The sequence below is a fragment of the Schistocerca piceifrons genome, chromosome 5, assembly GCF_021461385.2.
Source record: "Schistocerca piceifrons isolate TAMUIC-IGC-003096 chromosome 5, iqSchPice1.1, whole genome shotgun sequence".
In the NCBI taxonomy this organism is placed as follows: Eukaryota; Metazoa; Arthropoda; class Insecta; order Orthoptera; family Acrididae; genus Schistocerca; species Schistocerca piceifrons.
This window is the reverse complement of record NC_060142.1, coordinates 294,847,960-294,920,048: the sequence shown is the minus strand read 5'-3', so window position 1 is coordinate 294,920,048 and position 72,089 is coordinate 294,847,960.

Sequence of the window (72,089 nt, the reverse complement as noted above, 5' to 3'; positions counted from 1 at the left end):
TACACACTACTTAGCCTAAATCATCCTAAGGACAAACACACACACACACTCATGCCCGAGGGAGGACTCGAACCTCCGCCGGGACCAGCCGCAGAGTCCAGGACTGCAGCGCCGTAGACTGCTCGGCTAACCCAGCGCGGCGCGAGATCATGACTAAAATATGAATGTTAATCTGACTGAAATTGTTGTTAAAGTGAGACAGTGGTCTGCCATCTCTCAATACCAGAAAGCTTAGTAGAAACAGGCTGCTGCTTCTTGGTGTAACATTTGCCATTTACGTCAATGTGTGTGTGTGTGTGTGTGTGTGTGTGTGTGTGTGTGTGTGTGTGTGTGTGTGTGCGTGCGTGTGTGTGTGTGCGTGCGTGTGTGTGTTGGTGCTTGGGTGGGTGGCTGGGAGGGTGGGAGATTGACTGGGTGGATGGCTGGCCGTAAGACGAATTTGTGGAGTCTTATTGAAGTCTTACAGCATGACATTGTAGAATAAACCATGATATGAGAATATATGCAGATGAGCCGAAACATTATAACCGCTGCCTACTGCGAGACTGTATGTGCCCTGTTGTCATTGCCAGACACATGACGCGGAAAAGGACCTACATAGAGCTCTATGTTCCTCTAACAAGTTTCTAGAGGTTATAGAGGGGAATTAGTCCATAATGATTCATCCGAGTATCCATGCCTGGAACTGTATCCTTTGAGTGTAAAGTAAGTACATATATCTGCTCACTTTCAAATCTCTTGCTACGCAGTACGCACACAGTGGAGACAATTGTGTCTGACCTGTATGCTACGGGGGCTGCTCCGTGTGGCGTTCCTGCTGTTCCATGCACAAGGTGTATCTGCGATGCATACTGTCGTACACATGATCCACAATCCCTGGTACGCGTCCATGGTGCATCGCAGTCATCCCTCCTAGTTGGGAACGTACGTTCCTCGCACCCATTGCTGCAGTCGGACGTAAACTGTATGTTATGGACTGAGGCGATCCGGAAGACATTCTCTTCCACTATGTACCACACCGTGAAGTGAGAGATCTGCAAGGGATTATCTCTTCAGACATTTTATATCCAAATGGTACGAATGTTGGTTCCTTATCAAAACTTTATTTACTAAGTCCCCTCTAATCCCATAGAAATCTGGAATAGCACTTATGAAAAACCCTGTGTGGATCAGAGACGATCACGTAATCAATCCAGACATGATACACTCCATAAATGGGCAAATACACTGACGTAAGTGACTCTGACAAAGGGAAGATTGTTAAGGCCCGAAGCATGGGAACTTGCATACCGGAAACGGCGATTCTGCTCGACTGCTCGAGTCCTACTGTCATTAGCATCATCAGTTACGATTGCATCGGGCACAGGAAAACCGAGATTTGTTTGTGGATCAACGGAAACGTGCTTCCTGATTGGATGAACCACGTTTCTTGTTATACCAGATCGATTGTCCGGTCCGATTACGCCATCATTAGTGCAAAAGGGTGCTCTAATCATCAGGGTGAACGACGGTAACATCACGTCTACACTTCATCGCGGAACGTGGAGGTCAGAGACTTTCTTTTTCTAAGTCGGACGGGACGTGCGGCCTCTGTGACAGTCCTGACGGCAGAGTACGATGCTGGTGCAGGTACAAGTGTTTCGGGAAACACCATACAGTGCACTTTGTTGAATAAGGGCTCCGCAGTAAGCGACCTCCAGACGTTCCTGTGCTCCCTCTTTCCCATCTCGACGCAACGCCTTCGGCAACTGCGATTGCAATCGATAGGAGAACATTGAGATTGGGGGATGGATCAATGATCATGTCTGGGCAGATGAACCGCGTTTCTTGTTACACCAGCCTACTCAGGCGAATGTGTGCTCGAAATATGCCATGCGCCTCCGATGCAGGCTGGTGTGGGCAGTATTATATTACTAGGGACGTACGCCTGGTTTTCCATAGGACTTTCGGTAGTAACTGAAGGCATCACGTGAACGTAATTGCTGACTACCTTGATCCCTGTCCATACTGATGTCTTCCACGATGATGAAGATGGCATCATTCAAGAGGTTAACTGTCCGTGTTGAGGCCCAGAACTGTGCTACAGTGTTTGTGGAACATGATAGCGAACTCACGTTTTTATCTTGGTCAACAAACCAATCTAATCAGATCCAGATGGAAAACATCTGGGACGCTATCGAGCAAGAGCTCCGTGCCCAAATTACAGCGCAATTTACGGTAGCTGAGACACATGTGTGCCGGCCGGTGTGGCCGTGCGGTTCTAGGCGCTTCAGTCTGGAACCGCGTGACCGCTACGGTCGCAGGTTCTAATCCTGCCTCGGGCATGGATGTGTGTGATGTCCTTAGGTTAGTTAGGTTTAAGTAGTTCTAAGTTCTAGGGGACTGATGACCACAGATGTTAAGTCCCATAGTGCTCAGAGCCATTTGAAAGAGACATGTGGGTAAACATCCGGTGGAACATACGTGTGGAAAACTACCAAGGACTTGCCGAACCTATGTCACGCGGAATCACTGCTATATTGCGTTTTAAACGTGCACCACCACGCTTTTAAGCAGGTGGTCATAGGGGTTTGGTTCATCAGTGCACATACCATAAGACATTAACAGGTGGAAATAGATAAAATACGTAAAGATCTTCAATTTTTAGACTAACAGTGGGATGTGGATCTCAAGGACACACTGAAATCACAGGAGTAATCCGTTGTGCTTGTCACGTATTTATTACAATCATAAAGCTTTTATGAAATCCCAATCATAACAATAATACGAAGGCGATTGCCTTACAAAGCCACATAACCTTAACAAGTGACATAAACAAATTTCTTTAATTAGAACAATGCCCATAAAAAATGAAAAATTTAACGTGACTACGAAAAATAACTCACATAAATTTCATTACTTAGATGAAACTAATGTCCACACGATTTCTATCAGAACTCTAATTACTTCCAACCGCAAAGAAAATATATTAAGTCCGAAACAGAGATATTGCAACGTTTGGCTAGCCAACATCCCCTAAGTAAAACAGTATTCATAAAAGCGTTATTAGTAAAAACAAGAACCACTTCCACGACTAAGGAGGTGCATTAATTAGACCAAACAATTTTTTTTAAAGTTTGGTTAACCAAGTTGGTTAATGAAAAATATTCATAAAACCATGGCTACTAGAACATAATATGACAAATAGCCCCTAAAATGAGGCCGCTTCAATTCTGCATATGAATCAGATAGCCGCGAGCACACCAAAGGGTTTTAACCAATACAAGAGATCCACGGGACAGAAAATTAAATAAAAATGTACTCAACTTTGCACTGCAATTTAAACTTCAGACATCATAACCCTTCACCGGAAGGATGGACTCACAAAACAGTCACAACATAACCAGATATGCAAGGGTGGGGTGGGGGGGGGGGGGTTCAGGGCCTTAACTATCACTCTGCCACCGTGGTACTCGGCTCCCGGTTTCCTCGCGTCGACCACTGCCAATGATCTGCAACATAAACCACATCAGCGGCAGACAATGTTCTGAGGCATGAGATACACAATCTTATCTAGAGAACAGGTGTTATCAATAACTTTCAATTACATACGTCACAGCTAAACCCAAGCACAATTTACCTCCGTGAGTTTCTTGGCCAGTCACGGCACTTAAAATTTAATGAACCAATTGCTTAAAACCACCAATAAAATAATGGCCTAGAAGTTAAAAAGACACACAATTATCTCGGCGCACATTTAAACGCCAGACTATAATAATGAACGACAAGGCAGAATGGGAGAAATATCCCGGCGTGGCTTGGAATGCCAGACACCGACTTACGCACTACTTGTTGCACTTCTAGCTACGTGTTTAGCCATACTTCGTGCTTGTTTGTTGGGCGTAGCTACATTTACTTAATTGCCCTTTAGGTATCAAGTCACGACACCGAATGAGTGACAAACAACTAGAACAGTCGCAAATGGCTTTAGAACACTGGAATATTCAGTTAAGATGTACACAACCCACCGAAGCATCTCGACGACTCCAATTTATTCGGCCTGTGTAGCTTGCAACAGACTCGCAGGAACTTGTCCTTCCAATCTCTAGAAAAACCCCACCACCATGGGCCATGGATCTGCCTTGCACGATTAAACACGTCGTAGCGGCTGGCCACGCTCCTTCGTGATGCCTACTCGGCCTCTCGGAGTGCAACACACATGCACAATCTGACGTCACACCACCTCACACCGCGGATACCCGCACCCGCCTCTGGCGGAGCGCACGCGCTGCCGTTAAATCCCGCCGCCAAAGATGTGAAGAAGACAAATAAGCATCGAAGTCGACTCAAAGATCAAAATGACAATCGATGGAAACTGGCGCCAGAAACGCACCAACTCGAGCAATTATGCGACGCGCATCAGATGATAAGCCTAGATTTCTGACACTACTAGCTTATATTGGCATCATTATCCATGCAGAACAGATTGCGACTTCCTGTCTTATCCCCGAACACCTGTTGTTGTGTTGCATTGTGTTATTACATTTTCTTGCTTAGGGCTGCGTCCGCTGTGCTTTTATCGAAACAACCACAGACTGGAGCTGCTGCCTTGTGTGCGTTAGAAATTTAAAGAAAAAGTCTGTAAGCAGGCTCCTGTTTGGTCTGTAAATTTAACGTAATATTTTTCGCTGTCTTACATTGAAGACACAGAATATGCAACTGTGTACGAGAGTCCAACACGCACTGTTAGCCGACTGTAGTTTTTTCTGCAGCTACAGGGCTTCCACGAAAAGAAAAGCAAACTTTTCTGGAAATATATTTCAACTCCGGTTAAATACACATTTGTAACTCAGACTGAACGTTATGAGTTACCTCACTTCCCTCAAACTCTTCATGTCCAAATAAAACATGTTTAGTGAATCCGCAATGAGTACGGAATTCTGAATGCTTTAACATAAAATATGACGTACACTCTGATACTTAAAAATACAAATTGCGCGTTTCGTGTAAACATTGACGTCAAGTTCAAATATTTTCAGGTCTCACTCTCCTTGGAGACAACATATTTCTTGCCTGTTTGCTGTGCATCACAAGAGGTTAGCCAAAGATACATTGTGGTATTTGTCGTTCCCCAAATAAAACATTTTGCTGTGTCTGTTCCTGTAAATTTTTAGTGGAATCAATCATGATCCAGTTTTTAAGAACAAATGCGGATCTACATGTTCGTGTACCTGTCCCCTTCTTCGCTAACGAGGAACGTAGCAATTATAGGTTGAAAACGTAGACTCACTTTTTGTAAAGACGCGTATTACTTTCGAAATAATGAACTACGGAATTAAAAAACTAATTAAATATTTGTTGTATCTGCTATATCAACTGCAACGATACCCAAAACTACACTTCTTTCAGTGTTAGCACAAAATGAGCAACAAATCAGAAACCTTGTGCTTGCTTGGGAGTAGTGTTATATTAATGCTTTATTATTAAAAAAATAAACAAATGTTGTGGTCTTATTGGGAACTGTAATAGGAGCTTTTTTGTATAATACTATTGCACCAATAACAGACCTAAAATATAGATTTTACAGCATCTGAAAGTAATAAACTTAGACATTTGCTGCAGTATCAAGTGTAAAAATTAGATGCATGAATTAATTCATCTTTATGTTGGTATTTTAAATTTCTTGAAGCATAAACAAGGTATTTATTTCCTGTTCACTCCAGAAATCCGTAAGAGTAAATGATGAACAAAGGAAATGCAGAAATCCTATTTTTTCTTTTGTGTACATGGAGGAATATTTCGTGACTATCTTTCCTGTTTTCAGAGAAATTTGTTCATGGTAAAATAACTCTCGTTATTCCTTTTCTCTTCTATACATAGGGTATCAGGAACACCCCTGCAGAAGGTCTATATAGAAATAACTTACGTCGATTGTGTTGCTGAAAACTGTAGAGCCTCACTCATTTATGTATTTATTTAGTGACAGACAGTATACATAAACACTTTAACTCTGATAGAGGTAAAAATTAATTCTCCGCTAGATAGTAATAAACTATCTTCACAAACTAAACCATATTTCCATCATTTTAAGCCTTAACTCATGAGGTCACAATTCTGCATTCTTCATACTACAATGTATCCGGGATCTCTATGCTTAAACCGACATTCAAAGGTGCAAATCATCTGAAATTTTTAATTTAAGTTGCATAACATTTGTTTTTGTGGTTATTTAAGTGTTGTTCAGAACCTCCGTGTTGATTTTACTGCGCAAATAAAGACTGAAATATTTTGGTTTTCATTACATAAAATCATATGTTTTTGGGTCCTTTTTTTTAAACAGTACACATAAACAAACAGAGAACTGAATTTTAGGTTCTGAGACGTTATAGTATCTCTTTAGCAAGTAAATTTTCACATAAAAGTTAATTCGAGTATTTAAACTTGCGACACAAAAGTAGCCCTCGATAGGTACAAAGAGAAATTCTTTTTAAGTTGACATTCACTGAAGGGATATGCAGTTTTGTTTAACACCACTCAGAAAACATTTGATTTTAACTAACATTTCAAATATTTCGTTGGAGAAACAGGTTGGTCCTGAAGTTTTTCCTCTGCGTCATCCTCCATTAAAAGAACTATGATCACTGGCTATTGTAAATTCGTCATCTTTTTCGTCTGTTTCTCGATCTGTGTCACCGTCACGTAACTCCATCCACTGACTAACAATTTACTGAAACTTAGGGTCGTTAAAAGGGAGCGGTTCCTGCAAATACATTTTGTTCTATGTTAAAGAAAACAGATACGTAGTTTAAGAGGCGTAGTATAGGAAACCACAACACGTGTCAACAGCAAAAAAAGAAGGCGATAATGCAGCCGACAGCAAAATATTTTAGGGTTGGGATTTATGGAGGTTAGAGGAAGGGAGGGGGAGAAAAGAATTCCGCCAGAATTGACTTCAGAGAGTGAGTTCGAAAAGTGTCTTTGACATTCTGCCAGTAATTACGAGTGTGTGTGTTCGGTGATGCATCTCACTAGACTTATTTGGCCCAGTAGAAGACTTGCTGCTGTCGGTAACTGCCTTTGGCTAGGTACCCCACTCCAAAAGCCCACATCATGCAGTTTCTTTGGCAGTGTTCACTCGGAAACCGACTGACAGGGACCTGCAATTAATGTCGGGTCTGAAACCGATTGACTTTGATAAGGCTCAATTCCAAGTCTATTGGAATCTATTTACGATCATTATACTAAGCCACGTTATATGGCTGCGAATGGAATACATGAATTCTTGCAGAGGCTTTGAAACGTGCATGGAAACGCCTAAGAAACCAGACAACTTCAATCACAGTGTATTCGCGAGTATTCCCAAACACGATAGCACTTTTCTGCCACCTTAAAACATCGGCACATCTTACTTAAATGAGTCCGTGCAACCGAATGGCACATACCACTTCACAAGAACGAGTCACATCAGCAGTGGAGGGTGATATGAAACATGGTAGAAGTTCTTCATTATCTACAGCGTTTGGAAGAGGCCAGTGTGAAGGGGAATGACAGATATAATCTTCGGTGAAATTATTTACTGGTATTTAATACTCTTGTACTATAAAGAAGGCAACGCAAAGATCAGCCCCTTATTGTAACAACTCAGCACTGGGGAAACAGACATAACGTACCTATGTAACTCATTATTGTAAAATACTTCAAAAAAGATTAAAAATAGTCTTGACCGCAATAAAATATTTATTTACAATGGTTAACGGTTTCGGTCAGAATGTGATCATCTTCAGACCATTTATACCACGATGGTAGGCGGTGGTGGTGGTGAGCGGAGCATGTGTGGTGACTCCACGAACGTCAACTGCTCACTGTTTGAGCTGCTGACGTTTACCACCACCAACTACCATCGTGGTGTAAACGGTCTGAAGATGGTCACATACTCATCGAAACCAGTAACCACTGTAAATAAATATTTTATTGTGGTCAAGACCGTTTTAATCCTTTTTTAAATTACATTATTCTGACCGCGGTTTTTCCCCACGAGAAATGCTCTCAGAAATTACTGTTACGGTAAAACGCGACATAAGAAAGCAAAAGCCAGCTTCATCGAACTGAATTTATTTAGGAATGGCAGCGAATCTCTGGTATTAAATTGCTCTAAATTATGAAAGTGAATTTGATTTCACTTCTGAGTTAACTGCGAAAAAAGTTTTTGACTAAGTCCTTTTTTTAAATCATTAAAATGTTTTGGTTTTTGTTTTTCCTGGCGTGGTATACCACATATAGCGTGCCCTTTCGTTACAAACTGTATTTCTGTGTTAAAATCATGACATGTGAAACCAAAGGTAATGTGACATTTTATTTAACTGTTTATGAACTATCAAATATTAATTTTTAAATGTTTCAATGGATTTTATGTCTTTTCTTCATGTGGTGTAACCTGATCGCTACACAAACTTTCAACTGTGAACAGGGAATTTTTCGAACCTGTCTTGGAAAAATTATTCTGTAAACATGAGTATGCCAACGGCCTTGCCGCAGTGGTAACACCGGCTCCTGTCAGATCATCGAAGTTAAGCGCTGTCTGGCTGGACTAGCACTTGGATGGGTGACCGTCCGGTCTGCCGAGCGCTGTTGGCAAGCGAGGTGCACTCAGTCCTTGTGAGGCAAACAGAGGAGCTACTTGATTGAAAAGTAATGGCTCCGGTCTCGGAAGAGCGGTGTGCTGACCACATGCCCCTCCAAATTCGTATACAGTGACGCCTGTGGGCTGAGGACGACACGGCGGCCGGTCGGTACCGTTGGTCCTTCCACGACCTTTTCGGACAGAGTTAGTTAAACATGAGTATAGTCTGCCAGCGTTACCTTTAAGACTATGGTGAGTTCTCCTAGAGTGCGTCGACCGATTCCTGAAGTTGATTCGTTGGTAAGAAGTCAAACGAAATAATACTCCGCCCGAAGAGTCCTCGGAATGCCCAATAGTTCCGACCAGTCACCGTGTCATTCTTAGCCGACAGGGGTCACTGAATGCGGCTATTGAGGGACATGTGGTCAGTACACCGCTTTCCTGTCCTTTGTCAGCTTTCGTGACCAAAGCCGCTACCACTCAGTCAAGTAGCTCCTCTATTGGCCTCACAAGAGCTGAGTGTACCCCAGTTGCCAATAGCACTCCACAGACCCGGATAGTCATCCAAGTCCTAACCAAGACCGACAGTGCTTAACTTCCGTCATCTGACGGGGATCTAAGTTATTGCTTCGACAATGTTGTTGGCAAACGTAATAATAGCGCTGTAATTATTCTTTTTGAGTTATCATATATTTTCTTTTTTTTTTTTCGTTATTCCTGCAGCACTCCCCTATCATCTACCATCGCCACTCTCACGTCCAACACTCTAGCCCCTTTATGGCGTTCTGGCGCAACTGACGGTGCTCTGGCGTCCCCTTTCCAGCGCTTTAGCGACCGCGACTCGCACGCTATGCTTTTCATCAACATGCACCCCACGGTTTCATATCATTTGCCGATGACTGCAAAATTCTTCCTGACAGCTTGTCTCGCAGCTGATTCCCTTAGCAAACTTATATATAAAACTGGTGTCGAGTTCAGCGTAGAGCATTACATGCTGCATAAAGTACCCCATGATTGATAATATCATTTATTTTTATCAGTTTGCTCGTCTTCTGGTATGACATCAGAATAAAGAGCACTTAACAGTTATAATTACAGAAATAAGTTACTTTGCTCTCCACGCCCTTCTACAATAGTACCGGAGTCTGATAATTTGACTTCAGATGGTGACGGTGAACTATGGTGGTATCGTAATTCGTGAGTTCCACCACACAACTCGCTCACACACAATCCTAGTGGCCGCAATATTTCTCGTGGAAGAATAATACACCCTTTCTCCCTATAACCAAGCTATGAATCACAACTTACCTAGTACATATACGTGAGATATCCTCCCACATCAATGCGTGGCTGTGGTTCATCGAACGATTTTCATACTATTTCTCTACCATTCTACTCTCGAACAGCGCTCATGGATGCCAACGCTTAAATCTGTCCATGCGAGCTCTGATTTCCGTTATTTCATTACGATGGTCGTCTCTCTCTATGCGTCAGCGGAAGATTTTCGCATTCGGAGGAGAAAGTTGGAGATTGAAATTTCGTGAAAAAATTTCACGGAATCGAAAAATTCCTTCGTTTTAATGACGACTACTCTAACTCGCTAATCAGTGACATCCTCTCCACTAAGGAACCAAAGGCACACAGTAATCAGACGCAACCCATTAATACTCTTACGTAACTAGTAATACTCTTGCGTAACTAGTGTTCGGCTGTAAACAGCCGCCTTGAATGCATTTGAGTTACAATCCTACAAACTCGCTGCAGTACATGTCACCATACGATCTTACTGGTTTATAGGCAGTAAGATGGTGTGGTAACATGTACTACTGCGGTTTTGTTGGATTGTAACTAAAATGCACAGAGGTTGACTTTATACCCGAAATCTAGAGGTGCAAGAGCAATATAAACTAATGAGATTGCGTCTGATTGCTGTGTGCCTCTCATTTCTTATAATCTGCGCCGGCCGCTGTGACCGAGCGGTTCTAGGAGCTTCAGTCCGGAAACGCACTACTGCTACGGTTACAGGTTCGAATGCTGCCTCGGGCATGGATGTGTGTGATGTCCTTAGGTTAGTCAGGTTTCAGTAGTTCTAAGTCTTGGGGACTGATGATGTTAAGTCCCATAGTGCTTAGAGCCATCTGAACCATTATATATAATCTGCGGTCGCTGTGCGCAATGGTTCCTTATGGAATCAGAGTTGGTCGACGGTCTCCCCTATCTCACAAGAGCACAAAACTAACTGCCCTTCTTTGAACGTTTTCGATATCGCCCGTCAACCCTGTCCGGTAAGGACACCATGCATCACAGCAATATTCTGGCAGGAGAAGGACAGGCGTAGCGTAGCCACTCTCCAAAGGATTTGTTGCATCTTCTAAGTGTTCTGCTAATACAACTCAGTATTTGGTTCGCCTTCTCCACATCATCATCTATGTGGTCGTTCCACTTTAAGTTGTTTGTGGTCGTTGTGCTTAGGTATTTATTCGAATGGGCATCCTTTAGATTTGCATTATTCACCATTTCTTTTTAGTTTTTAGTGCTCATATGGAGGACCTCACAATTTTTTTTTTATTGTTCAAGGTCAATTGCCACTTCTCGGACCATAGAGGTATCTTATCTAAATCATTTTTAAATTGGTTGTATGTGCTGACGATTTGCTGGATGTTGAATGACAGAATCATTTGCAAACAATCTAAGAGGGCTGCTAAGATTGTCTGCTAAATCAATTATATGGATTAGGAACAGCAGAAGGCCTTAATACTTCTTTGAGAAACGCCGGATATCACTTCTTTTTTAGGCGATAACATTATGTCAACTAATACAAATTGCGACTCTCCTGACAGGAAGACTGAATACAATCGCAAGATTGAGACGATACTCATAGGCGAGCAATCTGAATGGAAACCACTTAGAACGGAACCAAATGCTTTTTGGAGACAAAGAAATATAGAACTAATGTGAGATCTCCTGTTGGTAGCACTCATTACTTCAGATGCTAGCTCTTCCTTAACACATGCGTATTCTGTGAAGCAAATGCACCAAAACCTCGTTTGACTGATTTGTACGTTCACTCGTTCCAGACTGTTAATTGGTTCGCGCACTGTGTGCACTTGACATTGCCTGCTGACTTCAGCTAACTTTTCTTTCTCTAATCCCAGATTGTGACTCACCGATGCATTGCATACCTGTCGATTTCTAGCCCACCAATTATGACGCTTTATAGACACAATTCAATTAGGAAAGAGCAAACTTTCAATGATTTCTCTACCATAAGCCCAAGCAAAATTATCCACAGTTTCAACGGCAATACAGAATAATTCCGTATAAAAATAAATATAAAACTGAGAAATAATAACTTCTTTAAGTGTTCCTGCCACTGCTTGGATTTCATTAATAATCAGCATTGGCGCCGAAGACTTCCGACATAAGAAGTCACCCTCATTCTGCCAACGGCCTTGTCAAAGAGGGCTGAGGAGCAGACAGAGGTTGGGGACACTTGTCCTTGGGGTGGGAAACTGCCACTGAAAATGGAAAAATCAACAGCCTGAGGATGTAGAAGGCAATGAAAACCACTTCGTTAAAGACACGTAACGTGTATCCACAGGACATTGGACCTGTAACTGCAAAAGTGTCATAATGATCTCCCCATTGGCAAAAGATTCCGGAATAGTCCTCCATTGAGATCTCCGGGAGAGAACTCTCAAGGAGGAGGTGACCATGAGAAAACGATTGAATAACCAACGAAACGATAACGTTCTACTGGTCACGAAGTGGAATGTCAGAAGTTTGAAAGGGTTAGGGAAGCTAGGAAATTTGTAAAGGAAAATGCAAAGGGTGAATCTAGATGTAGTAGGGGTCAGTGAAGTGAAACGGAAAGAAGACAAGGATTTCTGGGCAGATGAGTATACGGTAATAACAACAGCAGCAGAAAATGGTATAACGCGAGTAGGATGCGTTATGAATAGGAAGGTAGGTCAGAGAGCATGTTACTGTGAACAGTTCAGTGACAGGGTTGTTCTTATCAGAATCGACGGCAAACCAACAACGACAACGGTATTTCAGGGATACACGTGGACGTCGCAAGATAAAGATGAAGAGACAGAGAAAGTGTATGAGGATATTGAAAGGGTGATACAGTACGTAAAGGAAGATGAAAATCGAATAGTCATGGGGGACTGAAATGCAGTCGTAGGAGAAGGAGCAGAAGAAATGGGTACGAGAGAATATGCGCTTGAGACAATGAATGAGACAGGAGAAAGATTGATTGAGTTCTGTTATAAATTTCAGCTAGTAATAGCGAATATTCTGTTAAAACAACACAGCAGCAGGAGATATGCTTCGAAAGGGCCGGGTGATACGAGAATATTTCAGTTAGATTACATCATGGTGAAACAGAGATACTGGAATCAGATATTGGATTGTAAGGCATAGCTAGGAGCAGATACAGACTCTGATCACAATTTGGTATTGATGAAGAGTAGACTCTGATCACAATTTGGTATTGATGAAGAGTAGGCTGAAGTTTAAGAGATAAGTTAGGAAGAATCAATATGCAAAGAAATGGGATACGGAAGTACTAACGAAAGACGAGATACGCTTGAAGTTCTCTAAGGATATATATTAGCAGTAAGGAATAGTTCAATAGGCAATACAGCTAAAGAGGAATGGACATCTCTAAAAAGGGCACTCACAGAAGTTGAAACGGAAAACATAGGTACAAAGCAGGTAACTGCGAAGAAACCATGGGTAACAGAAGAAATTCTTCATTTTATCGATGAAAGAAGGACGCACAAAAATGTTCAGGGAAGTTCAGGAATACAGAAATACAAGCCACTGAGGAATGAAATAAATAGTACGTGCAGGTGACCTAAGGGGAAATGGATGAATGAAAAATGTGAGAAATCGAAAAGAAATGATTATCGGAAGGACTGACTCAGAAAGTCAAAACAACCTTCCGCGAAATTAAACGCAAGGGTGGTAATATTAAGATTGCCTTGGGAGTTCCACTTTTAAATGCAAAGGAAAGAGCGGATATGTGGAAAGAGTACATTGAAGGCCGCTATAAAGGGGAAGATCTGCCTGATGTGATAGAAGAAGAAACAGGAGACTATTTAGAAGAGAAGATGGATCCAGGATTAAAATCAGAATTTAAGAGAGCTTTGGAGGACTTCAATAAATCAGAATGCATAGATAATTTTCTATCAGCATTTCTAAAACCATTGAGGGAAGTGGAAACGAAACGACCACGTTGGCGTGTAGAACATGTGAGTCTGGCGACATACCATCTGACTGTCGGAAAAATATAATCCACACAATTCCGAAAACTGCAAGTGCTGACAAGTGCTAGAATTATCGCACAGTCAGCTTGACAGCTCATCCATCCAAGTTGCTGACAGGAATAATATACAGAATTTGGCTTTAGCAAAGTTAAAGGCACCAGAGAGGCAATTCTGACGTTGCGGTTGATAATCAAATCAACACAAAGAAAAATCAAGCCACGTTCATAGGAATTGTCGACCTGGAAAAAGCAACTATCAATGTAAATTGGTGCAAGATGTACGAAAAACTGAGAAAAATAGGGAAAAGCTGAAACTTCCTAGCAGATTAAAACTGTGTGCCGGACCGAGACTGGAACTCGGGACCTTTGCCTTTCGCGGGCAAGTGCTCTGCCAACTGAGCTACCCAAGCATGACTCACGTCCCGTCCCTACAGCTTTACTTCTGCCAGTACCTCATCTCCTACCTTCCAAACTTTACAGAAGCGCCTGCGAACCTTGCAGAACTAGCACTCCTGAAAGAAATGATATTGCGGAGACTTGGCTTAGTTTCTGTAAAGTTTGGAAGGTAGGAGACGAGGGTTGGTTGTTTGAGGTTTAAGGGACCAAACAGCAAGGTCATCAGTCCCTTGTTTCAGTTATGCTCCATTCCGCTAATGGGACATCTCAGTAAAGTCAGAACAATAAAACGGAAAAAGGGAAAAACGTAAAAGGGCAATCACGTTGTCATTGGTAAAAAAAAACAAAATGAGGGGAGTCGGCAAGAGAATGAACCCAACACTATGCTGAAGCAGCATAGGCAAGACCACCTGTGACTTAAAACGTACAACTGCTATAATGTAGAAAGTACATATGGGAATAGAAAGACTAACCAAGCCTTAAAAAAAAAGGGTAAAAACAGAGTAAAAGGGGAAGAAAAGAGGATTCCGGTCAGGGAGGTGAATCGGGAATCTCCGAACACTGCTACAGTGGGAGACACCCAAACACTCACAGCCCTGCCCCAACACCAGAGAGATTAAAAACCTTAAAACTGAGAATAAAAACCACTCTCCCAGATGAAACTGAGAACCAGAGAGACCATCCGGGAATCGTCAGCCAACATCAAAGGTAAAGTGTGGGGGAGTCTGTACTTAGCACGCAGAGCCAAAAGAAGGGGGCATTCAACCAAAATGTGGGCTACTGACTGGAAGGCTCCACAACCACATAGTGGGGGTGGCTCATCACGCAAAAGAAAACCATGGGTCAGCCTGGTATGGCCAATGCGGAGACGACACAGTGTGGTCGAGTCCCTTCAGGAGAGGCGAAAGGAAGAACGCCACGGGCCTGGTGTCACCTTAATTGCACGAAGTTTATTAGACAGGGGAGTAGCCTCCCAAGAATTGGCCCATGACTGTGCGAAGTGGGATTTGATGTGAAGCCGTAAATCCGCTGCAGGGGGTTACAGAAAACGGGGGGTAAGTAACTGCTCCCCCAGCCAAACGATCAGCGAGCTCATTACCCGGGATACCCACATGGCTAGGGACCCAAAGGAAGCCAATGGAACAAGCAGCACGGTGAATATCAGCGAGATGGTCATGGATGGCAGAGACCAAGGGATGGCGCGAAAAACACCAGTCAATAGCAAGAAGGCCACTCATCGAGTCCATACATAACAAAACGCGGTTGTGTTGGGATTGTTTAATAAAGGTAAGGGCCTGGGAAATTGCCATCAATTCCGCAGTAAACACCCCACATGTAGGTGGCAGCAGATGACTTTCCGTTCCAACAGAGGACGTGAAGGCATACCCAACATGATCAGCAGATTTAGAGCCATCAGTGTAAAAAACAACAGCATCCCGGAACTCCCATAAAATTTGGCGGAAAAAAGAACGGAACACCACCGGGGGGATGGAATCTTTCGGACCTCGGCGGAGATCCATCCGAATTCGAGGCCGAGGAACTAACCAAGGAGGTGTGGAGGGGAGGGAGCGAGGAAGACAGGACAAAGAAGGAAGCTGAAAATCACGGCAAAGAGACGCAAGGCGCAGCCCAACCGGTAAACCCGCCCGAGGGCGGGAGTCGGGTGGGCGACGTCCATGGTCTGGGAACAGGATAGAATAGGAAGGATGAGTGGGAGAGGAACGGATAGTGAGGGCATAAGACACCAGAAGCTGGGACCGCCGAACAGAAAGGGGGGGGGGGGATCCAAGCTTCAACCAGGAGACTATCAACAGGGTTAGTAGGGAAGGCACCGGTGGCCAAACGGATACCACGATGGTGGACTGGATCCAGCACGTGCAGTGTGGAAGGAGCAGCTGAACCATAACTTGACAACCATAGTCCAAGCGAGACAGAACTAGAGCACGATAAAGACGGAGGAGGAGGGAACGGTCCGCACCCCAAGAGGAGTAGGCAGGGAAGCGAAGGACATTGAGTTTACGGAAACATCCTACCTTCAGGAGTCTGATATGGGGCAGCCAAATGAGCTTGTTGTCGAAAAGAAGACCCAGGAAACGAAACTGTGGGACCACAGGCAATCGTTGTGCAGCGAGATAGAGCTCTGGATCAGGGTGGATCGTAGTACGGCGACAGAAGTGGACCACTCGCGATTTTAAAAGAGAGAATTGAAACCCGTGTGAGAGGGTCCATGCAGAGGCACGCCGTATAGCCACCTGGAGCTGCCGTTCTGCAGATGCCATCGAGGAGGAACTAACCCAAATGCAGAAATCATCCACATACAGGGCAGGGGCGACCAAGGGACCGACAGAAGCCACAAGTCCATCGATAGCAATGAGGAAAAGAAGGACACTCAAGACAGAACCCTGTGGGATGCCCGTCTCCTGGGTCTGTGGAGAACTAAAAGCAGTACCAACTCGAAGTCTGAATGACCGATGGATCAGGAACCGGCGGATAAAAATCGTGAGTGGGCCCCGAAGACCCCACTGATGAAGGGTAAGTAAGATGTGATGGCGCCAGGCCGTGTCATAGGCCTTGCGAAGGTCAAAAAACACTGCAACCAAATGGCGGCGCTGGGAAAAAGCCTGCCGAACTGCAGATTCCAAGCAAAGTAAATGATCGATTGGAGATCGTCCCTCTCGAAAGCCACACTGGTAAGGGGACAATAGATCCAGAGATTCGAGGACCCAATTGAGCCGACGGGCTACCATCCATTCAAGTAACTTACAAACAACATTGGTCAAACTAATTGGCCGATAGCTGTCAACAGATAGGGGGTTCTTACCAGGCTTAAGGACAGGAATCACAATGCTATCCCTCCACTGAGAAGGGAAGTCACCCTGGAGCCAGATACAGTTAAACACCCGAAGAAGATGTTGCCGTTGTGGAGCACTGAGATGTTGAAGCAGTTGGTTATGAACGGAATCTGGGCCAGGGGCCATATCATCAGAAGAAGATAGAGCAGAAAGAAATTCCCATTCAGTAAAAGGTTCGTTGTAAGATTCTGACTCACAAGTGGTGAAACATAAGGTGGGACCTTCAGCCCACTGTTTTTGATGAAGGAAAGCAGCTGGATAGGAGGCTGACACTGATGCCACTGCAAAATGGGTCGCAAGATGTTCTGCAAGAACTGGTGGGTCCATACAAATGCCATCTGGGAGGTGAAGGCCTGGGAGGGTGGACTGCCGATGGCAACCTTGGAGAGAGCGAAGTGAGCACATACCCATGACAGAGGGACAGTAGAACCAAGGGAAGAAACTAATCGTTCCCAACATCTCCGCTTGCTCTGTTTGATTAAATAACGGGCTTTAGCGCGAAGGCGTTTAAAGGTAGTAAGGCTGGTTACAGATGGGTGCCTCTTAAAGTGTTGCAAAGCTTGACGGCGATCATGGATGGCAATGGCAAGAGCCGTACTCCACCACCGGACTTGCCGGCGATGAAATGGTCCAGATGAGCGCGGGACAGCAAGGCTAGCAGCGCGAACAATCGCGTCAGACACGTCACGTAGGACGTCATCAATACAACCCGACAAAGAGGGAGAAAACACGACCTGTGCAGTGTATAGAGGCCAATCGGCGCGTTGGAAAGACCAACGAGGCAACCTGTCCATCGGGGAGCGGGAAGGGAGCGTGATAATCAACGGGAAATGGTCACTATCACAAAGGTCGTCGTGTGGCGACCAGTGTAATGAAGGGAGGAGAGAGGGAGAAGAAAGAGAAAGATCAATAGCAGAAAAGGTACCATGACCGGCACTGAAGTGAGAAGGGGAGCCATCATTAAGAAGGCACAGGTCATGGTCAGCAATAAATTGGTCTATAAGAAGACCTCGTCTAGATGGAAAGGCACTGCCCCACATGGGATGATGATCATTAAAATCCCCAAGGAGAAGGAAGGGAGGAGGAAGTTGCTGAGGAAGGGCGGTTAAGGCAGCAGGTGTAAGAGTCCTGTCAGGAGGGAGATTAAGATTGCAAACTGTGACTGCAGAGTCTAGGTGGACCCTAACAGCAACCGCTTCCAATGTAGTTTGAAGAGGAATCCACGTGCTAGCAATGTCTGTACGGACCAACGTACAAACGCCACCAGAAGCCCGAAGGGGTCCGACCCGATTTCGACAGAAAACACGGAACCCACGGAGGGTCGGTGAGTGAGCATCAGTAAAATGAGATTCCTGGAGAACCACACAAGCTGCAGAGTAGGACGAAAGAAGGGATTTCAATTCCGGAAGGTGACGATAGTATCCATTACAATTCCATTGGAGAACCACAGAACGATGGTTTAAATGGGGGCTGACCACGCTAAATCCAGTCATACCGCAGGGTCCCCACCCGTCACCGACAAGGTGGGGGCGACATCCATGAACGACAGGTCAGAATCTGGTTGTGAAGTCGGGGTAGGGACCTCCGGTGACACCAGAGGCTCTTTGTCCCGGGACTTATGTTTCTTCTTCTTTTCAGGCTGAGATCGAGGAGGGCTGTGTGGCATAAAGGAGCCAGCTGCAGCAAGATCAGGAACTGAAAGAGACCGGGCGACCTGGGGGCCGACAGACCGCGGCTCTCGCGGTCGTCGCGCGGCAGCAGACCTTTGGCCTGGAAGGTGCCGGGAAGGGGCATCCCGGGAGAGGCGCCCTTGACCGGCAGACGCCGAAGGAGTGGGACACTTCTCTGGCTGGGGAGGGGGAGCAGCGCCCATAGGAGAAGGTGTGGGAGCCGCAGGGGAGGGGGGGGGAGGAGAGGGGTCCGGGATGGGGGTAAGGAAGGGGGAGGAAGGGGTGAAGATGTAACCAAGGCGTAACTACATGTCATGGACACAGGGTGAAGTCTTGCATATTTCATACGGGCCTCTGTGTAGGTTAAACGATCGAGGGACTTATACTCCTGTATCTTTTTTTCCTTCTTATATACTGGGCAATCTGGTGAACGTGGAGAATGACTACCATGACAATTTACACATACAGGAGGGGGAACACAGGGACTCCACTCATGGTGTGGACGTCCACAGTCACCACAGAGAGAATACGATTGTGTTTAGGACCCTTCTGAACACGCCAAACAAAGTGAACACCCCGCCGTCCGAGATTGTCCCGAAGTTCCTCATCAGTTTGAAGGATGAGGTCCCTGTGAAAAATCACACCTTGTTCCATATTTAGAGACTGGTGGGGGGTAATGGGCACAGGAATTGTGCCAAGATGGGTACAGGCACGAAGGGCCGCAGATTGGGCAGCTGAAGTAGTTTTTATCAGCAACGAACCCAACCGCATCTTGCTCAGGGAGTCCACTTCGCCAAACTTGTCCACAAAGATTAAAGGTTTGACATTTGTGAAAGTATCTCCATCAGTCCTGGTGCAAACTAGATAATGGGGGAAAGGTTTTGCCCCTAGACGACAGGCCTGACCCTCTTCCCAGGGGGTAGCCATGGAAAGGAAGGCCGAAGGGCAAGAGAAGCAGCACTTGAGGAATCAGTTCCACGCAGACAGACGGCCGCAGAGGAACGGCCAGAGTTCTGGACTCGTATGCGTTTCATTTGCATAGCGTCCGCCCTGATACCACCCACTCCGATCAGGGGCTCTCCTCACAGGCTCCACCCAGCCACAGCAAGGGCTGTCATGCACGGCGGCCATTGCCGGGAGTTCCGATGCTCCAGGAAGACGTGCAACCACTCCAAGGCATGGATGAGGAGGTCACAGCTCAGGTATCAGAAGTGTGATCCCTGTGTGTTCAGGGGGCTTAACCAAAAGGGTACATAGCACCCCACCACACGGGGTGGCTACCATGCTGGCTATGCACCCTAGTATCACACAACGACGTGAAAGAAAAGGTGGAATGTACTAGGAGGGCGCACGTCGGAGACACTAGGTAAGGTGCTCTTCTCCAAATGGCTCACACTGCGGAGGAGAAATTTTGTAATGGAGGTCAAACCCCAGAGGGGGACCAAGGAATGCCAAAAGGAGGAGATGATTATGCAACAAACCCAAATTGGAAAACCAACAGAACCAGGAGGATAGCAGGGCCAACATAAGCAGGGACACCAAGATAGGGAGAGGGCGAGGGGAAAGGAGCAAGGAGGGGAAAGGATGGGAAGGGAAAGGAAATGTGGCCCTGGAGAGAAAGAAGGCTGCAATGGCTTGGGACCCCGTGCTCGCCACGCATGTATCCACAAAAGAGTTGTGGACCCCCTGGGGGGGGGGGGAGGGGGTAGGAGACGAGGTACTGGCAGAAGTAAAGCTGTGAGGACGGGGCGTGAGTCGTGCTTGGGTAGCTCAGTTGGTAGAGCACTTGCCCGCGAAAGGCAAAGGTCCTGATTTCGAGTCTCGGTCCGGCACACAGTTTTAATCCGCCAGGAAGTTTCTTATCAGCGCACACTCCGCTGCAGAGTGAAAATCTCATTCTAGGGGTAAGCTATAGGGAGAAATGGGTCATGTACAATATGTGCAACAGCCAAGAGGGAATAATAAGGGTGGACGACCAAGAGCGAAGTGCTCGTATTATAAAGGGTGTAAGTCAAGGATGTAGCCTTCTCCCCTATAAAAGAAATGGAAATAAAAGAAAGGTTCAGGAACGGAATTAAAATTCAAGGTGTAAGGATATCAATGACACGATTCGCTGATGACATTGCTGTCCTGACTGAAAATGAAGAAGAATTACGTGACCTGCTGATGGAATGAAGATTCTAATGAGTGCAGAATATGGATCGTGAGTGCACCGATCAAAGACGAAAGTAATTAAAAGCAGCAGAAATGAGAACAGTGAGAAACTTAACATCAGGATTGATGATCACGAAATAGATGAAGTTAGGGAATTGTGCTCCCCAGATAGCAAAATAACCAATGACGGACGGAGCAAGGAGGACATCAAAAGCAGACTAGCACTGGCAAGAAGGGCATTTCTGGCAAAGAAAAGTCGACTTGTATCAAAAACAGGCCTTAATTTGAGGAAGAAATTTCTGAAAATATACGTTTGGAGTACAGTAATGTATGGTAGAGCAACATGGACTGTGGGAAAAACTGAACAGAAGAGAATCGAAGCATTTGAGATGTGGTGCTACAGACAAATGTTGAAAATTAGTTGGACTGATAAGGTAAGGAATGAGGAGGTTCCGCGCAGAATCGGAGAGGAAAGGAATATGTGGAAAACACTGAAAAGGAAAAGGATGATTGAACATCCGTTAAACCATCAGGGAATGACTTCCATGGTACTAGAGTGAGCTGCAGAGGACAGAAGCTATAGAGGACGACATAGGTTGGAATATATCCAGCAAATAATTGAGGACGTTGGTTGCAAGTGGTATTCTGAGATGAAGAGGTTGGCACATGAGAGGAATTCGTGATGGGTTGTATCTTGGGGTACAATGTTATGTGCAGCCAGTGATGCGTTGGCATCCAGGTTTGGGAACGGTTGCGTAATTAAAAGATTTATAATTTTAACAGCAACTAGCCACAAGTATGGTTTAAACTTTTGACAAGAAAGATTGAGTAGATATCGGCGTTTTCGTCTTTGAATTTACGATATACGTTGGATTTACAGTAGGGACCTACGAACTTCACTGATATCCCCTCAGAGGATTCTCCTGGGTTAAGGCTGCAGAAGGCGAGGAGGGGTTCGTGGCTCTGGAGGAGCAACAAGAACTGATATAATTTTCGAATTGCAGAGAGACAAGCTACGCTTGCGATCGTAAGAACAGATCAGTTACGATGATGGATGGATTGTAATATCCACTTCAGGGTGTCCCAGAAATCTTTGACAAACTTGGAGGAGCTGTCTAGGACTTCTTGAGGAACAAACAGCATAGGTTCCCGAGTCCGGGAACGTCTTCCAACGACGCTACAGAACGCCGAAGCTAGAGTCGCTGATGCCTGCTGCTAGGCCACCCTTTCGACAGCAAACGTGACTTTGTACGCTAATGGACAACAGGTGGAACGTCTCGCAATGTCATCTGTACTCAGTGATCGCAACTGATTACTATGATCGTCAGTGGGGAAGATGGAAATTAGCTACTGCGTAGAGAGGCCTGGTCTCCTACGAATGCTATACTCTGTTGCCTTCGTGGATGATGGTTTCGGACTTAGGTCTCCATCTGCAGTTTATTTTTTTCCATTATCATATACCGAAAACAATGGAGATTTTAGAGAATGCCAGGAGGAAAAACAAAATGCGGATGGAAACCCACATTTGAAACCATCGTCGACTGAGGTAAGAGAGCATCCCATTCATAGGATACAAGGACTTTCTAGGCAGTAGCTAGCTCCAGTTTCTCCACTGGAATTGTAATCAGTCGCTTTCACTGAACGACAGACAACATTGCCAGACGTTCCACCTATGGTGCATTAGTGTACAAATTGACACTTACTGTCGAAGTGGTGGGCTAGTGTCAGGCGCTGGTGCCTATGACTTTGACATTCTGTAGCATCGGTGGATGATTTTCCAGACATGAGTTCCTATCCTTGATTTGTTCCACAAGAAATCTTCCACAACTTCTCAATATTCCTGGAGCACTTCGTATTGTGGCCTCTTTGTTAGACAGTTGTTACATAGGTCACCAAGTTGGTTTGCGGTTGAATATTGGCCCAGGCTATTTTACTGTATCAGTAAGATGGATAAGAGAGTTTGTGAATAGAATGGTTGAAATTCAGTACCCTCCAACTCAAAAAGCAATTTCTATCTGCCGAAGAGCACAAGACGTTGACGCCACCAGTGCAGCATGTCTTTGCAGAACATTTTATGCATACTTCATAGCATCAAGTTCAAGCGAATATGTAGGACTCCCGAGTCACAAGAATTCCTCACACTCTAGTATCCTATCAATATCCGGACTACACCTTTAAATTATAACCATTTAACTGGTTCCGTCTTTGAACAACATTTATAATTCCCCTGCATGTGAGTGTGTTTCTGAGTCAGAAGCCACGTCTTGTTTCCGCGTTCCAAATTTGACAATGACAAACGGTAATCTCTGAAGACTTTTTCCCTCAATCAGCTTCTTCTGTTTCGGTTTCTGAAGACATTTGCCTGTATAGAGTGATTTTCAATTTTCTTAAGAGAACAGGGAAATGTCTGTAGGACTCATATTTTCATTTATCTTTATGTTTAAGTTGTATGAATTGATACCATAAATATCTTTAGTTTTCTTATCACTGTACTTGTTAAAGTTTCAATAACGGGTTGATATGAAATAACGACACTTCTCTTGTAAGTGCTGTTCGTGATGTACTCAATAACGCTACCTTTCGGACTACCGTCCGTGTAGCAATTTTGATCCGAATTCACGAACGCAACACGAGTTTTTCCAGATCTACAATACATCTACACCCCAACCGTATTTAAATAAAAGTTAGACAACATGTTTGACGTTCAGATTGTGCGAGGAGAATGAAATTACTTTACACTTCATTATACAGGTAAAACTCTAACACAGTTACATAAAAGCCGAATCATCTTAATGTAGGCTGGTAGCTATTGGAAGTAGACGAGTTAAAGGTCTAACGAAGAGATTAATGTCATACAGAAGTAACAGAATTATATTTTCTTTATTTGGCAGCATTTAGTGAAATAAGACTGGGATTTACTTGCCTTCAGGCAGGTATCATAGTCGCACAAAATTCCTACAATAACAACGCTTTACCATCAACTGTAATTGTTTATTTTCTACTAAAGGCCCTTTTTTTCATTTTGTACATTTGTCAAGGGGTAGTTAAAACGCTATCCAGCCATAAGCAAATCGTTGGTAAACACAAAACTTACCACACGTAATCATGCACAAAATTACTATAAAAACAGTTTGAAAACATTAGCAGATACGAGAACATTGTCCAGTCCAAGTCAACTGTGTTGTCGTAATGGTCTTCGACGACTTGTTTGCCGCAGCTCTGTATCCTACTCTATCCCGTACGAGCCACTTAATCTCCAGATAACTACTGCAACCTACAAGCATTTCAAACTGCTTACTGTATTCATCCACTAGTCTCCCTCTACCATCCCCCCCCCCCCCCTCGCCATTCCCTACACCTCACTCGCCACCACTACCAAACTGACGATTCCTTCGTGCATCGGGATGTGTCTTATCAACCCATCACTTCTTTTAGTCGTATGTTACCACAAAACTGTCTTTCTCCCAGTTACAATCGCTAACGCATCCTTTAGTATTCAATTTACTTATCTAATCTTCAGCATTCTTCTAAGCACCAAATTCCCGTCTTGTCTGAATACCTTACCGTCCAAGTTTGACGTCCATACAAGATAATACTTCGGAAAAATAACTTCAGCAAAGATTTCATAACACATTTATTGAGCTGTGGCGCCATTGAATTAGTAGACCTGCCTGGCGCCACTAGCTCAGTTGTAATATCGACTATCCCTCTTGCGGCCCCATTGGCAATTGCTATGAGGAAGAGTTGGTATCTGTGGGTTGTGTCCTTAGAAGGTCTTTGCTTGCCGAGATATACACTCCTGGAAATGGAAAAAAGAACACATTGACACCGGTGTGTCAGACCCACCATACTTGCTCCGGACACTGCGAGAGGGCTGTACAAGCAATGATCACACGCACGGCACAGCGGACACACCAGGAACCGCGGTGTTGGCCGTCGAATGGCGCTAGCTGCGCAGCATTTGTGCACCGCCGCCGTCAGTGTCAGCCAGTTTGCCGTGGCATACGGAGCTCCATCGCAGTCTTTAACACTGGTAGCATGCCGCGACAGCGTGGACGTGAACCGTATGTGCAGTTGACGGACTTTGAGCGAGGGCGTATAGTGGGCATGCGGGAGGCCGGGTGGACGTACCGCCGAATTGCTCAACACGTGGGGCGTGAGGTCTCCACAGTACATCGATGTTGTCGCCAGTGGTCGGCGGAAGGTGCACGTGCCCGTCGACCTGGGACCGGACCGCAGCGACGCACGGATGCACGCCAAGACCGTAGGATCCTACGCAGTGCCGTAGGGGACCGCACCGCCACTTCCCAGCAAATTAGGGACACTGTTGCTCCTGGGGTATCGGCGAGGACCATTCGCAACCGTCTCCATGAAGCTGGGCTACGGTCCCGCACACCGTTAGGCCGTCTTCCGCTCACGCCCCAACATCGTGCAGCCCGCCTCCAGTGGTGTCGCGACAGGCGTGAATGGAGGGACGAATGGAGACGTGTCGTCTTCAGCGATGAGAGTCGCTTCTGCCTTGGTGCCAATGATGGTCGTATGCGTGTTTGGCGCCGTGCAGGTGAGCGCCACAATCAGGACTGCATACGACCGAGGCACACAGGGCCAACACCCGGCATCATGGTGTGGGGAGCGATCTCCTACACTGGCCGTACACCACTGGTGATCGTCGAGGGGACACTGAATAGTGCACGGTACATCCAAACCGTCATCGAACCCATCGTTCTACCATTCCTAGACCGGCAAGGGAACTTGCTGTTCCAACAGGACAATGCACGTCCGCATGTATCCCGTGCCACCCAACGTGCTCTAGAAGGTGTAAGTCAACTACCCTGGCCAGCAAGATCTCCGGATCTGTCCCCCATTGAGCATGTTTGGGACTGGATGAAGCGTCGTCTCACGCGGTCTGCACGTCCAGCACGAACGCTGGTCCAACTGAGGCGCCAGGTGGGAATGGCATGGCAAGCCGTTCCACAGGACTACATCCAGCATCTCTACGATCGTCTCCATGGGAGAATAGCAGCCTGCATTGCTGCGAAAGGTGGATATACACTGTACTAGTGCCGACATTGTGCATGCTCTGTTGCCTGTGTCTATGTGCCTGTGGTTCTGTCAGTGTGATCATGTGATGTATCTGATCCCAGGAATGTGTCAATAAAGTTTCCCCTTCCTGGGACAATGAATTCACGGTGTTCTTATTTCAATTTCCAGGAGTGTATATGGGGTTCGCTGACCTGAAGAAGGCAACAAGTATGAGGATTGGCGATAGCGTCGGAACAAGAGTCGGTCACGAGCTCCGAGCTGCCAAAGCCAAGAACTACGCAAGGAGGGACTGCGCAGGGTAAAGAGACCCGAGTAGTTCACCGGGGTCAGCGCTGACTACAAGCAGGCCGACAATCTGTCGGTTGGTTGGCAACATTCGCGTTGGACGACCGCTCGTGGCCTGACTGCACTCTTCAACCTGGCTTTCATCGGCACCACACAGTAACCGCTGGGACGCACCGTGCCGTGGGTCCAAGGAACTGCTTGCTGATAAAGGGGAGTAACATTCTGTGATCCTCGTGGTGATTTGTGTCATTGTCCACCTGCCCTCACTATTATTTTCTGGCTTGTTCCCAACCCTCTCAATTTTTACACAGTCCAATTTTTTTTACCCAATCCAATCTAGCCACTGTCACGAATGATGGTGATGAAATGATGAGGACAGCACAAACACCCAGTACACGGGCAGAAAAAAATCCCCAAGCCTGCCGGGAATCGAACCCGGGACCCCGTGATCCTGAGGCACCGAACCGCAGAGTTTTACTAGGTCGGCTCTTTGGTCGTAAATATAGGCCGTAGTACTATACTAACACACTGGTTGTCGTTCGAAAATTTTTCCCACTATCATTTTGCCTTTCCTTCCTGGTTTGTACCCGATCATTCATGTTCTAACGAATCAGCTACTGGTCGTAAATAAAGCCGGAACAATTGTGCTAAGGCACCTTGGGACCTTGTGGTTAGATTTAGCTGTTAACCGATTCAGTTCTTTGATTGTAATTACATTTCTCAGTCATTAGTTATAATCTGACCACCCTTTTGTACTAAGTTGTTCGTTACTGTGTTTGAAAGATCGGGTCATTATTGGTGTATTTTAGCTGGATCTTGTGTTTCCTCCGTGTGATTTCTCTTGTAGTAAGTGTTCACAAGTAATGTTTTAAGACGTTCCTTCAGAGCGGTCTTAATAACTGACGATAAGTTTAACTTTGAAAATATTTACAGCCAACTGTCACCAGGGCTTTAGTCAAAATAAGATTATCAAAAGGGACGGGTTGGGATCCAGTCGCACCTTTGTTGCTGATTGAAATTAAGAATTTGGTTCTTTGAAGTAAAACTTATCATTCTCATATTGTTTTCTAACCCGTTTAACCTTTAAGCAGAGGTGCACATCTTAACCCCGAACCTTTCGACATACACCTGTCAAATTAAAAGTTACGTCATCTGTTTTGAGTAACTGAATCACTCTTATCAATGGTGCTTATATAGTTTTCATGTGTTGCAAAAGGGCATTTAATATTTAACAAGAGCGACTGTGTCCAGCGCGGTAGTACACAACGCTGTTTGACCCGATAACGAGCGGACTGCAGGTCGTGCCGTCATGTAATCATTGTCATATTGTTTGTTCATTTTGTACAAAAAACAATAGATTATGGTTATGTATTGCTAAATAAACAGGTTGTGTTAAAAGGAAGTTATACTGGTGGATCCTCCCTTCCACGCTTTCCTTAATTCCAGTAAGTACCACGTCTCATTTATATTTGATGTTAACAAATTCCTGTTTTCCTGAAACGCTTTTCTTGTTATGGCCATCAGCTTACTCGAAGCCAAAAAGTGTTCACACCTGCTTTCCTCACATGCACAAAGCTTACCATATATCCCACTTCTTCGAATTATTCTTTCGCCTTGTTAACCATGTTCTCAATCTGTTGAGGGTCTTCCAGGTCCCTTATTGGAGATGGCGGCCCGATAGTAGCGTCTCTTTCGCTTTTGTGTGTCCATTCTTCTGACTGGTGGTTTGTGGGACTTCAGCCGTTAACTTCTCTTTTGCTGTCCACGTTTCTGCAGGGGACTTATTCTCCCACAGCCCAATTTCGCAGGCATCTGCTGAATTTGGCTTTGGTGCTGTTGTAAAGAGTAAGCTTCTGGATTTTACTCGTGATGGATATGTATGAGTTCCAGGGAATGGATGCCTTGGACCTGTTTCTTCCTTCTTCTTTTCAATCTCTGATGACACCTGTCTTCTTACACCTTGAGGTGCTACTCACATGAGCGGAAAGATCTTATTGACGAATTGGTCTTACGCAGCCTATGACTATGCGGCCTGCCTCCTGAAGGGTCACGCCAACCTGATTAGCATGGACAGAGTTCCTTCAGAGTGGAGCGGCACACTCTGCAGCGGAGGTGCCGGAGACGTTGGGTTGCGTTCGCTCTGTGGTGTTGGTCAGTTTGCGTACAAGATTGTTTCTGGCCACATATTTCCTGCCTGACATCTGTACAGTGTTGTGTGTAAGTTAAGGCAGGATCCAATTTTAACCCTAGATATCGGGTCATTTCCACGTGATGTTCTGTATTTCTTTGTCTCTTTATTGCGTAAATGGAATATACATCTATCCGGATGTGATTTCAAGTGGTTGTCATAGTATAGAGCAAGTTCTTTGAGCAGATGTTAGCAAGCACACTTTCCTGGGGAAGACCAGTTCTCTGCATCCTTCACCGACTGCTATAACTGCAGTCTGGTTTCTGCACGTGTTGTAAATCACTTTTCATTCCCTCTGCTTTGACTGTGCTACCTTCAGAATTCGAAAGAGTTTATTCCAGTCAGCATTATCAAAATCTTTGTCTAGAACTAGAAATGCTATGAACGTATGTGTACTTTTCTTTAATCTGTCTTCTAAGGTAAGACATTAATACACACGCCAAAAAAAGTTTTGCATCACCTCGGTTCCGAGAGTTCCGGAACCTGTACAGAAAACTGGAATAGAGATCAACATAAACATCATTTCTGCCCTTTTTATTGCTCGTGAAAACCACACATTGCATGTTCTACCACCATACAGTGAGACCTTCAGAGGTAGTGGTCCAGATTGCTGTAAACACCGGTACCTCTAATACCCAGTAGCACGTCCTCTTGTACTGATGCATGCCTGTACTCTTCGTGACGTACTATCCATAAGTTCATCAAGGCACTGTTGGTCCAGATTGTCCCACTCCTCAACGGCGATTCGGTGTAGATCCCTCAAGAGTTGTTGGTGGGTTACGTCGTCCATTAAAAGCCCTTCTCTATCTATCCCAGGCATGCTCGATACAGTTCACGTCTGGAGAACATTCTGGCCACTCTAATCGAGCGATGTCGTTACCCTGAAGGAAGTCACGCACAAGATGTCCATGATGGGGGTGCGAATTGTCGACCATGAAGACCAGTGCATCGGCAATATGCTGCCGATATGTTTGCACTATCGGTCGGGGGATGGCATTCACGTGTAGTACAGACGTTACGGCGCCTTCCATGCCCACCAGCGGCGTACGTCGGCCCACATAATGCCACCCTAAAACAGCAGTGAGCCTCCACCTTGCTGCACTCGCTGGACAGTGTGTCTAAGGCGTTCAGCCTGACCGGGTTGCCTCCAATCACGTCTCCGTCGATTGTCTGGTTGAGGGCATATGTGACACTCATCAGTGAGGAGAACGTGATGCCAATCCTGAGCGGCCCATTCGGCACGTTGTTGGGCCCAACTGTACCGCGCTGCATGCTGTCGTGGTTGCAACGATGGATCTCGGCATGGACGTCGGGAATGAAGTTGCACATCATGCTGCCTATTGTGCCCAGTTTGAGTCGTAACACGATGTCCTGTGGCTGCACGAAAAGCATTATTCAATATGGTAGTGCTGATGTTAGGGTTCCTCCGAGCCATAATCCGTAGGCAGCGGTCATCCACTGCAGTAGTAGCCTTTGGGCGGCCTGACCGAAGTGTGTCATCGACAGTTCCTGTCTCTCTGTATCTCATCCATGTCCGAACAACATCGCTTTGGTTCACTCCGAGACGCCTGGACACTTTGCTTGTTGGGAGCCCTTCCTGGCACGATGTAACAATGCTGCCGTGATAGAACCGCGGTATTGACCGTCTCGGCATGGTTAACTACAGACAACACGAGCCGTGTAGCTCCTTCCTGGTGGAACGACTGGAACTGATAAGCTGTCGGACTCCCACCGTCTAATAGGCGCTGCTTTGCGCGGGTTTAGTCACATCTCTGAACAGTCAAAGGGACTGTGTCTGTGATACAATATCCACAATCAACGTCTATCTTCAGGAGTTCTGGGAACTGGAGTGATGCGAAACGCAAACATCTTTTCCGTGATAGGTTTCTACCAGATTTTCCATTCTACTGTAAACAGTTCGTATTTTGTAACAACGATTTATTAAACCGACGGTTCGGTAATGTTCACACCTGTGAGGCAACTGATAGCTTGATGGCTTTTAATCTCTCACGTCGACAATGTGATAGTGACACAAGAGACAAGACTGGTCAGTAGTCCTGATGGATTGATTACGATCATAATGGCAAAGTAGTTGATAATTTTCAACATTTTCTTCCCTTAAAAGCCAATATAATGCGAAATTCCAGTTAATTCGGAATAATTGTGAAGACGTTTGGCAACCACAACGACATTCAGATCAGTTAAAGTTTCAGTGGATCGAAGGAAACGCGGGCGGTCGAATTTCAAAATGCAGGATAAAAATCGCGTAGCGTGGTAGAATCAATCACATAATATTTTCACTGAAAGCAAGCTGCTAACTGACAGCGATATTCGCCACAGAAACAATGACTGAACGCTTAGCTGTCATGAAAAACGGATAATATTGTCCAAGGACTTGAAAGTTACCCCGGAAATCGCCCTATACGTATTGTTCTTCCCTGGAAACGAAGGTGCTCCCTAACTCTCAGCGGCACGTTGCAAAGTTTCCACTCCCCTGCTTGCAGCTCGCTTCTTACGAGCCCCTGCGAAAAGCGCCCTCCCCATTTATCGACACAATAATTCACTAATGTCTCCCCCAGCTCGGCTGGCGGAACGGTTTTAATTTCCCTGGAGGGGATCGGTACACCTGGGTGCGGCCGCGACACACTAAATCAGCTGTTTCGGGCCGGACCGGTTGGGCCAAGTTCTTTCCCCGCCACCCGAGGGACTGTCTGTTCGCCCACAAGTGCAGGCACAGAATGGCCGGCGTACACAGCGTTTAGCTTCAGTATCTAGAAACGGGAGCGGAAACGTTACGAAAATATTCATATTTCAGCGCTGGCGTTGTGACTGCGCATGTACACTACTGGCCATTAAAATTTCTACACCAAGAAGAAATGCAGATGATAAACGGGTATTCATTGGACAAATATATTATACTAGAACTGACATGTGATTACATTTTCACGCAATTTGGGTGCATAGATCCTTAGAAATCAGTACCCAATACAACCACCTCTGGCCGTAATAACGGTCTTGATACGCCTGGGCATTGAGTCAAACAGAGCTTGGATGGCGTGTACAGGTACAGCTAAGCTGCCCATGCAGCTTCAACACGATACCACATTTCATCAAGAATAGTGACTGGCGTATTGTGACGAGCCAGTTGCTCGGTCACTACTGACCAGACATTTTCAGTTGGTGAGATGTCTGGAGAATGTGCTGGCCAGGGCAGCAGTCGAACATTTTCTGTATCCAGAAAGTCCCATACATGACCTGCAACATGCTTTTGTGCATTGTCGTGCTAAAATGTAGCGTTTCGCAGGGATCGAATGAAGGTTAGAGCCACGGGTCGTAACACATCTGAACTGTAACGTCCACTGTTCAAAGTGCCGTCAATGCGAACAAGAGGTGACAGAGAATTGGAACCAATGGCACCCCATACCATCACGCCGGGTGGTACGCCAGTATGGCGATGAGGAATACACGCTCCCAATGTGCGTTCACCACGATGTCGCCAAACACGGATGCGACCATCTTGTTGCTGTAAACAGAACCTGGATTCATCCGAAAAAATGACGCTTTGACATTTGTGCACCCAGGTTCGTCGTTGAGTACACCATCGCAGGCGCTCCTGTCTGTGATGCAGCGTCAAAGATAACCGCAGCCATGGTCTCCGAGCTGATAGTCCATGCTGCTGCAAACGTCGTCGAACTGTTCATGCAGATGGTTGTTGTACTGCAAACGTCCCCATATGTTGCTCAGGGATCGAGACGTGACTGCATGATCCGTTACGGCCATGTGTATAAGATGCCTGTCATCTCGACTGCTAGTGATACGAGGCCGTTGGAATCCAGCACGGCGTTCCGTATTACCCTCCTGACCCCACCGATTCCATATTCTGTTAACAGTCATTGGATCTCGACCAACGCGAGCAGCAATGTCGCGATACGATAAACCGCAATTGCGATACGCTACAATCCGACGTTTATCAAAATCGTAAAAGTCGTGGTACGCATTTCTCCTCCTTACTCGAGGCATCACAACAACGTTTCACCAGGCAACGCCGGTCAGCTGCTGTTTGTGTATGAGAAATCGGTTGGAAACTTTTCTGATGTCAGTACGTTGTTGGTGTCGCCACCGGCGCCAACCTTGTGTGAATGCTCTGAAAAGCTAATCATTTGCACAACGCAGCAATTTCTTCCTGTTGGTTAAATTTCACGTCTGTAGCACGTCATCTTCGTGGTGCAGCAATTTTAATGACGAGTACTGTATTTATCCCATTAATTTCTCTAACTGACTCTCTCTCGAAGGACGAGGGTAGTCCCAAAAGCAAGGTCTTCTATTTTTTATAAGCACATAGACATGTTTATTTCTACAATGGATTACATCTTTTTACAGCTTGAACATTTAGCTATTTTTCGACATAATCACTATTTCTGCCGCTGTGGCTGTTTTTGTATGCCCATGTCATACCAGCTCGCCGCCATGCTGTTCAGAAAGTTATGAACCTCTTCTTTCACCTCGTCGTCGGAGCTGAATCGCTTTCTGGCCAAATGTTGTTTTAACCTAGGGAACAGGCGATAATCACTGGGAGCCAAGTCAGGACTATAGGGTGTGTGGGTGATTATGTTCCACCGAAACTGTTGCAGGAGAGCAACTGTTTGCCGAGCGATGTGTGGGCGAGCGTTGTCATGGAGAATGTGTACGTCCTTGCTCAACATTCCTCTTCTCCGGTTCTGAATTGCCCGTTTGAGTTTTTTTGGAGTCTCACAGTACCTGTCAGCCTTAATTGTGGTCCCAGCGATTCAGTTCCGACGACGAAGTGAAAGAACTTTCTGAGCAGCATGGCGGCGAGCTGGTATGACATGGGCGTACAAATACTGCCACAGCGTCTACAAAAATGCATCGACAGAAATGGTGATTATGTCGAAAAATAGCTAAATGTTCAAGCTGTAAACTGATGTAAACCATTTTACAAATAAACAGGTCTATGTACTTATAAAAAAATTGGAGACCTTACTTTTGGGATTACACTGCAGTAATAGACTTCCTAGCAGGTTACAACAGTGTGCCATACTGAGACTTGAACCTGGTTCGAGTGCTGGTCTTGAACTTTTTTTTTAATCTGCTAGGAAGTTTCAAATCAGGGCACACTTCCTGTAGAGTGAAAATTGATTCAAGGACGTAATAATACTTTGAAACGTACACTGTAAGACAAAAAAGGAACGACGCACTATAAAGGAATTAGCCGAATGGGACGCATGTGATGTACATGTACAGATGAACAAATGATTACAGTTTCACAAAAATTGGGTAACTTATTCAAGAGAAAGAGAGATGATAAGAGGAAGAACATCACAAACTAAGCAGTTCAATAACGAGTTATTTCACCTCTGGCCCTTATGCAAGCAGTTATTAGTCACGGCATTGTTTGATAGAGTCCGTAGATGTCCTCCTGGGCACTGTCGCGCCAACGTCTGTCTAATTTCCGAGTTAGATCGTCAAAATTTCGAGTTGTTTCGAGGGGCCTTCCCACAATGCTGCAAATGTTCTCGGTTGGGGAGAGATCTGACGATCTTGTTGGCAAAGGTAGGGTTTGGAAAGTACGAAAGACAGGCAGTAGAAACTCTCACCGTGTGCGCGTGGGCATTAACATACTGCAATTTAAACCCACGAAAGCTTGGCTTGGAAATGGAAATGAGCGTTTGGTATCAATGGCCGGGAGGCCCCTTACGGGACAGGTCCGGCCGCCTCGGTGCAGGTCTTATTACATTCGACGTCACATTGGGCGGCCTGCGAGCCGGATGGGGGTGAAATGATGATAAAGACAACGCAACACTCACTCCCTGAGCGGAGAAAATTCCCGTCCCAGCCGTGAATCGAACCCAGGCCCGTTAGATGGCAGTCCGTCACGTTGACCAGTCAGCTATCGGGGCGGACAATGCTTGGCTTGAAACGCAACAAGGTGAGGCGTGCAGTATCGTCAACGTATCGCTTTGCTGGAATTCCGTAGTGATCCCGCTGTGACATGGAATGGTACTGCACACCATCACTCATAGTTTTCAGACCGTATGACGGACAACAGTCATACTGGTGTCCACCACTATCTGAGGCGTTTCAGTCACGTTTCTGTTGGTCACAGGGGTGTAGTTCGAAGCATGACTTATCACTGAAGACAATTCTACTTCAGTGAATGTGGTTAAAGGCTAAACGTCACCGTCTGCACTCCAAAGGGCTTGTTGGTGTACATAGACGCGAGGGCCGCCGTGAGCTCTGCCCCCTCTGTGTGAGACGACTGTTAATGGTCCTTGTGGTCACTGAAGCACCAGCTGCACGTCGCGAACTGCCTTAAGCCTTGTGACGAACCCGGGGCCCTTAGTGCCTCCCTGATGCTTGCTTGGTCTTCACGTTCTGTCACCTCTCTAGGTCGACCTCTTCTTTCATGACACTGTGTTCAGCCATGATTCACTAATTCCTACCGACATCTTCGAATGTGGCATCGCCCCTCTTCAAGTGTCGAGCGATTCGCCGATTACTCCAGCAGGTTTCTTTCAGCCCAACTACACATCCTCTCCCAAATGCTGACATCTTCGTACGTTCTTCACGCTTTGTCTGCGAGGCAGGGTTACTGTTCAACTGAGTGCATGGACTGAAATTAGTAATGGTTCTATGACGTGCTATTGACATGTCCCTCGTGTATTATCCTTGCCAACTGGACGGTAAATGCAAATGGCGTGTGGCTCGGACCTCTAGTCGGGTAGACCGTTCACCTGGTGCTAGTCTTTCGAGTTGATGCCACTTCGGCGACTTGCGTGTCGATGGGGGTGAAATGAGGATGATAAGGACAAAACAACACCGATTCCCTGAGCGGAGAAAGTCTCCGATCTAGCCTGGAAACGAAACCGGGCCGTTAGGTATGACATTCCATCGCGCTGACCACTCAGCTACCACGGGCGGACAACTGGACGGTGAAATTGCGCTGCAGCGTCAAAGTTCACAGTTTTACACTTTCCGTCGATACATTTATGAATATCAATTTGCGACTAATTTACGAAACTCCTTCGTGGTCCGTCGCTTTCTGTCTGTTCGCGTGCCGCGCGGGGTAACCGCGCGGTCTGGGCGCCTTGTCACGATCCGTGCGGCTTACGCCGTCGGAGGCGTCCCTCGGGCATGGGTGTGTGTGTGTTGTCCATAGCGTAAGTTAGTTTATGTTAGATTAAATAGTGTGTACGCTTAGAGACCGAGGACCTCAGAAGTTTGGTCCCATAAGACCTTGCCATAAATTTCAAAAAAAATTTGTCTGCTCGTGTATTTACATACTGTCTTGTTACAAAATGATCAGGTGAAGTGCCTATCGGTGTCAACCACGACACATTTCCGAACAACGCGGGGTCTTTCTAAAGTGATCCATGCCGTAAGCAGGTTAGTGAACAGTTTCAGTATTGCAGAATCGTACGCAGTTCACAGGACTGGTAGAAAATTTGTAAATCTACGATCAGGCCAAGAGAACCATGAATACCGACGTCAACATCACGCAGAGGGTTTATGGAGGTGTATCCCATGTGTAGACGAGCACTGTCTTGCTGAAAAACGGCACCACGCTACTACCTTAAGCTAGATTTCACGTGATGACTCACGAGGGTCGTGACAGAACCCTCAGTTCCTATCAGCTGTCTCCAGAAATCATATCCGGTAGGCTCCCCACACTACGATGCCGGAAGTAGGGCTGTTGTGACTCTCCAAAACATTGCAAGAATGTGACCTCTCCACTGGTCGCAGCAGTACTCGCGGACGATAGCCATCCGGGGCAGTGCAGAACCGCGATTCACTGCTGGACACAGTGTGCCACCATGCTTCCCGGTCATCGTACCACTCCAAACGCAGCCGTTTTTGTCGTAGAGTTAACGGCAGCCTACGCTTGGCACGGTAATTCACCAGTCCATATGCTGCTAGTCTCCGACCACTGGTGTGCGATGACTCAGAATGTTGCTGAAAGTCCATTAGTTTTTCCCTGATACGAGGCGCAAATGTTAAGGTGTTACGATAAGCTTGGTGCACAATACTGCGGTCCTCTCTTTTGGTGGTCATCGATCGTAACCTTCACGACGAATATGTCTGCCCTCGCGTTCTCAAGCAATCCAGTCTCGAGCCAATGTCACATCCGAATTCTCCAGAGATTTCTATATGGCTAGAGCGCCACAGTGCAGCATCTTTCAAAGTGTGACAGGTGCTGATAATGTTGTCAGACAAGAGTACGTGTAACTCCGCGTCCTTTAGGGTGATCTGACGCTGTTCGCGCCCCTTATAACGCTGTACGAGGCCTGGTAACAACACCAAACAACACAAAATTACTGTAGTTGTCGTTCTACCTGTCACAGAGAATTGTTATCCTAATCACACGTATACCCATTGGTTGTGTGTACATGTACGAAGTTGCACTAATGTCCGATCGATTAAGTCTTCTTAGTGGTTTCATGTTTTTATCGGGCAGTGTATCTAGCAAATGAGATCTTAAAGGGCGACTAAGTAGAGCAGACAAAGAAAATTTGTTGCAAGGGATGCATTAGGCTAATATCGTCTACCATCACCTCTATGTACCCAGCTGAAGCCACTCACTTACGATTAGATCCCATTGAGTAACTAGATTCCCGAGACGTTTACTGCTACGTTTCCCAGGAGTTGTCATTTATTTATTTATTGCTTATTTAGCCTAACCAGATTAGAGCTTTAAGGCCCTGTTTTACATCTGACCAGCAACAAAACATCCAAAAATACTACATAATAATCACAATAACAGAATTATTAATCAAAATAATAATTGGCATTAATAATAATAGTAATAGTAACATTAATTTTGATGATAAAATAATTGAGGGACTAGGAATGTTATCAATTAGTTATTTCATAAAAAACTCAATAAAACTAATCTGCATTATAAAAAAGTAGTAATTTGCAGTAATAATAATAGTGAGACTAATAAATAAAATGATGATGCCATAAAGAATTATATTGATTAGTCTAGCATTTTTGAAACCTTGTTTGGTATTAGAAAAAGTTGAAGATATAGTGAAAGAGGAGAGGATGGAAATGAAAATGACAGTGGCTGCTAGTGAAAAAGAAAACTCCAGTAGAAAACTGTGTAGACAAGGGGAGGCAAAAGTGGTGGTGGAGGGACAGTCGATGAAAGTGAGCTGCAAGAAGAGATAGTTATTGTGACAGAAGGTGGGCCATCAACTGTCGTTTGAAGCTTGAAAGGATTTCAGTTTCTCTAATATCTTGAAGAAGACAGGTCCAAAGTCGGGTTTCTGACACAGAAAATGATTTAGAGAACATGGAGGTGCTCTATAGTGGTATAGAGAGGATTTTACTTTGTTGAGAACGATTATTTTTGCAGTGTTGTTCATAAAGTACTGCAAGGTTTGAATGTAAATAGGAAGGACTGCAATGATTGAAAGACGATACAGAAAACACAAGGTATAATAATCTCTAGGCTTATCGGCATGTAGCTATGATAATTGTTCATAGGCAGGAATGATATGGTGGAAACAGCTTACGTCACAAATGTTCCACACAAAAGTATTCATTGCCATTTCAAGCTAATGTGAACTCTCGTACGAAAGTCCTTGGAGAATTGGATCAATATATTCATGGATTGGAAGTGTTAGTGATTGTACGAGTTTCTTCTTAAGTTCGAGAGAGAATGCTTTTTTTATATTTATGTGATGAATGAAACGATGCTGACACCTTCTTACAGGCTGAACTTTTGTGTACAGACCAGTTATGTGATGGTCCAGAATTATCCTCAAATTGTTTGCAGAAGAAGAAAAGGTGATTTGCGCGCTTTTTAGGAGTAGGGGTGGAAGACGTTCTCTGAAATGATGAGTAATACGTCTTTCGTGAGCCACTAAGACTGCTTTGGATTTGGGGCGGTTAAGTGTCAAACCTGTATCCTGTGCCCAGCTGATAAAACTAGTAGGTCAACATTTACGCTTTGAATAGCTGTGCGCTGATTTGTTGGGCTTGTACTTGGGTATAACTGAAGCTCATCAGCGTATAAATGATATTTTCATTGGAACATAATAGTCTACAACATAGTAGTCTACACATCATTAACATATAATGAGCAAAGTAGTGCGTCCAATGCTGATCCTTGTGGGGCCCTGATACTACATGCTTCTATTGTGAACTCTTTGTTCCGATCATTACACCGTGTATCACGGTGGCTGCACAATTGTGTCGTTGCTATGATTCACAGCGCAGCTGACGCTACCGGCCGTGAGAACGGTCTCCAGTAACGTATAGCAGGAACGTAAATTAATACTCTCTACGAATCTAATGAAACCATAATCATTATCAATCGATTTTGTTCTTACTTGGTATACCATCTTTTGTTATTAAGTAAAGGATCCTGTAAAATTTTCAGACTTTTATCTCTTATAGTTCCGGAGATTGAGAAAATTACTTAAATGTCCAAAAACACTTATGTTTCAAAACTCAGTTAGGAACAATAGCAGTTTGTCTTTTATCATCATCTAAAGTCATAAACTGGGTTCTCAGTGTATAAAATCACTTAATTGGAATTTTTCTTTTCAAAACTTTAATTACTCTGCATTTCGTAGTGTATAAGAGTTATTCAAAATTATTATTTGCTTATTATTATGCTGTGGAAATACATGGGAGTGAATGAGAGAGTGTCTGTGAGCCATACGTAAAAACTTAATACTATTTTATGTATAAACTTATGAAATTGGAAATTGGCAAAATTTTGGTGCAACCACGAAGTTGATGACGTATTCGATGTGTACTTGCTTTTGTAAGAGAGCAGCGAGAATAGAAGTCGGAAGTGGAATAAGTTTCTAAATTAATTTAAAGATTATTTTGTATTTCGGTCTATTTTACTAAATATTATGTTAGAAATTGGCAATGGAATGACGTAAATGATTTTCTGATTAGTGATTGGCTCAGGCAATTTGCCGCGAGAATGATCTAGAAGGATCATTCTGACTGGTTATTCAAAGCATTAGCCAATCATAATTAAGCTGTTCCCGTGCGCAGAAAGTTAGATAGGCATAGAGTGGGGTGGCAGCGAGAGAGTCGCTCGTCGACATTCGTACGAGTAACATCATGCTAAATGTCGCCGAGAAAATAACTTGTAAAATTTAGAACTGTTGAGTTCATTGCTGTTTGACTCAGGCAGTTTAAGTTACGAACATTTTGAGGACAATTTGAGTAATCAATTAATGTGTTATGAGCGTGTGATATTTCGGTCTTACTTGTTAGTGAAATTCCGCGTGGCATATTCCGTATACTTTACGGAATACTTGGGCGAGCGCTTCTAACTTTGAAGACCACTGATACGACTGACGTTTCAACTCGCTATAGTAGTGGGTCAGTAACTGTCAGATCGAACATTAATCGGGGCGGACTGTTAGATATTCTGGCTGCTTTTTTATCGTGTGAGAACATTTTATACAGACTGAGAGATGTGAATGGTGGAGAAGTTAAAATAGTAAATTCGGACTTTATAGCAAATTTATGCGCTTCCTTAAGAATAAAAACAAGTTTACTAGAATTTTTGAAGGCTTACTGCAGGTAAACTGCATTTTTCCCACCACTACAAATTTGTCAAAATGAACTTACAGGAACTGATTCGCAACTTGAGTACGCGGCCTCTGTGTGGTAAGTATTAGGTCGTGCTTTCATCAAAGCTGCTTTACACGGCCTAGTGAGTATCTACTACTGCAGAGTGAAGAGACGTCGTAAGGAAGCCGTACTGAGGTAAGTGGACAGTGAATGAGAGAGTATACTAACGAGTAACAACGACGTCAAGACCCACCCCGCTGCAGGAAAAGTTAAAAGGTAAAATAGAGTTCTTCAACATCAGTTTTCTCCCTTTAGCACTGACTATTCGTAATGCCCAAATAGTGGCGTGGCACGAGATTACATCATGATTTTTGAGGAGAGTTCATAAAAGTTGGAATCAGTAAGAGAATATTGGTGACTTTTTTTTGAGTGCTCAACAACATCACTTTTCAAGGAAAGTAGGGAACAGTGGACGGACTGTTTTCGTTTATCTGCTTATTTAATTTAATATTCCCATTCTGCTTATCTTGAAACTGGCGGAATCAAAATTTTTCAGTATTTACTCGTTTTCTACGTTCATTACATTAAATAACACGAACAAAGAAACGAAAATCTTTTACTTCAGAAACTGGGTATTGTGAGCCAAGAATGGCCTTTTGGAATGTGTCCGTCGCACGCAGTTCCTTTCCCAGCGTTCGCCCGAAAACGTGTTGGGATAGTGCAGCATTCACTAACAGCAGTAATTCTTGTCGGATTTCAGATATATTGTCACTGAAAAGGTGTGAGAGCCATAATCAGTCTCTGTCAGGTTAATGGCTTTTTATGCCGTCTTATATGGTTACGAGTATTACATCACCTGTGTCAGAGACGGTGGTTAGTCTGCGTTGTACACCAACAAATCGGCCAACTTTATCATAAGTACAGTTGAGTACGTCCAAAGAGGATAACTCTTTTCCCGCACTTAGTCACGTCTCTCCGTCGACCGCAGGCCAGTGTGGCCGAGCGGTTCCAGGCGCTTCAGTCTGGAACCGCGCGACCGCTCCGGTTGCAGGTTCGAATCCTGCCTCGGGCATGGATGTGTGTAATGTCCTTAGGTTAGCTAGGATTAAGTAGGTCTAAGTTCTAGGGGACTGATGACCTCAGCTGTTGAGTCCCATAGTGCTCAGAGCCATTCTCCGTCGACCCAAATTACTGTACTGATTCAAAATGGTTCAAATGGCAAAGATATGCTGAATAATTCAAACTATGTTGGAACGGTAGAAAATTTTAGTGACTGGGGGCAAATCACGAAGCGAGTCTCACAGAGTTCGATTTTGGGTCGACTCCTATTCCTTACATACGTGTTTGCCTTCTACTTAACATTCAACAAGCAGACGATATTCTTGTTATAGTAAATGTCAAAAAAAATGGCTCTGACCACTATGGGACTTAACACCTGAGGTCATCAGTCCCCTAGAACTTATAACTACTTGAAACTAACTAACTTGCTTGAGGCAGGATTCGAACCTGCGACCGTAGTGGTCGTTGTGGTTTCACTCTGAAGCGCCTAGTAAATGCCATTTGACAGACAGACACAAAATAAATTGTTAATGACGGTTTTCAAAGAACCATTAAGTGGTTCTCTGAAAATATACTCAGCCAGAATTTTGCGAAAACTCCCTACATTCAGATCCGTAAAACGTATACCTGTAGAGTCATACCAACAACTGACGTAGCATATGAGCAGCAGTTAACAAATAGGATAGAATGATCCAAATTTTTGTATATACATACTGATGAAAACTTGAAATGATGGAAGCATATTCCTGAGCTTCTCAGACAAATACGTTCATCTACTTTTGCTCTTCGTATAATTGATAGTACTGGAAACAAATAAATTAAACTTCTGACATATTTGGCTTACTTCCACTCAATAACGCCTTTACGAATAATTTTGTGGGGTAACTCTGCACTTAGTATAGACCGCACGAAACCGAGCAATTAGCGTTGTCTTGTAGGTAACTCTTCAAAAAGTTACAATACAAATATTCCCTAAGGAATTTTATCATATATAATCCATCACAATTTGAGGAGAACCGTGATGTCCGCACCTACAACTCTAGTGAAAAAAAAAGACCTTTATTTCCGGCTATTAAAACTGTCAATGCCTCAGAAAGCAGTTCAGTATGGAGCAAAAAAATTTTTTGATCATTTTTCCAATAACATAAAATGTCTGACAGGTAGCAGTCATTACTCCAGGACAAATCCTTCTATTTCATGGCCAGATTTCTATTTAAAACTGACAGCGTGAAAAAGAAACTTGTTTTTAAGTGTAGTTCCACGAATAGGACTAAAAGGCAATGTGTTCCTTAATGTTAACATTATTCATGTACACATATCACATAAATCAACTGATGCCACACCATTGCTATAAGAATCATTGAAATGATCATTGCTACATCTAACTAACTAACTAACCAAAATCAGATCACGTGCCAAAAGTTACTTTATTCCAGTTTGTGGTAGATGACATTTTGTAGCACCGTTGTTAATAGTTACGAATAGCTGTAGCATGAAATGAAGAAGAATTAGTGTGCAAGTGACACCAGCGTCCAGCCATGCAGAAACACCCACCCATCTCCCCAGGGGTCGGAACCCCTGCAACCCATCGATAAAATATGATCAATAAACAATTAAAATAGTAGTTGTAAATGATAAGAATATTTAATAAACGTAGAGGTCAGCTTTAAAAAAAATCTCACGAGATCGATAAGGATGGCTGTGTTGACTTAGACGCTGCAGCTACGTAAGGCGGGTGACCTTCACCTGGCTGCCGCTAGAGCTCGAGGATCGCGCTATAGTTTTAACTAAGCGCGATCCGCTGCAAAAGCCTACTTCCGGCGCCGCCATGTTGGATTTCGAGCGTGCTACTTCCTGCCGCACCCAGTCAGTAGCTAGTCATCTGCAGGAAGTATGACATATGGCGCCGCTCTTATCAGTACTTGCAGGCAGCTAACTTATGTTCTGACGATGTATATTATGAAGCTGCTGCATTTAATTTTACTCGAAGCAACTGCGTGTTTTCTCACAGCCATGCATCCTATTTAATTAGTCATAATTATTATATCATTTCAATGATTGTATCTGCAGGAGTTCGGACTCCTGGTGAGGTGGGTGGGTTTATTTGTTTATATATTATACACTTCTACACATTGATCTTGCCAAAAGCCGAGAAGCGATTCTTCTTGGTGTTTTAGCTCTCTGGGGCACTCTGGGATGCTCTCTGGGGCGCTCTGGGATGCTCTCAGGGGCACTTTGGGATGAACTCTGGTTGACTCTGTGATGATCTCTGGGTTAGTGTTCGAATCATTCTATAGAATACACGGTTTTGTTACTAATTTATCGTTTATTGTTTAATCTTTATTTATTGACCATTATGTAGTTGCTAATCATCCTTATTTATGCTTAACAGTGGAAATAAATAGCTGGAACACAGAATGCATTTAAACAGATAATTGTGATACTTGGCGGGTATAGGCAATGAATATTAACTCATTGTATCTAAAAAAAAAGTAATTATTACCAGCAGGTAGCTCAAACGTACAAATACGGGCGTCTTAGTTTCAAGAAATCAGGTGAGAAAAAGCCTAGTATGGAGGATTCGAAGGAAGCGTTTGATTTATATAAAGACGATGGAAACTATGACATTCGTGATACTACATCGAGCTCTGAGATGTTTCATCATAATACTTAAGAGAGTCGATGAAAATTAATATGGCCAGCCGGTGCGGCCGTGCGGCTCTAGGCGCTGCAGTCTGGAACCGCGGGACCGCTAAGGTCGCAGGTTCGAATCCTGCTCGGGCATGGATGTTTGTGATGTCCTTAAGTTAGTTAGGTTTAACTAGTTCTAAGTTGTAGGGGGCTACTGACGTCAGAAGTTGAGTCCCATAGTGCTCAGAGCCATTTGAACACCAATTAATATGCTCCAATGGGTATGTTGTGCTGAGTACACAATATGCTTACTAACCTGTTAACGACGCCAAACATGTGCAGATGGAGGCCTACGAAGAATATGGGCGAGAAACAGCTAATTTCTCAAGAACTGGATGTTGGGAATGCAGCTTTGCCACCATTTGTCTTAGGTAGAAACATAATGTTATTTTATCGAACGACGACAGGTCGTAGCCAGTTTCTAACCTTAACTCGTCGTAGAAGGAGTTACTAGCTGGAGAATATATAACTTTTCTTAAATCGGCTGCGTAAATTCTGTTGTCACAAATCATTATGTTGTTCCTCGGTACAAAGCGAGTGTTCAAGACTATTCCATATGAAAATTCAATTAGTTATAGCAATCAGCACGGTTCTACAAACTATGTAAATGTTACATTACACCTGAGGCGCCAGGTTTTGTGTGTTTGACATTTTTAATGTCGCCTTATTTGTTTCTGATCGGTTCACACACGCATATTGTAAAGTGATAACAATTCTGTCACTTTATTCCCAGTTTGTGTATGAAAGAGTCAAATCTTGGTTTATGCATCAGATCCCTACTAAACTGCTGTGGAAGTTCCATTGCGTTTGTTTTAACTTGTTTCGCAGTTTTCATTCATGCAAGACTCCAGTTTGCGGGATGATGTTATAATGAGCAGATGTGAGAGTCAGGTGTTTAAAGTTTCATGGACATCTGCATAGGCACTAACCTCTTATCGTTCCTCCCTCTTAACGTCTTTCGTCCAAGAATTTTGAGGACTATTATTTTGAATTAAGGTGCAAGATCAGTGGATACGCAGTCTGATAAAAAGTATTCGGACATCCCTTCGTAACTCAGAATTGACCATGGATCTCATCGGTATAAAATGAGGCGGACAGCATTGTGTTGTCATTAGAGAAGCAGCAACAGAGAGCAGGATGGGTCGGTCATGGGAGCTCAGGGACTTCGAACGTGGACTAGTTGTTTGATGGCGTCTGAGTAATATATTCATCAGGCTTATTTTAGCCAGGCTAAAGCTGCCAACATCGATTGTTGACAAAGCAATTGTTAATTGGAAGGGTAAAGCATCAGCTATGTACTGACCGTCTGATGAGTTCCAAAGTGCTACTAGAAGTCCAGCTAGCACAATCACTATGTATGGAGCTAAGGAAGACTGAAGGACGACGATCGAGCAATCTACAAATTTCTGTAGTCAGTGCTGAGTGACATTTCAGTTGGTATGTAGAGCGACGAGACTGAACTGTGCGTGAGAGGAATCGAGAGATTTGGAGTAATGAATAACGCCGTTCCCTGTGTCTATCCGATGTAAGGTTTTGGTTTGCGAATGCCTGGAGAATGTTACCTGCCATGATATGTATTACTGGTATCAACAGTGAGGTAAAGTTACTTTATGAGAGTGTTTCTCTTGATTGTCCTGTGGTCCCCTTCTTCCACTCATTAACGCCCTAAATGGCGAAATAAATAAACCCTTTTTACAGTATTGTATATTGCCAACAGAGGAGGACCAGTTCGGAGACGATGACGGTGTCAACACGACAATGCACACTGTCATAAAGCATCGCATCTCTAAGGGAATGGGTTGTCGACATTAACATTCGCGGAATGGAGTGGCCTGCACAGAGTCGCAACCGAGACCCAATGTAGCATCTTTGGACTGAGGCAGAACGTCGACTTCGCTCCAGACAGCAGCATCCTGCACAGGCATTCAGACGCTTAACTGAAAGTGTTCCAGCAGAGTTCAAGCTGTCATAAAGTCGAAGAGTAGATGCACCCCATATTAATGCACTCTAACATCTGTCCTCTCTCTCTCTCTCTCTCACTCTCTCTCTCTCACACGCACACACACACACACACACACACACACACACACACACGCGCGCACGCACGCACACACACACACAACACTCCACTAGCAAATTAAATATTCCTTTTTGCCTCGTAATGTGTCCTGTCAGCCAATTACTTCAAGTTGTACCATGAAGCTCTCTTCTCCATAAATTAATTTGTCGTTACCATATTTAACTGCCCAACTCATCTTCTGTAGCACCACACTTCAAAACTTATTTTCATCATGTCTCAGTTGCTTATCGTCAACGGTTCGGTTCCACTGAATTCTAGACTCCCAAGAAATTCATACGGAATACACTTCCTGAAACTTAAATGCCAACATAATCATATTTCTCTTTTTCAACAAATGTTTTTTTTTTCTATGACAAGCTTATATTTAACTTCCTCTGTCCTTCTTACGTCGTCAGTCATTTTCCTACTAAATACCAAAACCAGTCTAGTACTATAATTTTGTCATACTAATGTAATTCGAACAGCGTCACCTGTCTTAATTCGACAACACTCTTATTAGTGTTTATCTTCATTCCATTCAACTAATCTCGAAGTTCCTTTGTCTCTGGCATAATTATAGTGTCGTTGCTGACATGGCCAATCAAAACGGAATAACAGTTTAGAAACAAAGCCAGGGGAAAGTGAAGTTGCTAGGAAAGGTTCGGGGAAAGCATCTTTCACATTTTAGTTTACACACTTTATTTTTAAAAAATTTAAAATTTTTCAATAAGAAAACATTTCCAGTGTTTTGGGGAATATAACAAGAACGTTTAATGGATTTAAATAAAAAAAACGCGCAGCGTAAACTACATGCCTACTCAAGCGCTTCAAAAAGGTTTACAATTCCCCAATACTTAAAAGAAATGATAAGCACTTAAGAGAAAAAGAAGTTTAAGAGACTCCTCTAAAATTTGCTTTCAGATCGGCTTAGCAGGTGCAAAATTCTTCGAGATATTAAATTCCCAGTGCGTCCAGAATATTTATCAAAATCTTACATTTTTCTCTCAGTTAAACAAGCAACAGAAAACTTTTTGTAGAAAAGAGGAAACTAACCATTTACTAAATCAACCATTTAAGAGACATCCCCAAAACGTGCTTTCAAGCCAAACTTCCAGTTATGAACAATTCCTTTAAAGTATTAACATCTCAGGTATTCCACCATACTTAATAAAATCTTACAAACAAATTTATTAAAATCTTACAAACTTACTTAATAAAATCATACAAATAAACAGGAAAATTCTTAAAATATTAACCATTTAATGAAAAAAAACAACCATTTAAAAGAAACCCCCAAAATGTGGTTTCAAGCCAAGCTTTCAATTATGTGTAATTGTTTTACATTAACTCTTGATCCGGTGAGCCGTTTCCAGAGCCGTTATCCCAGGTCCGGGCGTTCTTCCACCCCGTCAGACTGGCGTCGTCTTCTGCAAGGCGTGGCCCTCACGCCGGCAAAACTAGAACGCACTAAGATTAACGGTCGGTTCCATACCACTCGTCGAGCGTAGTTTTAATACAGACGGGAAGAGAATATAAGTCCGGTGCGAAATAGCACAGTGCCTTTGTGAAACTGTGAAACCAGTCAATATGGAAGCACCGAGCTGCCATGAGCTCAAAAGGCAATAGGGTAAAAACCGAGGCCCACAACCCCGACGTAGCCATATCGAACCAAAACGAAAGAGAGACATTATGGAGACCCAGAAAAACTCAAGCGCTGGACGATAGATGTAGAGGTTAAACCAAACACCACCCAACTTAGGTCGACTCCAGAGAAGACATCAACTTTCACGGTTCAAAGGTGAGGTTTAATGATACACACTCATTATCTTGAAGATGTCAGGAAATATCTAGAGTAGAACAATTGGGGGCGGGGGCAGTATGAAACACCCGACACAAAGGCGACACACTCTAGGCTCATTCTTTCGGTATTTCACGTCTGCAAATAGCTAAGTCATCAGTCAGAGTTTGTAACGAGGATCAAAATTCGTGTCCGCCATGACATCACTCCACCCACTCCACTAAACAGAAAAGGTTAAAGAAGGTCACTAAGTAGTGGAAAAACTACCAAGGTGGATGATTATCCCCTTCAACTGAACGCAAATTCCTGTGGGCCTAACGTTCTGAAAACCGATGGGACCTCCTGCAGGTGGTCGCGTCCTAACTTACACTACCACTTCCATCCAACAACAGCCACTCCACACGACTCCTTGCATCGATCACTCCATACAAATTCCCTCAGCGGTGGAAACCAAAGCACTTAATTGACCAAAGCAGAAGGGTTTACTAGCAAATGTGATGCTAGACTGACCCTCGGGCCTCATCCCTTCTAATATGTTATCGACATTTCACCCAGGGAACTCGAAATTCTAAAGCTAAAACATTGGTTTGGATCCGCTCAATATATTTACTCAAGGGCTCATTACCTGCCTCGGGCATGGATGTGTGTGATGTCCTTAGGTTAGTTCGGTTTAAGTAGTTCTAAGTTCTAGGGGACTGATGACCACAGATGTTAAGTCCCATAGTGCTCAGAGCCATTTGAACCATTTTAAACCGAAGACAAACACCTGTGGCCCTCTCATTCTGAAAACCAATGGGGCATCCTACTGGCGGTAGCGCCCTAACTCACACTGCCACTTCCATCTGGCCAGAAATGCTCCACACAACTCCTTGAATCAATCACTCCATTCGCCCTCTAGTGACCACCATCACTGAGATCCAGCTGCCACCGTGAGGTCAGCGCCTCCACAAGAACAAGAACATGTTGGAAGTGAACTAACAAATGAGAAACACAGCCCAGGAATTTCAAGGTAGCTAACTCACACAGCTCAGTTGTTTCTCCCTAACTTGCCTTGCCTATTACTCGTTTCCTATACCGTTGAAAGGTGGTGACCCTTTGAGAGCACCATCTTTCACGCCTTGTTAATTATGCAGACCCTGCAGAGTCATTGGTGCCATCTCAGCTACATAGCAAGGCATCAGAATGAGTAATTATAACAGAATTTGTTAGCCACTAGCAATAATAGTTGTGTTACCATGTTTTTTCTGGGTCAGTGAGGACGGCGGGGAGACACGGCCGGGCCACCAGAAGTGAAATAAACTACTGCTGTAGACTCTTCCAGGAAAGAATTAGGGCTTCTACAAAAGTGTGACCACTTTCCTGATGAGCGTAGGTGGTGGCATCTCTTGACAAAGGTGACCCACGATGGCAGTCTGGTCTTCAGTGGAACAATGGCCAGTGGCCTGCAATCTGGAGATGTATTGTCACATTGGGTGTGCGACTGACAGAGTTTAATGGTTTTCTCTGGGAAAGAGAGCAGTATGAGCAGTTTGGCAGAAGTACCTTGTACATTCGACAAATTGGCAGAAAGTCACCATAAAGGATAGTCTTGATTCTTTTGGGGCACCAGATGTGATTATCTGCACATCTTGCCACAAGGGAACACCAGCCACAGTCTTTGCAGTTGCGCACCTATGACCAGTCTCCACATCACCCATTGGGCAGTTCAATGGTCAGCACATATGCAAACCAGGACTATTATCAATCTTTGTCTGAGAACTTAGTCTTCACCACAGCGACTGTATCTGATCTACAGCCCTGTATTCCAACCAACCTATGTTGTATTGATATTCAATTAGCAGTAAACAATCTCTGTCTGTACCTCACATATAGTTGCTATTATCCTGAGGGAGGCATCGTTTTAGCTTGACCCTCTTCACCAGCCATCAACATCATCTGTCACCACACATTTCGTTGTGTGTTTCTTTCCTTTTTGTAATTTGATCTGTATTATAATTCTGGGGATGCACATGTGGGATTTTTAATAAACTAAGTCTGATAAGAGCTGTATTTCATTTCAGTACCCTGTTCATCCTGGACATTTGAATTATAATTAATTTTTGTGAACTGAGGGTTCATAAAAAGCATAGGAAAACTTACAAATTGGCGACCCTGCCAGGATCTTACCAGTAGAATCTAATGATATGCAGTCAGATAATTAGTATTTGCTTTTAAATGTTTCATGTCAGAAAGAGATTGTAAACAAATGAGACTCACGATAATCTTAAGTTGCTGGCGCAATATGTACTAATATATGTACCCTCTTACCAGGTGTTTAATTTATTGTATGTTTGTGTTTTTTGGTTTATTTTTCTGATTATTTGATTTCATAATGCCATTGTGAATTTTTTAACAGTTATTTTCAAAATGTGTTTGTGGATTTTGAATAGCGAAGCAGTTGGTTTCACAGCAGGTTCATGTTTTTAGATGCTTATTTGATATCTCAATTATAACAAGGAGTTGCAGCGTTAATGCAAAAAGTGACTTAGTGGGCTCTCTTAACATGCAGAGCAGTCAGAGTATAGATCACGACGAATCAGGAAACGAGGCAGTCGTTTATTTTAACTGAACAATCACATCCAGTGGTAGCTGATAGGCACTGTTCAGCATTGCATGTAGAGGACTCAAGCTGAAAGTGAAGCAAGCGAGGGTGAAGAAATGGAAGAGACATGTTATGTCGATGTAATAGTTCAAGGTACGAAACCATCAGTGGCTGACAATAGAAGGTCGCTTCCATCACTGTGAGCAAATGCCGAAAGTATCAGTGTGACAGAGAGCATTTTCGATTTTTTTGAGAAACAGAAGAAAGGAGAAGAGAAGCAGAGGAAACGAGTGGTTTCAGAATTCTAAGATAGGTTAACACGAAGTACCAGTCGTGTGTTATGAGAGGTAACTGTGTGGCTATGTGGAACAGGCAAACAGGCGAAGAAAAAGAGGTCGTAACGGAATCAAAAAAAGGACGCTCGTGTCGCTAGAATGGAGGCAATTGGTGCGCAGAAGGACAATTTGTTGGTCACGAAGTATACGAGGGCACCCCACCAAACTCGAAAAGTTCTTACCACGATGCAGGAAGAGGAACGTGAGATAATTTGGGAAACTCAGGAACAGGTTTCACGGTACTCTTGAAACGTCCCCTTAGAACAATTATACATGACTGTCCTTAAACTGACACACAATATTTTTAGCGCAACGCAATCTGACTTTCAAAACTCCCTACTAAAGAATGGCCCTGACAAACATTAAACTATACCTTTCACAAATCACTTACCTCACAAAAATCTTCGCTGCTCAAGCTACTGCAATACAGCGAGCGCCACTACTGCCAGCTAAATAAAAGATTCAAACTACTGAAGGCACTAACTACTGATAGGGGTAGTTAGCAAATGAAAGATATTAATAGAGAGCAAACAATGTATTTACCTTAATATCATCACAAATCATAATATATATATATCAGTTCATGACAAACTGCAAACCTCCGCCATCTCTCTCCCCACATCCACCACTGCTGGCGGCTCACCTCCAACTGCGCAACGTTACGCGCTGTTCACAGCCAGCTGCCGCTGCCCAACACTACAATGGCAGACAACAATGCAAACTAGCCACAGACTGCACACAGCACAGCCAGTGATTTCATTTTGAGCGCTACGTAACGTTGCCAATAAGAAAACAAACAGCCTACTTACATAGCCCCCATGCTCCCCACAAAAAATTTTTACAAATGGGATTGGGCAGTGGCCAATACAGATTTGAAAAATTTTTTTTCATAATTACAATAACAAAGAAATCAAATGCACACACTTATTGATACAATGTTGGTCAAAAGCTAAAAATTTCTCACAGTCCATAAAGACAGTCCTGATTCATCACAGTAAAATTGCAGTGTTATTCTCAAAGTCTGAGCAGTAAAAGAAAATGCACACAGAAGTAGTGGATTTCCATGCAGTCTTGAAGAAGTAGTGTTGTCCTTCCAACGGAAAGACAGTGCTGACTCTTGACATGCTGACAGGTAATGGGCCACAACAGAGCAAACCCACAGCAGAGTTCATTCGACGTTTTGAAGAATATTGTTAGGTAGGTCATCACAGAGCAGACCCACTGGAGTCCTGGTAGAGATTGTGGTATTGGTGGGCCACCAGAGGTGCAGACCCACTGCAGTCCTTGTAGAGATAATGGTGTTGGTAGGTCATCATAGATGCAGACCCACTGTAGTCCTTGTAGAGATAATGGTATTGGTGGGCCACCAGAGGTGCAGACCCACTGTAGTCCTGGTAGAGACGGCCAGCAGCCATCCGTTGCGACTGTGCAGGTGCACAATCACCATCGAAGATTCTTGCAGAGAATATAGCAAGTCCATAAACCACCACTTGTGCACTCAGAAAGTTTTTCTTTTAATTGTCCTTAGAACCAGCAATGCTGTTATCCAGTCCCTTGCTGAATTACCAACACACGTGCAAACACTAACAGTCCCTACTTCTCATATATTGTCCACATACTATGACCAACAGAAACGTGTGCAGTGAAATGTAACTAACAAGTTAATAATGTCATGAACTGGTGACAATTACAATTTTATAACATAAGAATACAATTACAAAGGTACAAAATACATCATTAAAAACATAATAATACAGATAACATTTGTAGTACAGGCTTTACAAAAGAATAGAAATAAACATATACATGAGTGTTACAAAAATAGTGACATAAGTACATACATAAAATAATGAGAATATTTTCGAAACATTAATTTCACACATAAACATTGAAACAGAACAGAATTGTAAACAACTTTACAAAGAAAATAACATATTATTAATGCAACTTATATTTGAGGATAACAGTATTCCTCCTCATAGTGAATATAGCTTAGTATTAGAAGAGAAAAAAATTCTATGAAACAGTACACAGAGACAGGAAGAAAACAAATACTCAAGGGTACACAAACACATAGTGGGATAACACCAATAGGAAAGGACAGGGTTCGTTTTCAGTGTAACATTTGGTACTGCAGTCCAACCCAAAACTTCATATATCTTTCCTCTTATTTCATCCTTTGTTTCCACCAAAAAAATTCTATCTAAGCATGCTTTCTGTATTTATATATTCACACATTTCTTACCTCAACATTTATTTCCAAGAAAATCCTACCTAAACCTGTTTTCTCAATGCATTTCTTCCAATTCATCGCAACTCATTCTCTTAGAGGCTACCCCCTCTTAAGCTAACTTAAATCTACTGAGCTCAGATGCTAAACTAAGGGACGAGGCAATGCAGCATCACATAACAATTAATATAAACAGCAATTACCAAAAAATTGGAAAATTGCAAAGCAAGCAACCGTAAATCTAAATTAACAGATAAAATGCAAAATTACAACTAATATGAGCCAATGTGCAGCAACATGAAAAATCAATGAGTAGTAAAATTGGCTTAGCAGAGTAACACAAATTAAAGTTCAGTAGCACTATGCCTGGCAAACAGCAGCTTATATCTAAACATGACATAGCTCAAGAAGAAAAAATATTACAGTAAAAACAACAATGCAGATAAGGGAAATGTATATTCACATCTTAATGTCTATGTAATTACAGTGGTGCACCACAACAACTTATTGTAAAAGAAATATTACCATGTACTTGAAAAGAATATTATGTATGCAGTTACTAGTTCCTTCTTATTGTTCTTTCCTTTCCAAGTGCTCCTTTTTTAAAGAATGTGGATCATAAAATAATTATTTAATAGATCTGTTGACAGAAAGTGTTCACATTAGCAAATGCATTTTATTTTATAAAAGCAATGCTGCAACACAGCTGGAAACCAGATATCAAGTGAAATAAGCAATTACGCAAACCAAAGCATAAAAACATCATTCAATAGTCATGTGGCATTTCGTAAGTCAGTAGCTCTCAACTCTCATAGAAAGACACTTGTCATAATCAGGTGTGCAGATGTACGAATATTTCCCATCAATTCATAAGCATTTCAGCAATTAGCACAAAGTGCGAGTAATCATATGTTTTCAAGTAACGAGGGTGTCGCATTAGCGATGAAAGGCACACCCTAATGGCTTGTTCTCCAGGTGTTTTCCTGTGCTCTGAAAGGCACGCGCTAATGGCTTTTTCTCCAGGCGTCTGACACAGCTGGGTGCCCACGACGCATTATGTGTAGGTGGTCCGTTAACTTTCTTACGGAAATATTTACGACAGCAGTTTCCGCTACAGAGACAGTCGCACATAAAAATATTTCACAGGTCAAGAATTAGCGTTGCAAATCTGTAGAAACAAAATCCTATAAATATAAGTGTCCAAAAAAAATATTGGTCAGCATTGTGATACAGTCACACATTTCATAACTCTTAAAGTACGTTTCTTGGTTTCCAACATCCTTTTCATAAATCAGAGTCCCTAAACACTACTCATTATTCCTTACCTCATTATACATATACATATTCGTCGACACTTCTTCAATATTTCATCATGAGAAATACGTAGCATAATAAACATTCCTCAACAACATAATACACATCGTCGTCGTAATAATAACATCATAACACCTCAGTCAAATCTCAAAATCGTCGTAACTTCCTCCAATAATTTCTAAGCCTAAAAAAATTCTCTGCTCATGTCAAAAGTGTCAGCTGCCTCAAACGTACTTTAAAAATCATGATCTCATACCAAATACATCATTCAAAGCTCTCATAGTATCACAATGATTCCGAAAAAATATGAACAGTTTACAAAGTACAGACAAAATACAGTTTCATAAGTGTGAAGTTATCCAACGGTGTAATTGCGTAAACATCTGTCACTGATGTAGTAAAAAACATGTTTATCTCTCAGTTAAATGATCAGATAGCTGTGTAATTTGTGTGTTAGAGAAATATGGTACCGATGTGTAAAGTTGTATAAGCAAATACCATATTAGCTAGGGCTCCTTGTGCTTGCCAAACACATGGTACACAAAGTAAGCGTGTACCCCCCTGACGATTAATGTAATTATACCCTCAGGTGTTACAAATTACAGCAATGGAATGAAATGTATCACGGAAAACTTTCTTTGTAATTAAAAAATCTTTGAAAATAAGTGTTTTAAGTATAAGATTAATCACTCAAATGCGTGTCCTGTAGCGCTAAATGCGCGTCTTGCTGTAAGATAATTCTGTGGAACTGTCGTAGTTATCGTCCTCTGTAAGCAAAGTTCTGCTAAAGTCAATGTACTTACCTCATGATACACAAAAGTGAAACGCTTTACGTATAGATATCTTAGTTATTACGCTTATTGCCGTGATGAGGAAAGTACTGTACAGTAACGTATTGTTATGCCACGAAAAAGGCTGTCTCATTGTTGCTATACCACAAAAGTTACTACTAAAACATGTTTTTCTTCCTAGAAGAATTCAGAAAACTGTGCAGATATAAAACAGATACACTGCAAAAGCAACATTGTAAATTGTCACTCATTAGTAGCGTCGTGATAAAAATCGTGTAGCTGTCACATAAACTAACCTCTGTGTCATCTGGTATCTCTCAGAAAGTACTTTAAATCCGGAATGTATTTTCAAGTAAACCAAAATGTTGCATTAAAATCTCATTAGCAGTACTGGTAAATGTTCTAATCGTACAACTAACAAGCAAGAATGTACACACACAATTACACTGTGTCGTCTGTTCGCAATAACAATGCATTCGTAATTTCTGTTTAAATAATTTCTCTTGGTTCTTGGCTGGATATTGAACTTCAAACATTGTTGCATGGTAACAGTTTCTAAAGCATACTAGTAACGTGAAGTGAAACGTTTTATGGCAAAGACAAAGTTAAAAGGCAGATTATCTGTCAATAAATGGTTTTACATGAGAAATGTGGTGTAAACCTTTACTCTTCCTAGTACGCAGAGTTTCAACTTCAACGCAATTATCATGTGGTATACGTCGGATTCTGTAAGGTCCATTGTAAACTAGAAAGAATTTGTGACTCAAGTGTTTCTTCTTATGTGACAATGAATGAGCTTTAATGAGAACTTTCTGACCAATATACAACTTCTTTGCATTTGCTTTACCGTGTAGTTTTCTCCTTTTGTCTGCTGCAGATTTTATATTTTTAAGAGCCAAATCAATTATGTCTTTGTGTCGAAGTTTACGTGTATTCGGGAAAGGTACAAGCTCTCTGATTCTGTTCGGTGGTTCTTCATTCTTCAGTACAAGAGTAGGTGGTAAAGCAGTGGAGTCGTGAGGCATTTCATTCAGCACGTTTTGAAATTAAGTGTAAATATCTGTCCCAATGCTGATGCTTTCTGTGACAATAAAGTCTACAAAGCTTATTGATTTCTTTCATAATCCGTTCAGACGGGTTACAATGTGGTGAGTACAATGAAATAAAAACAGGTTTGATTTTATGGTTGCGAAGCATGCGTGACCAAACAGCAGATCTGAATTGCGGTCCGTTATCTGAAATGACTTTACTAACGTGTCCAACTTCACGTAAGAAATTTTTAACAAAGGCGTTGGATACAGACCGTCCAGTGGCTTTACGTAACGGTGTGAAAGAAACAAATTTTGAAGTAAGTTCAACAGCAACTAGAACGTACGAAAATCCATTAGATGTTCTGACAAGCGGTCCCAAGAGATCAACAGCCGCAAATTCTTTTAATTTAGAAGGAATAATAGGAAACAACGGAGCACGATGTGAGACAGTGGATGGTTTCGCCTTTTGACAAAGTTTACAAATAGACAAGACTCTTCGAATTCGCTTTTCCATATTGTTAAAATAACAAGTCGTTCGAAGAATATGATAACATTTTCGTGGGCCAAAATGTGCGTAGCTGAAATGAATGTACCAAATGAGCTTATTAACAAAATCGTCAGGAATGCAAAGTACCCATAGCTTGTCATCAACAGTGCAGCGTTTGAACAGTATGTTGTTTCTAACCAGATAATAATGCCGAATCTGTGTGTGTGTCCTTTCATGCCATTTGCTCTTGATGTCTTTCCAAATCGGATCTTTATCTTGTTCATGAGATGTGGTGATGAAGTTTTCAAAGGCGACTTTCTGAATGTAAAGAATACTGAAATTTTTCTCGAGGTTGCCTTCTGTGGTACTTTTCTCAAGCCCAGCCGGTGCGCGTGACAGTGCGTCCGCAACAATGTTCTCCTTGCCGGGAATGTAGACTATTGTGAAGCGGAATTCTTGCAGAAACAATGCCCAACGTTTTAACCTGTCATGATTTAATTTTGAAGACATAAGAAATTGTAATGCACGATGATCACTGTATACTTTTACGTGCTTACCAGAAAGAAAGAAACGGAATTTGTTAAATGCCCAAACGATAGCTAAAGCTTCTAATTCAGTAACGGAATAATTTTTTTCAGATTTTGTTAGCACTCGGCTAGCAAAAGCAATGGTTTTCTGAATGGTAGTGTCATTTTCTATGGCTTCTTGAAATAAATGGGCACCAAGACCGACTTTAGAAGAATCCGTGCTAAGGCAGAAATCTTGTGACAGATCTGGATGAGCTAAGATTGGTGCGTGAAGTAACGCTTCTTTCAAAGAATTGAATTCCAACTGTGCTTGTTCGTCCCAGTTCCAAATAGTATTTTTTCCAGTGAGAGAACAAAGTTTTGGTGTAGCTAGAATTTGCATATTCAGAAAACGACGGTAAAAATTTACGAGACCTAGAAAACTGCGGACTTGTCTTTTTGTGGATGGCACTGGAATGGCTCTGATTGCTTCTAACTTTTCAGGATCCGGCTGAATGCCTTCAGAAGAAATAATATGTCCCAAAAACTTCACCTTTGTCCTACCGAATTCAGACTTTTCCAAGTTAACTGTAATTCCAGATTCTGCAAAAATACGTAACAAACCGTTGAGGATGCGATTATGTAGTTCCCATGAAGCTTCTGCTATTAGAATATCGTCCACATATAAGGTGATGTGACGTTTTAAGAACTCAGGTAATATGGAATTTAGCCCGCGAATGAATGCTGCTGAAGAAATGTTCAAACCAAAGGGAAGTTTCCGAAACTGATAACAAACGCCGAAACAAAGGAAAGCTGTGTATTTTCTACATTCTGGATGAAGTTCGATCTGATAAAAGCTGGATCGGAGATCAATGGAAGACAACACTTTTACACCATTAAAATTTTGAAGAAGTTCTTCCAACGTTTGCGGCCTGTCTGTTTCAGGAATAATGATCGTATTGATTTGTCTCGAATCTAAGACAAGCCTGATCGATCCATTTTTCTTTTCAACAACATGTAATGGATTGTTGTATGAGCTTACTGCAGGCTCAATAATGCCCTCGTCAAGCATAGATTGTATTTCTGTTCTAACACGGTCCCTATAATGTGCTGGAATTACATATGGTCTAACACAAAATTTAGTATGCTCACGAACACGAAATTGGTATTGAAATCCCTTGATTGTTCCTGTTTTGTGAGTAAAAACTGTGGAATGTGCTTGTAAAATCTCAAAAAGGTCTTGCCTATCATTGTCATTACAATTCTCAATTGTTTGAATTTTATTCTGAATTAACTTATTAGTGTCAAATGCGCCGTCGATATCATCCCTGTCAGTACTTGCAGAGTGATTGTTAGTGTCTAGTTCCGTAGAAAAGTCCGAACTGTTGTCTAACAGAAGGTAAAGCCGATTAATTTCCTCGTCATGGTTTGAGAGCCAATCTTCAAATTTCAAAGCTATTGACTTACCTTCTTTTTCTAAACTTATTTCAGCATCGTGAAAGTTTAAGATTGCTTTGTATTCATTCAAAAAGTCTACTCCCAATATAATTTCCGTCGACAATAATGGAACAATGAGAAAGTTCATAGAGAAGCTGTGGCTTTGACAAAAGAATTCTAAATTGGTTTGTTGGCGTACATCTACACTTTTTCCAAAGATTGCACCTTGTAATTTAATCTTACGTAACGGAAGTGTGGGGCAATCGTTCGATTTGTTGCATTTGCTAAAGGCTGTTTCACTGATTACTGAAATGGGACTGCCAGAGTCAAGTACTGCCGTAAATTTTACGTCATTTACTGTAATGTGAATCACAGGATATGCAATGTTGTTATGTTTTACGTCGTGTTCTTGGAGTAAAATGTCCCTAATGTCTTCCATTTTTACGTAATTACTAGCTACGGCAGCTGCGTCGTTAGTTTCATACGTGCGTTTTGTGGCTGCCTGCGGTATGAGTCATTGCCTATTGTCTCTTTGTTGGCGCGCGTCGTTATTGGGATTTGGAGACCTAACTTCTACAAATTCACCGTGACGAGAGGGCCCTGCTCTGTTTGAATCCCGCCAGTTCTGATGCAATTCAGGTCTGTCGTTACGATCATATCGTCTGTCGTCATGTCGGTAGATTCCATAGTTTCTTTCTTGTCGGTCACATGGTGGAGAATTTCTCCCTGAATCGTAACTGCGCGCTGGTCCGTTGCGTCTAAAGTTATTCTGTCTCCCTTGATAGTATTTATTTTGGTTCCCATATTGTCTGTTTCTCTTATTGTCTCTGTGATAGTCATTACCACGGAGAGGTGATCTTTCCCTGTAGTTATTACTACTCTGCCAACGGTTGTCATACGGGTGGTGTCTGTTTTGGTCACGATTTGTGTTGTGAGAATAGCCTTGTCGTGTAAAGTTATTACTTCTTTCATCGCGGAATTGCGACGGATGTGACCTGTAATTGCTGTGTTCCTGGTTTCGCGTTCCGCGATTGTCAGTGTCAATTTCTAATTCTTGTAACAGTCCCTGAAATGCTTCAATGTCGTCTTTGCAACGCCCTGCCAAAATAATGTGTCGTAAATGTTCAGGTAATTTGATTAAGCAAATGCGGATGAGTTCTGAGGGGCTGTATGGGTTTGACAGGTACTGATTCTTGTGCAACATGTCTTCAAAATATTTCACAAGACTGGAAAATTCAGATTGTTCGAAATGTTTCATCATTATGATGCCATGTTTTACGCGGTCTTGTGTGGCTTGAGACCAATATGCTGAGAGGAAGGCATGGTAAAATTCTCCTTCACTGTGGCAATCGTGAATGACCGATCGCATTCTTACAGCTGGTTCATTCTCCAAGTAGCCACACATAAATTCTAATCTGTGTTCTAACGACCAGTTGGGAGGAAAACAATGAGAGAATTGATGGAGCCATGCTTGTGGATGAATGTCGTTGCCAGAATTCTTAAATGTTTTGAATTTACGTGTAGTAATGAACAGCTTATAGTCAAAATCGTCATGTCGGCGAGTCGCATATCGGTCATTGTTAGGTCGTGTCGGCCGTTCCATCTCAAAATTCGGTGCACATTGCCAATTTCTTTCATAATTTCCGAAATGCCCTGTGTTATTATTTTGCGGCTTTTCCGTGTTTCTAAGTCCCTCTTCCCGTGTTGGAGCGCGAGTGTCCTCTGAAATACGTAATTCTTGTATTACCTGTGTCAGCTGATCTTGTACTTCCCGGATTTCTCTTTGGTGTTGTGTATTAATTTGATTCTGATTTTGTTTGAATTTTCTTATTTGTTCATACTCTTCTGTGTCAGTGAAGGCTACGGGTCTTGTGTCATTCAGATCATCATCTACCTTTGTAGATAAGTTAGTGAATTGATCCGAAAGTTCGGCTACTTTCTCTGATAGTGTACTTATTTCCTCAGCGTGTTTTTCTGAACCAAGTTTCAGAGTATCTACTTTGTCCTTTAAGTTTTCCTGAGCTTTTGCAAGTTGCGTAACCGAATCGGTAGATGCAACTGAGTCAAATTTAGCCCACAAGGTCTCAAGATTTTCATGAACAATGGTTTGCAGCTCTTTTATGGCTGCTTCGTGATTCTGTAATGCATTTTCATGCCGCGAAAAAATAGGTTGAAAATGCTCACAAATTTGTGTTTTTACGTCATTACAGACTTTTTGACATTTCGATTCGATGTTATGTAACTCAGTGGTTAAATCTTCACGTGTTTGTTCAAGTGTAGTGTCTAACTTTTTGAGATTTTGTTCCACTGTGTCTAACTTTTTGAGATTTTGTTCCACTGTGTCTAACTTTTTGAGATTTTGTTCCACTGTGTCTAACTGTTGCTGTGTTTGTCTCTGGTGTTGTTCCATTGTGTCTAACTTTTCAAGCTTTTGTCCCATTTGTTGCATTAATTGCAATAATAATGTATTAGTGTCTGGAATCTGTTTCTCTACGCTTTTCGGCAGTGCATTTGCACCGACAACATTCACATTTTGACAAGCAGAAAATGTGTCTTGACTTATTTGAGAAAACGGTGATGACCCAAAACCTGAATCTACAGTATTTGCGAAATTGTGTCCTGTCATTTCGGATTCCTGAGGCGAGCTGTTGCCGACCGATCGATCGATAATGCTTCCCTCTTCACTAATTGTTTCACTGTCCACGCCATTGTTTGCCGCCCGCTCCATTTCCCTATGCACAATTACCAAATTACTACTTTGAACATCAGTTAATTCATAACTCGGTGGCGCTAACACACTGCTTTCATTTTCACTGTCATTTCTCAGTTTACTTTGGAGCCTAGTGTTACGTTTTTCACACGCCATTATTGTCACAGTATTTCACACGACAACACAGAAAAACACAATTTGAAGATCAAAAATAAGAGAACACATTAACATAACACTGAAAATAATATCTAGTTAATTGCAGCTGCGAAATACTTGGTGCAAATCTACATGCATGCCACAACTGTTTTACTATACAACAATGAAAGGCTACAACTACAAAGGAGATTCTCTCTACAATTACGCGCTAGCAATAAACAAAAGCTACACTAAATACACAAACTACAAGAAAAATCAGAAGATTCCAGTGAGGTATCCTAGGCTAAGGGTCGACATATGAAACGTCCCCTTAGAACAATTATACATGACTGTCCTTAAACTGACACACAATATTTTTAGCGCAACGCAATCTGACTTTCAAAACTCCCTACTAAAGAATGGCCCTGACAAACATTAAACTATACCTTTCACAAATCACTTACCTCACAAAAATCTTCGCTGCTCAAGCTACTGCAATACAGCGAGCGCCACTACTGCCAGCTAAATAAAAGATTCAAACTACTGAAGGCACTAACTACTGATAGGGGTAGTTAGCAAATGAAAGATATTAATAGAGAGCAAACAATGTATTTACCTTAATATCATCACAAATCATAATATATATATATCAGTTCATGACAAACTGCAAACCTCCGCCATCTCTCTCCCCTCATCCACCACTGCTGGCGGCTCACCTCCAACTGCGCAACGTTACGCGCTGTTCACAGCCAGCTGCCGCTGCCCAACACTACAATGGCAGACAACAATGCAAACTAGCCACAGACTGCACACAGCACAGCCAGTGATTTCATTTTGAGCGCTACGTAACGTTGCCAATAAGAAAACAAACAGCCTACTTACACTCTAAGAAAATTAAGACACTGAAAGAGCAGCAGACAAAATTGTCACAGCTGGAGCAAGACCATGAGCGCGTCGTCGAGCGGACAACGGAGATCGTTAAAGATATTACGGAGACACGCGGCCGTATAAAACAGTTGGACCTAGAGAGCGCTAATAGACAGAAGGGATACGAGGAACTTAAGAGACAAGCCGGACCATAGATGAGTAGGACTCCGTTGTTAGTGAACCGGTAAATATCGTTGAGTCTCCGCAGCGGAGATCTGCAGATGTTTCCTTACCACAAGCGTGCACAACACAAGCTGCCGAGCAACCACATAATTGTGTGGCGATTATGAGTTTCCGTGCGCAGGTCTGTGACGGTAACAGTGAAGTACCCCGCCATAGTAGTCGACGGACCGATGTTTCATAGAATATCGAACGCATGAGAGTCACAGAGACGGGAATGAGATTGTACTCAACTGAAGACCTGGGTTTCGACTACAAAAATTTTGTGCCCGTGTAAATTTTCGGGTTAAGTTGTTAATGGTATGAAGATATAGGAAGACTGTTGTTAGAAGAAAAAGAAAAGATCACACAGAACGATGCACATCTCCTAATCGAAGGCTTGTTGCTAAAAGCCATTGTGGACAGCTGAAGCTGCTTTACTGTCGTATAGGAATCAGCATTTGAAAGATGACACACACTAGAAGCCAATTACTTGTTGACGCCACGTTTGATCTCCTAAACGGAAACCATTTCCTTAAAGGACAGAAGACCGTACTATGGTAGAGCTGAGGTCGTCCTACAGAGGCGGCCCTCAATCCTGTTTGAGGAGCAAGCAGTCAAGGCACAGATTCCAGAGAATTGTTTCAAACTTAATTTTTCCAACAGAATAGAAGAAGGGGAAGAGAGACGGATGCGACTTGATAAGAATGTCCATTTATCATGCACAGAATTGTTGAGATGAGAAGTTAACGTTGCAATAGAGCAGAATATTCAGTCTATGCAAAACAAGGAGAGAACGAGAGGGACGTATTGTTTTGATATTTTATTAGAGAACGCCGAAGTATTCTTACCAAAGCCTTGTACAATAAAGAACTTTCAGTATCGATTCCGAGTCAGGAAACACTGTCTGTTTTTCATGACTCCGTACACTGTCCCACTTGCATGCGGACATCGAGTATTTTTAGAAATTCGGAGAAGGAGTTATAGCGCCTGCAAGGTCGACAAAAAAAAATGCTTCAAATGGCTCTGAGCACTATGGGACTTAACATCTGAGGTCATCAGTTCCCTAGAACTTAGAACTACTTAAACCTAACTAACCTAAGGGCATCACACATATCCATGCCCGAGGCAGGATTCGAACCTGCGGCCGTAGCGGTCGCGCAGTTCCAGACTGAAGCGCCTAGAACCGCTCGGCCACCAGCAGCCGACCAAGGTCGACATACAGCAGCCCTCCACGTGTAGCAGAAAAGGATGGTTCCGTTCGACTGGTATTGGGCTCCCATGAAAACAATACAATTATTGACTCAGAGATAGATAGACCCGAGAAATTAGAGGAGTTACCGCAAAATTTCCATAATGCGTCACTTTTCTCAGCACCAGTACACATCAAAAGAATTGCGCACCACAATGCTGTTAAAACATCAAAATCTAGGAAGTCGATCGGCATCCACTATGTGAGCCACATCTCATAGAATAAGGGAGGCGTTGAAAGATGGGATTATTTCCTAATATGGTAGATTGAATAGTTTTAAGAATTAATCAAAATATCCACGGGTGTACTGCCGGCAGTACACCCGTGGATATTTTGATTATCAAATACGCCGGGAGAAATTCAAGAATCACAGTTTTAAGAATTGTTGTAGTGCAAATTATTGTTCAACAAGACTGAATGAAATCTGAACTGAAATCTGAAACAGAGGTTTCTACTTAGAGCATTATGGATGACAGTGTGTAATTGCGTCATTAATAAACTGGGTGTTTGCCCAGTGCCCTAAATTCAGCATGATAGTCGTGAGTTGTGACTAATTAGGTTGTTCATTGCTATTACCCTGAGACAGGCGTCATTTTAGCTGCCCCCCCCCCCTCCACTTCCCCTTTAATAACTTTGCCAGCTATTGACTTCATCTGTCACCGTGTGTTTTGTTTCGTGTTTGTTTCCTTTTTTTGTAATTTGTGCTGCACACGTGTGGGATCTGTAATAAATTAAGTCTTAAGAGAGCAATATTTCATTTCAGTACCCTACTCATCCTAACCATTTGAATTATACTAAATTATTGTGAGCTGAGGGAACGTAACAAGAGTAGGAAATCTTACGCTGTTCGCTCACTGTACCCAATGCAAACAAATACTGGCTACCTTCCACGTTCGACTGTGTGGAAGTTGTAGACAACCCTTTGCTACCTGTATTCCATCCTTAATAACTTCACGATTCCTGATCCGTGCAAAGCTTCGATACGAACCCAGAAGTTTGTTATAATCTCTTTACCCGTGTAACTAATAAACCGCCTACTACCCGTCACGCCTGCGTGCATGCGCACTCTCCACAACGCCGACTCAGTAGTGTTACACATGAAATCCTTCTCACTTGTTTACCATCGATAACTACAGGTTGGCTGCCCAAGGAGAAGTGCTGTCATTATTTGGCATATGGATGCTATGCCCATTTGCCGGAGCTGTATAGCGGGCGTATGGTTCTCTATTCTACCACCTTAAAGCCTGAAAAGCACGTAACTTGGAACTTGCCCTGCCCTGGCTACGGAACTCATGGGCACAGTGAGCCACTATCATCAGGGCTTGTTGGACCTATATGGTGAATACCTTACTGTGTTGACTGTACAACGAGTCATTTGTAGCTATACTCTGTGCTGTAGAGTTCTTTAAACTATGTATGTTTTATTGCTTTATGTCTGAGTTAGTAACGATTTTATTTCAAGAGTTTACCTGTTTCAGATTAGTTAATTTATTACGTACTACTGCTGTTTATGCCACAATTATTCTGGATGGGTTCTCTAGTTTATGTCCATCGGATTTGAACCTTGTTCGTAGCTTATGACTATTATCTGATCTAGTGATGCGAAATTTATTTTGTACTCAAGAATTATGTAATTTCAATTTTACTATCTGCTGCCTCAGTTTAAACCCTGTGCTGCCGTTATTTAAATATTATTCATATATTCTGTTATAGGACTAGCGTGAATTGTAACTGAATACCAAGCTATCAACATTGGTGCGTTCTCACTTGGCTGAAATCTGCATTCTATCTAATGCCGTGTTGGGATATCTGTTCCAATCTCGAGCTGTTCGAGAACCTCTCTATGACAGTTCACATAATCTTGCTCTGATTCACGTAAAAGTCGAATTTTATGTTGTTTTTATTGTTATCCATTGCCTATTGTGATCTGGTATGTTTATTTGTGTTAACTGATGAGTTGATCAAATGTTTATTCATGCTTGATGTAATATTCTGGAACATTTGTTAAGTGAAGTGTTTTTCCTGTGTGTAACAGTAGCATCTGAGTTCACACTGTGCTTCTTTGAATTTATCTAGAGGCAGAGCCCCTGAGCGCCTTGAGGCTCTAAACGAGGTGGTGATTTTTGAAATTTGAAATCCTTAATCAAAAACTGTGTAATATAAAATATTTATTACTAGCTTTTCTGCTCGTATTATAACAACACTCCTATAAGTTTGTGTAACTGCATGTTTTTAAACAAATTCGTAAGAATAGTTTTCACAACTCGTTAAGTAATATTAACTGACTTTTTTTATGACATGCTATATTTTTTGTGACCTGATACCTTACCACTTCCAATTCTTCTCTTGCTAGTGATATCAGTCCCAAATGGTGTATTCCAGTAAGCACTGTCAACAGACTTTTCTTTTTTAATCAACAAAATTCAGTGAAACGCTAAATACTAAATAATATATCACTTAGAAATATCACTTTAAAGTATGGGCAAGTCAGCAGAAACAGTTGGTTAAAATAAAAATGTAATTGTACATTTTTATAGAAAGAATTAACACTTTAAAGGAAATTTTAGCCAACTAAACCAAAGAGCTTTCAGGTTGCAGCTGCCACGACTTTGTGTGTGTCTGCTGCATCAGATCCTACGTTCGGCCCGGCCGGTATAGAGCATAATCGCATTGTCTTGAGGTCCATGAATAGCTAAACGCATTTGGACGCCTGCTTAGGCAAGTATTAGAGGCCACGCCCCTAGCTGTAACCAATCGACCCGCGCTTGGGCAGAGTGGTGGAATGGGAAGGTGCGGATATTCGGCGAGTTTCCCCACAGGTCGATACCGCTGTCGGGGATGGGGAAGGCAGCACGACAGAGCACCTGTGTCGTAGGGCACGTTTAAAGCCACATACTCTGTGCTCCGACTGCGGTCTGATTTTTATGGGAACAAGCGTAATGCGAATTTTTTGTGATCTGAAGATGGGTATCAAAGTTGCAAGGAATCAGTTTAACCTCTCAGAAACCAATAAAAGCTTGCGGCCTAATATTAGATGAAAACCTAACCTGGGGATAACAGAATAACAAACTGTCTAAGAAGCATGCAAGAAATCTCTCCCTTGTTTACATGGAATTCAAAACTTTAGGAAACTGTTTCCACCTGACTGTCAGGCTTTTCCCATGTACAGTAGGTTGGAAGTGATCGGGTATGTTACGAGATTTCCGCATGCTCTGTTTCCTCCAACGGTTTGTCAGTCACTGATATGCTCCGTGCCTCTCCTCGCGTATCACAGACTTATCATAATTGCTTAACTTCAGCACAATATCTCATACGTCCACCATCTTTCTTGTACATATTACAGAACATGGCACGTTCATCATGTTGCTTGTACCTGTACATAAAACTAAATCATTTTCCTCTTCCTTCTCCTTTTCTGCCAGACGACTCTGTAACAAGATAATTAGGAACTTTTGATTGTTCCAAACTACGCTGCATTTAAGAGAAAATTAGAGCTTCGTCTGTAATCACTGGCATAGCTTCCCTCTCAACACAGCCCTGTTTCTTCCATCCAGAAGGGAACCGGCATTTATGTCACATTTTCAGCACTATGCCCGTCATTATTTCTCGCTTAACCTTGAACCACGTGCCTCCTTCTCTAGATTTCATTTTCTCTGTACTGCTGTCATCCATTATACCCATTTTACAGTAACATAATGAGAAAAACACTCAACGTAGCGTTAATAGGGCTGTCGTTACTGTAATATTACATACTCATTAGCGTATCTAGTGTTGTTATTAGTAACTGGTATTATTATTATTATTATTATTATCATGTACAACTCTTGTACTAAACATAACGTAATGTTAACTCACTAAGGGAGACTCATTAGATGTAAGAGATGGCCTGGAGGTCATAATCTTAATTTCTTGTATACTGTATCCATGCATTACAATCATTTGATAGTAACGAAATAACAAGACCACTCAACAAAGTCTTAAAAATGCTGATGTTACTGTAGTGTCATCATTACAATATCAATTAAGCGGGTCTACAAATGTATATTTTCCAAACTTTTAAAATATTTTAGGTAATTCCAATGTTTTTTGAGATTCTAAATTCAGAAATACGTAACATTTTTTCACATGGTAATGGGGAAAATTTAAGACATCAATACTAATCACAAATTTTTAAAAAAATGTTAAGATAATGCAGTCCTATTATGTTCTCCAGTACTAATACAAAAACAAAAATTTTAATGTCTCTTCTTTTCCCCTTGAAAACAACTTTTCGCTTTTTTGTTTCACTTCCTGAAGAACACTTTGTGTGGAGCATCCAGCATTAGTGAGCTATCGTACTGACATCGCATCAGGCCTGATGCCTTCGTTTCATGTCTTTGATCTCTTGATGCGACCTTTCTTCCCGTTTCTCTCTGGCGAATCCAGATTTTCTTCAGAACAGCTGACAGTAGAGTCCAAGAAGAGCAGCTTTACGCTCTTGTTAGTTGCCGAGAAATTATTTAACTTCTTTAAAGGGTATCCAGGCTGATCTTTCAATGACTATTTTTATTTCCAGCTGTTGCACCTGTCGTTAGTTTCCGAATCTAGGTTCTCACGAAAACTCCTTCTTTAAGCTTGGCTTCTGATAGGCTCGGAAATATGTTTGTCATATATTTGAAAATGTCGTAATCTTTTGGCAGGGCTTTAATAAATTGTTTTATATTTTCAGGTTCTAAAGGAAGTGTAGGCAATAGTAAGTTTTTGGAGGAAGGGGGGGCACCAACTAATCGAATAATATGTTATTACCACAAACTTCAGGTTATTTGGTCAGATTTTCTGGGTCCAGTACTACTCGGCTCATGCATGGCTGTCCGGCAGCGAGGTAACTCTAATGCAGACCATGAAATAAATAACTTTCCGAGGCAGGAAACACAACAAAATTTCACAAAACAATACTGACGTTATTTTGAAAATTACATAGCTATATTTTTCATATCTCACAGAAATTCTCAATTTGTGTCGAAACTGATGGTGATCGAAGATTTTACGTACTTTACCAGAGATCTTCACCCAAAAATTTATCAGAAAAAAACGTTTTATCTTTATGAAAAAATTTCATTGTCAACCAGTATTATTATTGTTATTTTTATTACTATTACTACTATTATTACTGTTGTTGTTGTTGTTTATATCTCATGTCCTATAATTAATATGATGTTAGCTCTGTAAGCCAGTCTGACTAGGTGAATGAAATACTCGGGAGGCCTTAATATTGCTAGGTGATGCTAATGCATAAATAAACAAAAAAAATTAATTTCAAAACTCATGCACACGGCATATGCACGGATTCAGCTAGAGATTGATCATTTAGGTTATTGCCCCGGTTTTTGGGCGGGTACCATAAGTGCTCTGTACACTTTATACGGAAGACTGTGCTAAGCCTAGAAATATGAAGAGAATAGGGAAAAATACCCAGCCAGTGGTTGTCCCATGTTGCTACTTCAACTCTCCACCAAAGTAAGTCATCAGAATTTCACGTAGTGCACATTTCACAAACACACACACACACACACACACACACACACACACACACACACACATACACACAAAACGAAAAAAATATCCATTCACAGGTTGGTACCTCTCACAACCCACACAAAAAAGAACTAAATAAACGTAAACACTGTAATACTCGCTGAGTACGTGAAACTACAGTACGTTTTGTCATATGAAATTTTTACAAAAAAGAGGTGAGGTGAAATAAAACCACTGATGCAGTGTAAGAAAAAGTGGTTTAAAAAAAGGCGAAAAATGGCAAAAGGAATGTGCACCCAATTTTCTTTCGACTTTAATCTCCTCTAACAACAAAGTAAAAAGCAGTGGTTTGTAGAACATGCAAAGAAGTGCAACAAACAGCACGAGTATATTGTATGTTTAGGCGTATTATGTATTCAGATTTCCAGCATGACAACTTAAGATGTTTTATAACTAAAGCAAAAGGCGTCTGGTCAAAAGCATTCTTTCATTACTTCCAATAAGTTTAAGACTGGGAAGCCGGAATAATTGCTTATAACAGCTGCTGCGGAATACGGCCATGCAAACAACAGTAAAATATTACTTTCGCAGTGTGAGATGTGACAATGTAGGAACTAGATTGTTGTTATTACTAAGGATCTTTTTGTTGTTTGCGTACCGGAGCCACCACTCCTCGTGCTTGAACTGCGTTCTTACGCTGTAAGAAGATGATTCAAAATCGGCCAGCTATTGATGGTGGACGAGAAATTTACTACAGAGGTATCCTTGCGATCCGCAGGAAGGCGAAATTGACGTTCTTGTAAAGCAAAATGGAGAGAATTCTCAAGCAGAAAATAAATATTACAAATTGGGTATCTGTCAGATAACGCTCATTTTGGTATAGAGACATAGTTCTGGCATCGGCCTCCTTAAATGAAGCACGACTAGAAAATTCGAGACACGTTCATGTGACTCGTCGATTTAGAAACGTGTTGCGCAATCTAAAATGGTGCCAGATGTTCCAAAGTCTCTGTAAACCATAATTAAAGACGGGTAATATATAGGATGCACGACGACACAGAGAGAAAAATAATAATGGAAGAAAAATAAGAATGAATAAGAAGGAAGTGCTCAGATTAGCAATGCTGTAGGACATGGATGTAGTCTTTTCCCCATGCTGTTAAACTCACATATCGAAGAAGCAATGACGGAAATTAAAGGTTGAGCAATGGGATTACAGTTAAGGGTATATACATTGAACCATTGACATGTATGAAGTACACTGAAGCCAACTGTGAGATGCCTGTACACAACAAGCTCAGTGCAGTTTGAACTCTTAATGTGTATAGTCCAAGAGGGAATATGCCATGTAACGTCTGAAATGTGTTAACATTATCTGCTTGCATGTATAGTCCACCTATATGTGAAGTCTATGTAATTGTACTTTGATATTTACATGTATGCTATTGTATTGTGATTGGTTCTTGTATTTCCTCTAGCACTGAAGATGGTCACTCAGATCTACTACGATAAACAAAGGTTACGACTTATTGCGGTACCTTTTTTCACCACTTCTCATTCCTAACATACTACGTGGTAAATCACTTTGAACAACTAAACTCTTATAAATTCGTCGTTATTTTCGACAACCAGTTTCGACAGATATACCAGTCATCTTCTGGCCTTCAGAGAAATTATGTTACAAAAATGTTCATTGTGAGTTAGAATCCCATGTTATGTTGTCATTATGGTCGACAAAATGGCATGAGGTTCTAACCCACAGTGAACACGTTTTGTAACATCATTTTTCTGAAGACCAGAAGATGACAGGTACATCTATATAAACTTGTTGCCAAAAGTGAAGACGAATGTATGCGATATTCGCATAGCAAGCAAGCATAGATGGCTCCTGATTTCTCAACATGAGTAAAGTCAACTTCACGTTGTAACTAAAATGTACATAAAATGCCACGCTTCTCCCTTTTTTCAGCATTCCCATAGTCCATGCTTCACTACCATACAATGCTGTGTTCCAAATGTGTACTACAAGAAATTAATTCCTAAAATTAAGGCCGATGTTCAATTATAGTAGACTTCTTTTGACCAAGAGCTAGTCTGCTCTCTATGTCCTCTTTGCATCGTCCAGCACGCGTTATTTTCCTTCCAAGCCGGATAGCAATTTTATTGTTAAATCTATAGCTAATCTCATTTATGCTGCTCATCATTAGTTTCTGTATTGATAAGACTGTTCATTCCACTTAATGGTAACTATTCTTCATTTTCGTTGAATGTAGCAATGTCATCTGCGAAACTCATCATTGATATCATTTCACCAAAATTGTAGTGAACTATAATCCCACTCATACGCCTTTGTTTTGTTTATGTCATCGCTTTTTCGACATGTAGTCTCAACAGTATGGGCAAAAGACTGCACCTTGTCTATTATCTTTATTCATCCGAGCACTTCATTCTTAGTATTAAATTCTTATTCTACATCTCGAATATCATAGGTGTAGGCAACAACCGAGTCTTCCTCAATAATAAATTATTGTCTCCCTTCCATGTCCTTCCACTCTAATAATTTATATTTTGAACCTATCGTTCCCGAACGATTTTTGATGAATTTCTGAAACAAACTGCACTTCAGGGCCATTAAGTCCACCAAAGGTATTTGGGGGAAGTTAGGGTAAAGAGCCCACTCCAAGTGAAATTGAATTTCCATGAAACTATGGCTATGAACAAAATCTTGTGGCATATACATCTCGAATATACATACTGTAAGGATCAGATAAAATATTTATAGCTAGGGAAAAGTATATTTTATAGGTAATATAAATATTTTTCTGAATGCTTACGTAGTAGCCACTTTTCCCTACCTAATGTGGTAAAATCGCTAGTCTTTTGCAAACATTCACAGACTGTTTTGTTTTAAAAAATGGGTAGGCTTATAGTTTTTAATTCACCATTGGTTATCATTAGGAGAACAATAATACAAATGAGGAAGACACGTTTTGCGCCAATACATTATTGGCACAAATGAAGGTCAGCAAAAGAGAAGCATTAATAA